The sequence below is a fragment of the Hippopotamus amphibius genome, chromosome 2 (assembly GCF_030028045.1).
Source record: "Hippopotamus amphibius kiboko isolate mHipAmp2 chromosome 2, mHipAmp2.hap2, whole genome shotgun sequence".
Classification (NCBI taxonomy): domain Eukaryota; kingdom Metazoa; phylum Chordata; class Mammalia; order Artiodactyla; family Hippopotamidae; genus Hippopotamus; species Hippopotamus amphibius.
This window is the reverse complement of record NC_080187.1, coordinates 90179974-90252062: the sequence shown is the minus strand read 5'-3', so window position 1 is coordinate 90252062 and position 72089 is coordinate 90179974. Positions and strand designations below refer to the sequence as shown.

Here is a 72089-nt window from a genome sequence, read left to right as displayed (position 1 = left end):
TGGCTTTCGAGGAATTGACCCACTTCATCTACATTAATAAATGTAAGTGCATAGAATTGTTCTTGGTATTTTCTTTTTAGCATTTTAATGTCTGTAATGATATATTCTCTTTCATTGCTAGTAATGATAATTTTCTTTTTACTTGGTAACTTCAGTTAGAGGTTTATCAACTTTATTGATTCTAAGAAACAGCTTTTGATTTCATTGATTTTCTTCTCTGTTTTGTTCTGTTTTCTATTTATTTCTGACCAAACCTTTATTTAATCCTTTCTGACTTCTTTAGGTTAATATTGCTCTTCATCTTCTAGTTTCTTCAGGTGGAAACAAATTGTTGATTTGGGACTTTTCTTCTTTTCCAATACAAGCATTTAATGCTATCAATTTCCTTCAGAGCACTGTTATAGCTTCATCCCATACATTTTCATATACTGTACTTACATTTTAGTTCAGGCCAAAATAGTATATTTTCTAATTTCCCTTGAGGCTTCATCTTTGACCTCATGGATTATATAGAAGAATATTTTTATTTGAGGATTTCCCAGATATCTTTCTATTATTGATTTCTAATTTAAGTAAACTGTTTTCGGAGAATATACTTTGTACGAATTCACTTCTTTATATTTGTTAAGTTTTATTTTACGATGTAAGATTTGGCCTATACTGATGAATGTTTCTTGGATACCTAAAAAGAATGTATATTCTACTGTAGTTAGGTGGAGTGTCCTATGAATATCAGGTAGACCCAACTGGCTGATGGTTCTTTATACTTGTTGACTTAATATTAACTTGTAAGAGAGAAGTATTGAAGTCTTCACAGCCATAATTGTGGATGTGTCTATTTCTTGTTTCAGATCTATCCATTCTTCTTTCATGTATTTGAAGTTTTGTTAAGACCATACATATTTAGAATCATTAGGCTTCTTGATGAACTGACCCTTTTATCATTACGTAACACCCTTTTCTATTCTTGGCAGTTTTCCTTGCTCCGAGAAGTCTATTCTGTCTGATATAAATATATACCCTCCAGCTATCTTTTGCTTGGTGCTTGAATTGTATCTTTCTTCATCCTTTTACCTTTAACCTATGTAGCTTGCTTAAATCCAGTGGAAAATGTTGAATTGGTGTAGTTGTTTTTGCTGTTGTTGTTTCAGTAGGCTGCTTAGACTCTCCACATATTTTGACTCACATTTGTGGACTGTTGTTCCAGTATCAATTCACTATCCAAAGCTTTTGCGAGGCCATTTACAACTTTCCTGTGTGTTCCCCACCCAGTGGCCAGTCTGAGACCTGGGCTGTAGTCAACCCCACAGTTCAGTTTTCAAAGCATTTAATATGCTCTTTAGCCTCAGATTCACCCCTCGCTCAGGGGTGAGCCCAAGAATTCATATACGTTTAAGGGATCATTTCCTCAGGCTGTCTCCTCCCAACTAACTTGCTAGTTTAAAAAAATTTAATTTTACCAAATTAGCAAAACATCAACTAACCATTCTTGTTCTTCACTCAACTTGAGTTCTACTGAAGCTGATAGATAAAGACATCCAAACTTTTATATCCACGCTTCATGGTCCTCTACTCAATTCCACCCTGTAGGAGTTTATGCCTCTTAGGGATTTACTCAATGTTTCCTTAGTCAATTTTCCTTTTTTTTTCCCTCTCTCTCTATGGAAATATCCACCAGAAAATACTCTCTCCCAGCCCAGTGACTGTCAGGTATCTACTATCTATCTCCTGGCGATAGTGACTATTGCCTGACTATGCCTTAATCTTATTTTCTCAGATCAAGTTCATGAGAGAAAAAGCACACCAGCATCCAATGGCACAGTCTCTCTCCTTTTCCTGGGCAGTGAATGACGCTGGGCTTTGTGCACACTATCACTGGAGAGCCCACCATCTGAATATAAGAACTGGTCCTACACCAAAGCGTTGAAGTGAGAGATGTGTATCGAGTTGCCTGCTGCACTCTGCCTCTGCTTGCAGTTCCTTTTTTGTCCTCTCAGCACTTAGCTCAAGCTATTTAACTGGCTAGAATTCCTAGGCTTGCCTGCTCTCTTGTTTTAGAGGTGAAATTATTAGGATAAGTGAAATCACACTGAACAGCTCGTGTCATACTCTTTCAGAGAGCATGTGCAATTTAAATAAGCTTGTCAAGATAGGTTACTCCCTTAATTCTGGATTTTGTAGCATGCTGACACTTGAAATGAGGGGTTAGTATGAGGCAGAGGCACCCCTAATTTTTTTTTTAAAACCTTCTGCTAATACAAAGGATTGAAAATGAGAAAAGTATTTTGTTTTGTTTGCTTGGAGCAGGGAGGTGTCTGTATAAGTGTATGAGAAAGACAATTTGTACAATTCGTTGTCCACAACACTCTAAATTTCAAAATACTTACAAAATCAAATGGAGAAATGAGTGACAGAAATGTATTACCTTCCCTTAAAATGCATCTCTTGATTCTCCTTCTCAAACTGAATGCATAAAAACTCTTCACAAGCTGTGCGCTGTGATAAGATGATGATGATCTGCAGTGATCTGTAAAACACTTCCTATTCTTCAGTCCTATTAATAGGCTCGCAAGTACAGCGAAAAGCTCTAGTTCACCCACAAAGAGCTATTATAGCTGACTACATGTGTGTTATATATTTCTACTAAAACTTCAGAAAAGTATTTCATGAAGTGTTTTATGTAGAACAAGAGTCTAACAAATGTTTCTAAGAGAAAGGGAACCCATGTAGCTATAAACTATATCCCCTCTTGGAGATTTAAAATGTATTTGACCATATACAAGGCTCTAAGTGGCTCTGCAGTAAAGAAATCTAACTTCTTTGGCAAAACTTTTCCTAAATTGATTAGACTACTGAACTGTTCTCTTCACATGACATGCGTTAACTTCACGAGCCAGTGTACCACATAGCACATGGTGGGAAACATTCTGGTAGAGTCTTGTCATTTGGGAGGAATATATTCTGCAGCTTTTATAAATCCCCAAATTCATGAACAACACTGTAGCATATAATTTCTATCATAAATTATATATATGAATGTTGATCCTTATTGAAACAGTTTGTTGAATTGTTTTTCCTGTTCCTGTGAGGAGTACATGGTAGATTCAATAATGTCACAAATCCCACTATCTTCCACTGAATTAGGCACTTATCTCTGCACTTATCCAAAACCACTTTGGTTAGAAACACCACTTCTTTTTTAACTTCTTTACTTTTTCTTCATTTCAATAATAAGGATTAGCAGAAGATAATTTAGGGGAACATTTATGTCTCTGTCTCTGCTGTCCCCTCTATACACACATATATACACACAACTCTCATGCTTTTGTTTTGTTTTGTATTCTGTGGAGTAATAAAAAAGTAAAATGTGGCCCAGGTTCTCAAGGCACTCCATGAACATAAGCAGAAAAAAATATGTAAGCAAATATATATAATCAGCCTCATCCCTTAACCCATAATGACCTACCCATAAAACAGGATTTGGGGGGAATGTTGGTGTCACATTTGAGATGGTTTTGGAGTCAAACAGAAGCGGGTGGATTCTAGGTGACCTTGAGTAAGTTACTTTATCTCTCTGGGATGTGCTATCGTCATTAAATGGGATTATAGTAGTTATTCAAAGATTAGTTGAGATAAGATGTAATGCCTGGCACCCAGTAAGTCATCAAAAAGCAGTAGTAATCATGTAAGGAACAGCCTCATGGCTGAAATATCATTAAAATCTCAGTCTTTAATTGGGGGAAGGGCGAAATGGGGAAGGGGTTTGAGAGGTACAAATTTCCAGTTATAAATAAGTCAGTGATGTAATATACAGGGTAAGAAATATAGTCAATAATATTGTAATAACTTTGTATGGTGACAGATGGTAACTAGACTAATTGTGGTGATCATCTTATAATGTATATAAATGTTGAATTACTATGTTGTACCCCTGAATCTAATATAGTAATGTATGTCAGTTATACTTTAATAAAAACGTAATAATTCAGCCGAAAAAAAAATCTGTCTTTAAAAATTACATGTGCCTGTGTGTACAGCAGTCAAGGCTAAGAGAGTACCTGATTTTCTCAACACCTTTTGCAAGCTAGTTCAGATTTATGCCACATTACAATTCAATAAGCATCTATCGGGTCACTGTTTTCCAGCTCTACAGAGAAAGAACAATACTCTTTGACCCAAATTCTGGAAGCAAATAACCTTCCTGCACCAGTCTTCTTTTCTGAGTAGAGGCAAACAGGACACTAATTTTACATACACCTCCATATCTTATATGTCTTCAGGAATTAATAATCTTTTTCTTCGCGAAGATGCTTGGACACCAACTTTCTACCTACTTCTATTTAGGGCAACATTCAGTATTTTTTTTTAAGTAAAAAAAAAGAAAATGAGTATTAGATGAAATTATGAAGAGCAAGTATTTACAGCAATGACATGGAAAGAAAAATAAAATCACACCCATATACCCCTTTTCCTAAATAAAAGTTACTTTTTCTTTTCATATTTTCTGTGTGACCTCTCAAATACTCTGTGTATGACCTGAAACAAAACACTGTGTGAATAAAACATAATAGTAGAAAACCTTTGTGTTTAATCTTCCTTTGCTCAAGTTCTCTTCATGGCAGTGAAATGGGACAAAAACCTCTCAGATGTAACATCACAGTAGCAGATATACAATATTCAATGCACTGTCATCTCTCTGTCAAACACACACACACACATACACACACACACACACACAGATGGACACCCACAGCACAGAAGATGGTGTTTTATGTGAGGAAAATTAAACAAAACACAAACAATGGCTAGATTACTATGACAACAGAGTACATGCCATGGTTTCTGGGAACTTTAACAGCTGTTTTTAATTTTAAGTGTTTGCTCTGGTACCTTATATCACGTTAGCATATCTATGGGCCTTGTAATGTGTGCCTTGGCCATTTTTTAAAAAGTTTCACTCACTCCGTGTGCTTCTAAGCGTACGGAAATAAGGCCACAACAAGTCAGTCATGCTCAGGGCTGAGCCACTTCACAAGACTCACTCAAAGAGAACCCAAAAGGTCTTCTCATTGTCCTATAGGCTATGGAGAAGCTGCAGTAGTGAGACTGCATTGGTCAACATTTTTTAAATTACCACAAATTCTTAATTTCAGACCATGTGAGTTTTAAGTGCTATCATCTTTTCTTCCATGGAGAAAAACTCTGATATGAAATAAGAAGTCACCTTTCTTAAATAAGATTGTTAGGTAAAATTAATTTAACTCTCCAAACAATCCTGTAAGTATTATCAGCTTTATTTTAGGAATGATAAAAGTTAACTTCAGAGAGGTAAAGCAATTTGTACCAAACCTACATTTTAAAAATAGGAAATCCTGGATTAAAACAGTTACTCTGAAATCCTATTCAGTTTTTCCCAATGTGGACCTCCCTAGGTCTTTTACTGCATTCATGAGCATGGTTCAGGAAACAATGCTTTGGGAACATCTTTGTCTAAGAAATATTTAATGAGGGCAAACAGTACAACTAAGAATAGTGCTATTGTTATCAGTCTCCACTAGGTCTGTGTGTACATGTGAGAAGGTTAAAAAAAAAAAAAGAAAGAAAAGGAAAAAGAAATTCAGTGAACACTTTTGAAAGTTGATAGATGCATTTAAAAAGCAAATAATTATCTTCTCTCACAGATACCGCCAAAGAATCTTAATGGAAAATGGGAAGATGTGAGTGTTTTCATCCCAGGTCACACTGAAGATCTTTCTAACTTTTCTGAAAGATACTGGATAGATTATTTAATCCCTTTATGTATGGGTTTTACCAACTATAAAATCAAAATTATACAAGTTGGGTAAGTTGTAAAAAGAATGACTAACTCGATGGTGATAAACTTAAATTCACCATATTATTGCCTGTATAGTTTAATGCTCACATACAATCAGCTGACAGTCCTTTATTGCCCAGATCAGGTCTCGATGCTTAGGAGATAAAAATAAACATATGAAAAAAATAAATAAATAAATAAAAAATAAACATATGAAAACACTTGTCCTCCTGGAGGAACCCACCAGGAAGCTGGTGAGACAAAATTCACAGACAGAAAAGAACTAGAATGCATTCGAAGACAATGTAGAATCAAATGGTAGGAAGCATGTGGCCCTCATACAGCAACGACTGTTAGTCACATTTTCCCCCCCAACCAACTAAAGCTCCATTTACTCTGTGAAGTCTTTTCCAAATTTTCTGGCTCACGGCTCCGTTCCTTGAGCATTTTTTATTTGAGCCACATTGTAAACAACTTTTGTCAATTATTATATGTATCTTTGAATTTTAAAATTTGTTAGTATAACAACCGCTTTCTCCACTAGATCATAAATCTCTTGATCCAAAACCACATATGCTTCTTCATTATATCTTCAAAGCCCAGTGCTTTGTTTTGCACAGTGGATGTACTGCTGAGTTTTTCCCCCTGATTATCATGAAAACGATGACAATTACTAGCGAAGTACGAATTCACGGAACGGAGCCACCACCGAAACAACACTTATATGAATGAGGTTATGTCTCAGACACATTGGATTCACTTGACCTTGAGCTCCTTAAGCACAAGGATTGTCCTTTTCATACATATCCTTTGTTTTTGTCCTAGTGTGATGCCTGACATAGTATCATTAGAAGTGGAAGTGTTTGACAAAGGATGCAAAATAGGAAGGGAAGAAGAATTGGAAGGAGAGGAGAAAGTCTGTTTACTGAAGAATGGACTGAAATATGAAAAAAAGTAGGAAACCCTAGACAAGAAGGACATTACCAGCAAAGGCAGGGTGGTTGAAATTGGCAGTGTGTGAGTGTGTACATGTGTGTGAAACTATGTGGAAGGCATTCCAGCTGGAACAAGCAATTTTCTCTGTGAGGGCACGGGACATTGTGTTGAATAGGTAAGATATTTTTCATGCTGTGGAGGTCACACTGTGAAAGTTAGAATGAATAATTTAGAACTGGGGAGCCATTACAGGTTCTCAAAATGATGAAAAGCATTTTTAGGAAAACTACTTAGAAACAGCAGCATGCAAGGTAGACAAGAGAGGAACCATTAAAGGAGGAAAATCGGTTTAGATCCAATTGCGATCATGTAATCATGGGGTGATGAACCTGAACTACAGCAGAGTCACCAAAATGGAAAATCTGTTTACTGGAAAATATCATTAGCATTTGAGGATTAACTGAATGTAAAAGAGATAAAGACACAGTAAATACTCCCAAATTTCTACGAAGAAAGACGTTGAGCTCACAAATCGTGGTGCCATAAATTAAAATAAGGAAGTACAGAAATAGCTGGTTTAAGGAAAAATGACACATTTAGTTTTAGACATGATGATTCTATGAGCATGAGGTAGTAGAAAGAACATCATGTTAGAGATAAAATAAGCAAAGCCGCTGGCTCTGTGAAGAGCATAAAGAAGGTACTTATGATGTTGAATTATTTTCATTAAGTCACTTAACATCTCTGGGTATTTATGTTTCCTAAAATATTAAAAAGGGCACATACATCCCTGCTATAATTACCACACTGTGAGGATAAAATAAGATGGCAATGGTGAGATTTCCTGGTTATCGTCTAAACTTATATAAGTTATAAATCAGAGATCGAAGGCAGAGGTACGAGTTTTTGCCTGATCCATACAGAAGTGGTTTATCTGCTCTTTCTAGGATCTTACGGAGGAAAGTTACTCTCCCATATACACTTTCAAAGGGATGGAAGATAAAACTGCAGAGAACACAGGGTTTATTTTCTGAGAAAACAAATCCTACGACTGGCCAAGCTTTCTCCTGTCAACCAAGTACCTCTATTTTCCTAACTATAAAGTAAGAACAAGACATCCCAAACCCATTTAACTGATTTGTTCTACAAGCTTCAGCAAACACAAGCACAGGGACACTGGATGGGTGGAAGAGGGAGAAAGTGGTGCTAGGGGACAGGGATATACAGCTCTCTGAGTTACAGCAGATTTACAAAGAGCTAGAACCAAGTAGAAGGAAGGGACCTGACCACAAGGCATTTCGATGAAAAGGGGATAAAACATTCAATAATGATTAAGCTAACTGCATGGACTCTGGAATCAGACAGAAGAGTATTTACCTTGAGATAAAACACAGATCCCAGCTGTGTGGCCACAGGAAAATTGCTTCACTTAGCTAAGCCACACATTGTAACATGGGCACTGTAAGAGCACCCACCTCCCAGAGTTGTGAAGATAAGATAAAATACAAGTAAGTACTCCATAAATGCTAACTAACATTATCCAAAAGGAAACGGTGTTAGATCAACCTGAATCAGCATGAGGACACCACTAATTATTTCTAGTCTTTAAATATAAGGATAAAAAGAGACAGAGAGAAAATGGAAGAAAGGAGAGCAAGAGAGAAAGAAGAGATAGCAGCCAGGATAGGAAAAGGAGAAATGGGATAAAAATGAGGGAGAATGGGGAGGAAAGTGACAGGGAAGAGCTGAGAAGAGCAATAGTGAAAGGGGACGGGGAAGGGTTCTTAAAGCTACACAGTTTGAAATTTCCACATCTTATTCCTTGGTCATTGAAATAGAAGAACACAATAAAATATAATTCTGAATGAAACTGGAAAAAAATGTTAACGGAAGACTCACAGGAAAGCTTAGCTGGAGAGCCAAAGCATAAGGGAGGAAAAAGCTTCAGTGTTGTACATGTGGGAATTGTACATATAATTTCATCGAATTGTTTTCTGTTTTTTTCACATTTCTGTTTTTTTCACATTTCTATAGCTACACAAAAACCCTTGTTTAAATAATGTGCTTTGCAAGCCTTCTTAGTCAAATATGGTTTGGCCTTTATACACTATTTTAAACAAAGTACACTTATATAATTAGGAAGGGTACCATAATACAAAGCAAAGATATTGTATTACATGACGAAACTTAAGTTCTATAAAACAGAGTCTACATTCTAGCAAACTAGCAAATCTTTTTTTATAATCCCTATTCATACACAACTCAGAATAATGTAATGCCAGGTTATATGTCAACTAAACCATTCTTTCAATGAATCCCTGACCCAAATGCCTAAGGAGTCTGTCTGGAGCTGATGGCATGTTGAAGAAATGAATAAACTCTGTGGAATAACCATCTATTATGGATTACTCCAGTTCTCACACAAGAACCAAAACAAAAATTCAATTTACAACGCTCACATTATGCTTAGGAAATGAAGATTAATAAGTGATGTAAGTTCATTGAGTTAGGATGTTACACAATTTTCTTGTAAGTTAAGAAATCCTTCATATAGACTGAGATTTGGACTTTAAATGTGTAAGACATGTACATTCAGGGATGGCCACAAGGAAGGCTGTAGCACCTGCACTTGTATTTGATGACCCATCACCTCTCAACCCTCCTTCCCTCCCACACATCCAGATACACATACCTAGAGACTCATCTATCTCTCCAGACACAGGACTCCCAACCTAGTCCCTATATGCTAGCTATGGCTTTGGCTCCTTCCCGTAATGGTATTCCGTTTCTCAAACACCCCTACCTAGTTATTTGCTACCCAGCATGGCACAAACAAACCAGCCTAAAGGGTTACTGAACATTCATAGATTGAACTCCTTTCTAGTTAACATATTTGAATGATAATGTTAAAAAAAAAAAGTTCAGTGGTAGTGCTGTGGGATGATAATTTTGCTAGATCATTTATAAAAACATAGAGCACTCATTATTTTATGTCACATACAGTCTGCTTTTGACTATTCCATGATGTATCAGGCAAGAATCCTACTGAATTTCTAGTTATTCTTTGCTCCCTACTTAAAAGTGTTACTCCAAGATCACACACTGTGCCAGAGCAGGCAGCCTCCTTCACTAAGGAAAGGTGTAATACAGCTTCGCCATGAGGTGACCAGAGAGTGATTATATTATTGGCATTGTATACGGTTAGGGTTTTAATATTCAGTATTAACAATGGCTATTTATAAAATTCCCCCCGATTCCCCTTCAAAAAGAGTCCGCTTAATTTCTTTCTTTAGGGTTAAAAAAAACCCCACTTGTTTTAAAAGGTATGCATAAATATTTAAGAATAACATGGAAGGCACTAAAAAGAAATTTTAAGAACTAATGTTCTGAGTCTTTTATAATTAATTATAGTTAATAAAAATGGAAAAGCAGGTTAATAAGACCAATAATCTTATCACAGTGATGCTTTTTAATTATTTGATAAATTCATGTACATATTTTATATGACTTTTATACACATCTAATATGTGAATGTCTGTATATACATATACGTGTACATATATATATATATATATTTGAACACATTACTGATACCTGCAATTTTTAGTTTTTCTTCTGGTTAACAACATATTGGCAATATTTCCCACTGTCATTAAGTATTCTTCTATCACCTTCCTTTTCTTGGTTGCCGAGTTGTCCAAACTATGGCTATACATAATTTACATAACAAATTCCTTATAGCTAGACCTCTATGTGGCAGCTTTTACTTGCTTGGTTGTTTTTCTTTCGGATTTTGTATTGAACATATTTATAAATAAATCTCTCCACATATTGCTGATGATCTTTTCAGAAATAAATTCCTAGAAAATGAATTGCTGAGTCCAATGGTTTGCCTGATTTAAAACCTTGAATGCTGGCTTGCTCAAAATGTTATCAATTTACATGCACATCAACAGTATATTTCATTCATCCCAAATACAGTCACAACTTGAGTGTTTTGAAATCTGAGATAGTAAGTAAACAAACAGATAAATACTTTGCCTTCTGTTTTTCTTGCAAAGCAGTTGTAACAACTTGCTTATGAGAAATCAAAACTTGTCTTTTCAGAATCCCGTTATCCCCCTAAATCATCTCTAGCACAAAACCAAAACTGAGAAGATGAGAATGAGAACGAGAGGTGTTTCTGCTCCCAATTTGTACACAGTTGTCAGATGAAACAGGTTGCCGTTGCAGCAGTGACCTTCACTGTCTGCAGGGAACTGTTAGGTTTGCACTTGTCAGAAGTGCTCTTTGGCTCCCTCTATCTCTCCCCCCACCCCCGCCGCCCATCATTTTTCCCCCTCCTTCTCTCCCTCCCTCTCTTTCTTTCTGAGACCATATCTTGTCCTATGGCACCTCAGATATTTATGATCACATCTTTTCCACTGACCCCTAAGGACCAGCACTGACGCAAACTCAATTCAAAAATGAAGCGTTTCTGGTACAGCATACGGAAATTTACATATCGATAGAATTGAGCAATGTTCTTAAATCAAACCTTGACATGTTTGAACTACCAAAGTATAGCCTAAGGTAAGAAGCCAAAGGTTATGGAATGGAGGATCAGCTACTGCAAAACCAGCTACAACACCTGGGTTGGGTATACGAAGAGCACAGCAAGAAGAGGTTGAGCAATGGCAGTCTCAGCAGCCTGTTATCTTCTGGAATGGCAGGGTGCCTTGGGCGTTTTCTTTCCCCTGTGAATTTGCCCTGCCCTTGGCGTTTGCTGCATCAGATTGGAAAAGAGCGGTCTCCCTGGTCAAAAGGTCATAAAACCTTCTGCCCAGCGCTGATGACTGCACAAGCTTTCAGACAGCACCCTTTCATGATCGCTCTGCTTGTCCGCTTCCATCATTTCCTGTAGGGCTATCTCCCTGTGAACCAAAGGATTAATTCCCACATCTATTCAGTTCTGGGCTCCACCGAGTGCCAGATTCAGTCTCAGATACCATCCCCTTGCTGGAGGACGAAATGATAATTCACATGAAATCAGAGGTGGAAAACAGGAACAGCCTTCTAGAACATCCTCCTGTCCCTTAATGTTCACTGTAAATGAATTGCCCATGAATGCACTTATGTTTTTCTAATCTATTTTACTTTTTAATTCTACCTCATTTGGAATATGAGCTTCCCCAATAACATAAGAAGCAGTAACTCAGTGTTGGCTTCTTAAAAATATATGTGTATCAGTGGAACCCCTTAACAGTTCTGAAAGAGGGCAAATGCCCATCTTTTAAAGAAATGGAAACAACAGGAGTTGGGGAGTAAACTCTAACTTATGGCAAATCCCAGCTTTTCCACTTACACTGATGGAACATTAGGGGAGTGGTTTCACCTTTTGGAGTTTCAAATCAATCTTAGGAGAGCAGGGTTAATAAAATTTGCTTCTTTGGATTGTTAGGAGGCTTAAATGATACAAAATATGTAAAGAATCTGTCATAAAATGATGTTTATTAGATAACACCTATCCCCTTAGCCAGTGCTTTTTCAGCGTTTCCTCCACTTTATCTGATCACTGTGATTTGTGCTGCTCTGATTTAAAAGTGCTTTTCTATTTCAAAAAAGGTTCTTGCTGATTCATCAAATAGGCATTTTAACCAGTAACTATCTGCCTGAATATTTTGAGGATGTAATTACAGTATTTATCTTTTATATAATTACAGTATTTATCTTCTATATAAGAATACAAAAGTATTCTCATTGAATCATACATGCTTCTGAAAGAAAATCACGTTCTCTCTCTGACTCTCCCTGCAGCAAGGTTACTTAATAGCTTAAGAAGGCTAACTTTCAGCTGTTGAGTAATGCTCTTAAGTCCCAAGACTAAGATCTACAATTCTACTATGGGGAGTTCTTGAGTTGTCACTCCCAAATAATACTAATTTATATGTGTCTTTACATAGAATCTTTATGATCTTTTCAAAATTGAAAAATGAATAAAACTTTTATTTCTCTTCCTCCCAAGACTTTTGAAAGGCACGTTTGCCTTTTCTTCTGTACCTAAGAATTAAGGAGAAACTAGAAGTCTAAAATATGGACAGGAATTGAGATATTCATAGGACATTACCAGAAATGGGCACTGATCCTGCAGCCATGACCTTTAGGTGGGAATTCTATGCCATGTGCCACATCTAAAGGTCAAAACCCTTGTGGAAAATCATAGTTCTCTGCAGACTTCTTGGAAACCATCCTCTCTGTGAGCATTCACCATTGCTTTTCTTTTTTTTTTTTTTTTACCCTGATTGGGGTTCTAATTCAATATGCTTAGCTTCTGTGTTCTATAAAATCAATAATCAAGTAAAATCTGCCAAATCATTTTCAAATCAAATTCATAAGTTTGCCTCTAAGCTAGGATAGAGAAATAGGGTACTTCTTTAGGACTTTTATGTTTATTGTTAATGTTTATATTACATGCTGTTAGAATACACCTCAAATTCAATTTTAGAAACAGTCAAGGTATTTGCTGAAAGATATCAAAAGTGGATTATATGAACTATGTCCAAGACTATGTAACTGGATTTCAAGACAGGGATGCTCCTGTGATTCAAGCTTTCTAGTCTCTAAAAGCATACTTTAAAAATAAAACTAATAGCTGTTATTATATAACTCACAGGTGATTATTAATAAAGGGTTAAATACATTTTTACTGATTAGAAAAGAGTCTGTTAACTATTTCTTTTCTGTGGCTTTAAGCCTTCAAGGGGACCTCCATGTATCACTGCCAAATATAAAAAAGTACCAAATAAAAAGAAGATTCCAGTTCTTTCATATTATTCACAGCCTCATGTCTGAAGTGGACCTGCAACACCAGACACCTTTCCACAGTGTTATGGGTTGAATTGTATCCCCCAAAAGATATGCTGAAATCCTAATGCTATCGTACCTCAGAATGTGACTTTACTTGGGGATATGGCTGTTGCAGTTTTAATTTGCTAAGTTAAGATATACTAGCGTAGGATGGGTCCATAACCCAAAATGACTGACATCCTTATAAGAGGAGAGAAATTTAGACACAGACACAGAAGGAAGACAGTCATGTGATGATGGAGGCAGAGACTGGAGTTATGCTGTCACAAACAAGGACTGCCTGGGGCTACCAGAAGCTGGAAGAGGCGAGGAAGGGTCATTCCCTGACGTCTCCAGCGGGAGTATGGCCCTGTCAACATCTTGATTTTGGACTTCTCATCTCCAGAACTGTAAGACAATAAATTTATTTTGTTGTAAGCCACTCCATTTGTGTTACTTTGTTATGCCAGCCCCAGGAAACTACCACAAACAGTTTTATGAGACTCCTCATCTTCCTACTTTGACTTTGGGACTCACTGCCCCAATTATCTCTTTACCCAACCCTTAGACTTAAAGCTGCACTGTTTTCTCTGGCTTTGAGTTTTTAATCTCTTTTCTTAACTATGATTATCATTCCCCAAGAGAAACAGAAGTACACTGGAGCCAGCCCATACCAGTTAACAGCAGCCAATTGTTAAATATTGGGGAATTTGTAGGTCAATTGCTAAACACAGCCATTATTTTTAAAATTACATTGTGTAAGCTTTAAATTAGGTAAAATATACTAAGACAAATGTAATAAATAACTTCCTAATTATTTGAGTACATTTACCACAATCTGTGCTCTTAGGCTATTTACGTCAGATTTATCTGTTTGGAGGAAATAACTGGGAAAAAATGTGCTACTACCCATTTTTTCCCAACTTATGTTGGTAGCTTGTAACCAGTCATGGTGGGAATACTTACACCATGAAAACTGTCAAAAGCTACAAGCCAGTTATTTTTATATTTTCAAAGAGCTAATTGTAAACATTTACCAACACTCCACTGAAATAACCTTTAAGTCCATTCAAGAAGCCAAACTGGGATGGCTATAGAGGAAAAGCTCAAGGTTAGCTTTATTAAAGATATCTCTTTTCTGGGCCCTATGCACCTCTCCGTAGAAATTCAAGGCTCAGGACAGCAAGTAAAAGGAAACAGAGGACTCTACTACAAACAGTGAAGGCAGAGATCTGACAGGGATTATGAAGAGGGGATAAAGCAGACTTAGATGCTGGTGACCTACTTTTAGTATTGTCTAGCAAATCTTTCAGGAAAGTGTTTAGCTCCGGTTATAAATATTAATTAGACTCCAATCACAGTACTATTTAAAGGATCTGTACTTCTTAGGGAGAAATAGTTCAGATACATAGATAGACAGATAGATAGATAGATAGACAGACAGACAGACAGACACAGGGATAGATATGACATATACATGTATAAGTTGTTCAAGTTGGTAATAAACCAGATGATTTTTCTTAGTAAAACAGACCCAACCAAGCTACAAAATTATAGGTAAATTAAATGACTCTATAAACAGGCAGGGCAAAATCTTCATAGCTTTAGCAGATATGCAATTCCACTGTGTATGGATAGCATCAACAGCCTTTAGTTTTTCTATGACACCTTCCTTGTTAAACACATCATCAGCTGAACAAAAACATTTATAGGAACAGTACCTCTACACATTTAAAACAAAAATTTACAGAACCTGATACCCACTACATAGCTACATCCTAAAATTCTTAAAGGTAACTTGAGGCTGTTAACTATTTGATATTACTCTGCAGTGTGGGGAATGGAATCTCAGGTTAGAAACTCTGCCCTAGTCCTTCAACTCTGTGCCAGAGAGAGTTGGGAATGTTGCAAACTTTCTATCAGTGCCAGAGAGAAGGTAGAAGGCCTCTTTTTTTATTTTTATTTTTTTTTTCTTTTCACCGCAAGGCCAGCAGCAAATTAAGGAGTGGCATTACTCACACCATACAAAGTCATGCTGAGTCTACTTTTGCTCTAAGCACTGTCTCATACGAGGAAGTGTTCTAAGGGTTGAATGTGTGAAGCTTACATCACATCACTCTGTTTCTGTGACTGAGGCATTCTTTTAAAACCTGTCATCTGAGTCCAACAATGTTCCCACTTCATTAGCTGCTAGATGGGTTTTTATTTTGTTTTGTTTTTATGATAAATAAGAGGCTCTCTTTCCTTCTCTGTGAACACAATCCAACTGGAGAAGAAACCCAGTCTCTTGAAATTCTCCACAGTTTAATACTCATTCTTAGATTCCTTAGGCATTCTAAATGGAAAAAAGGCAAATCCAGCTCACACATAAGGCAGCCAGAAAAGGACACATATAATAAAGTAGCCTGGGTCTAGAAAATTATATCACAAACACAAATAAAATAACAACTTTTATGATTTTACTTGTCAATAAATTAGGCTTGGGGAAACACCCTAAGTGTAGGTGTTGCTGGAAGATGCTATCAATTAAGGAAACAAGAGGTGGCTAGAGAGGAACAAGAAAAGTAGAAGCAGGAAGGGAGCACTGGTGAGAGGGAGGGACCAGAGAATATAAACAATTGCTCTGCAGTTTTTCCCTCCTATTTCTTTCTCTGTTCTCCCTACATGCCCTCTTTCTTGCTGAGGACCTCACTTCCTCCCCAGGCCCCCACCGTAGACCCATTACTGCAGTTCTTGTCCACTAAACCCCTAAACCAATATGTAATATAGGGCTAACAGTTAGCAATTAGTTAAACCTCTCACACATTTTTTTCATCATAGAAAAATCTTGAAAACAAACAAAACATTCTCAAGACCCAAAAGCAAAAAAGATCTTTATTTTTGAACATTTTCAGTAAGGAATGTCCTCTGACCAGACCACAAAAACCAGTAATGACAGGGTTAACAGACTCTATTAGAGGCCTAATAAGATTACTGTGATTCTAAGATGTTTTGAAAATCATCATTTTGGCATTCAAAACATGTCTATTTTAAACTAAAATGTCATAAAGCATTAAGTTGAGAAATTTTAAAAGGCTTAACATAATTAAGCTTTTCTTAAAAAGTTTACATTTGTTTTATACTGCACTGGCACAAAATATTAATTTACATATAGGTCATATTTTTTCTTTCGGAGATGTTTTCTCTGCAGAAATCTAAAATGAAAAAAATAGTTTTCTATTTTTGAATTATCTCTGATATCAAATACACATTTTACTGTCTGTGACTCATAGCAAATGAGGTGTTCCTTTTTTGTACAGTTACACTGATGATAATTTGACAACAAACTTTTTATGGACCAAGTTCAAGTTAAATACCGCTACTCTTCTCAGCCAGCCCTATGCTGGCTTTATGACAAAAAACAAAACAAACAAACAAACAAAAAACAAAAACCCTCTTCCTTAGTGAAATACAAGCTTTCCATAATTACATGTCACAGTGCAATTCTTATCCAATGAGCCTGTGGTTTTCCAAATTTAGGACTAAGCATGTAGTTTTATCAGTGAGTTGAGATTTAGTTTTGTTCTCCTTTGATTCCATAAATGGTCATTCCAACTCTAAAATGGGCCATGTAAGTTCCAACTATTATCTTCATTTCTTTTTAAGAGAAGAAATAACTTACAATTTCTGACATGTTGACAAGAGAACTTCAGCAACTTTCTCCCTGACATGAAATAATTCACTCAGAAGGCCTGTTTCCTATCCTTAGGCTTCCTGGATGAGGCTCAGCTAAAAACATACTCTGAGATGTACTGGCCCATGTGCTTAGAAGTGTAAAACCTGAATGATGTCTCTGGGAAGGACCAAGAACACAAATACTTACTTGTCCCAGAAAGAGAGGGGTCTCTATTTTGAAATATTTTAATGGAATCCCAAGTATTAGAGTTTACTAGGGATTGAGGCTACTAAATCGTACCCTCTATTCGAAGATTCTTAGCACAAATTCAATGTTGAATCAAACCATATAGCTCATAATAACTTACTTGGTAGAAGTGTATCAGATCAATATATGACATGCTTTGGGTTTCTTCTAAATAGTTGAAAAATAGAGATAAATTATCAAAGACAACCTTTCACTAGTTATACTCAATGTTCTTTCTCCATAATTGAAGTAAAAGTATCTCAGCAACTTCCTCCTTTTAAAATCCACCACTATCCTCAGTAGTCTTATAGATTATTCTGGCTATTTAATTTTTCACATCTGCTTGTGGTGACGTAATGTAATATCTGGTAAAACAATTAGCTTTGGTTGCACATTCTCACTGAACTTTTGGTTAAATTATTACACTTTATATTAGTACAAAATTATTAGGAAAGGCGTCTAAAGCTAAATTTTTGCCATTTAGGATGATGGGGGATGGGGAATGACACTTCATTTAAAGTCATTCTTCTGCCTCTAATAATTGTTACCAGTCCTAAAAGTGGCAGCTAGCGGCAACTTCGCCGGGAAAACTGAAAATCTAATCCCCGTATTAGGTACTCCCAACTAAAACAGGATGTTGAAACTGCTACTTGGCAGCAGGGGTAGGAAATTTTCTGCTGCTCTCCTTGCCTGTGTTTTACGGTACAAGGGTTGGCCCTGGTTTGGTCCACCTGCCAGCCGAGTTTAAAGTTTCCGAGGCTTGGGGGAACACAATGACTTGGATCTAACAGCCTAAAAGGGAAGAAGGGAATTTCTGCTGCATCGAGGAAGCCGTTAAACTCCAGCTAAGTGAACTCTTTTTCATGCCTCTACGCACGCGACCGACCTCCAGTATCACTGACCAGAAATTATTTCTGACAATCCAGGATATCCCGAAAGCTTGGAGACATATGGCTGGAAAATGAAACTACTCTGTAGTGTGGCTACATCATTATTTTGTGTCGCGTGGTACCAGATGGGCAGTTGGTGAATGGCGCTGGGATGTGAACGAACAGTTTTATAATGTGAATTTTTTCCCCCATAGAGCCAAAACAGACGTTTCCCTCCCTTGTCTTTTCGTCTCTAGTACTTGGAATTTCCCCCTCTCTGCAGTATCAATTAACTCAACTTTGCAGTGGGGTGGCCAAAAAGGAAGAGGATGAAGAGGGCTCTATAATCTTAGTAAGTGTCGGGGGAGTCACAGCGCCCCGGGAACTGCGGCTGCGACCCGCCGGTCCTGTGCGGATTTCAGGGCCGGTACCGCGCAGGAGGTTATGGAGCGGAGCGTGCATTTAATCCGCCGAGGATAGAGACCTGGGCTCGGGAGAGGTGTGCTGATCTCCAGGCTGACTTGGAGGCCGCTGCTGCCTCTCATCCGTAGCGTTTTATTACCACTTTCATCATTCTTGAAAAGTCATGGACGAAGGCCCGCTGCCCGACCTCAGAGACATCGAACTGAAGCTAGGGCGCAAAGTGCCCGAGAGTCTAGTGCGCTCGCTCCGTGGGGAGGAGCCGGTTCCCCAGGAAAGGGACAGAGACCCCGGCGGGGGGAGCAGCGGCAGTGGCGGTGGCGGAGGCTGCAGCAGCAGCAGCAGCAGCAGCAGCAGCAGCAGCAGCAGCTGCAGTTTCCCTCTCTCCCTGTCATCCTCCTCTTCGTCCTCCCCAACCTCTGGCTCCCCACGACCTAGCCACTCCAGTAGCGCCCTGGAGAGGCTGGAAACTAAGCTTCACCTCCTCAGGCAAGAGATGGTGAGTGTGGTGCACCGGCTGTGGGAGTGGGAGCCCGGGCAGAAAGACCAGGAGATCGGAGAAGGGAATGGGGAAAAGAGAGGGCGGCTGGGGCGGCCGAGTTGAGCCACGGGTGCGGGGGAAACACGGATAGAGGAGCGCGCGGCGGGCGCGCATCTGGAGTCAGCCGCAGGGAAGCTCGTTTACCCAAGACTTTGCTCGGTCACGGTTTGCTAAGACAGCAGAGCCTGCACTGCTCTGTGTACTTTCTGACACCAACTCCCTGCTCCCGGCTCCGACCATGTAGCTGCCAGTCCGCTGCCTCCCAGGCACAAGTCGGCCGAGGGGGTCTGCAGTTACTGCACCCATCTGGGGCCTGCTGTGTACCATTCACACTTTCAGTTCAAAAGGTGACTGGGTCCGTTGCACTTACTGCAAAAATACTTCCTGGTTTGCCGAAAGGTGGCGCGGTGGGGTCCCTGCAGCCCTTCTTCCTGGCTCAGTCCTCTTCCACCTCTACCGCCCCGCCCCTTGGTGCAGCAGCCTCGCACTTTCTAGGCCACTGTTGAGCTGATTCTCCACTGCTGGTTCTGAAAACAATGGCCCACTCGTCCTTGATGTCCTTATGAATAGCTTGTTTCTTGGTTGATCTAAAAGAGCAGGTGATCCCCAGGCCCAGGGATTTGCTAATGACCACTTCCTACCCTCCCCCCAGTCCTCAATCTGCAATTGTTTTCTGTGCTGTTTGCAAACGTTAGCCTAAGAATAGGACAATGGGACTAGGAAGGATCTGAGAATACTTGTTATTCCGGATGTATTTAGGAGACACTTACTTGCAAAGAACTCAGACAAGTCACAACCTCTGTGCAACTTGGTTTATTCGTATAATGAACTGGTTGGAGGAAATGATTCCTTCCTAAATCCTTTTAAGAAAATGACCACAAGACAACAGCATTTTCCACCAGCTTGGAAAGGAGGAAAGTTACAACAGGGGCCTCAGCCACTTCTGCATAAATAACGCTACCTACTGGGGCTTTGCATGAAAAAGAAGTAACTGGTGGTATACTCTAGCTCCTCTCTTTTTGCAGCTGGAACACTGGGAGGGGATAAATTCCAAGCATACAGTAATCTTGGCAAATATATTAGTGCCAAAAGCCATTCTTTAGAGATCATGTCCTATGTTCAGAATTTTTATCACACTATCAGATCTTTTATGCTGGTCGACTTAAGAACTTTAGCTTTTATGTCTCAAGAATCCATTTTCTTCCCAATTTAAATGCACCAGATGTTGAAAGCAAATATACACAGACATACATATATAGGTCTATTGTATGTGTGTATATATATGTGTATGTATGTATTCATACACCATGTGCAATGCAAATGATTTTATTACTATATTCATGTTTCACTAAATATACACACACACCACAGGTTATGCATATTCATTGTTCAATGAGTATTTACTAAGCATTTACTATACCTGGTAATTAACTGGGTGCTCAAAATACGAAATAAAAAGTTCAAGGAGCCTATTTAGGGCCTTCAAATCTCTTGCACTCATGTTCCATTTATTATTTGTAGTATATCAAGCCAAGTGTGCTGAAGAATTTGGTAGGGTAAAAAAAAAAATATGGTTATATTCAACAAAAGATATTTTCTAGCCTTGTCTATTTTTCTTAATGAAAATGTCATAGAGTTAATAAAAATCTGTTTCCTCAAGCCAGATCTTGCTATGTATGATGATTATGGTATATAAAATACATTTTCAGAAAGCAAACAGAAAACAACAACAGCAGGGGCAGATTATTGACTAGTCATTATATTTTCTATGTGAAGCATAGTTATCTATGGACTTAGGAGAATTTATGCCAGAACAGATGTTTTGTGTTCAACTTTGCACTCTAATAAAGGTCTCCACTGAACAAATGATAACATTGGCTATGGGAGTTTAGAAGGAAGGGATCGAAAACAGGTATATTCCCCTGCCAATGAGACAGTTTTCCCCCATTTTATATAACTCTTGCGGGTGCTAAAAACCCCAGCTTCAGCATAATTGCAAAGCAACAGATTTGTTTTTATGTAGATTTGGCAGTTTTGTTATAAACATGGAACAGATGCAGTTGTGCAGTTCTTCCTGTCTCCTCCTAATATCCCCATGGCGAGAAGTTGGGCAATGTCTCTGTGAATTTTGTTCTTTCTGCTCTCTACTATGAGCATTGAATCAGCCTCCTTGGTCTTATGCCTGACCCCATGTTTCATGCTTATTACTTTGAGTTGTTCACAGGTTTTTCTTCTGGATGGTCTGAAATTATCAGGCTTCGTTCGGTCCTGCCGTCAGAACTCCTTCCTAAGTAACACCTTAGCCATGTACCAGACTTTCTAGAAACATCCAGGAATTAAGCCTTCCTTCTTTTCCTATTAGGATGGCTATGCTTACCATTGACACAAGGCACCATAGACTTGCAGGGATGGAGACTCAACACAAACTTCTTTCCATGCACGTGATTTTCTCTTTGTCTCTCTCATCTCCTTTTATGGTTTTATGAATCATTTCCTTAACTTTTATTTGTAAATATTACAATCAGTGCTCTAGAGGTCTGTGAGATGCAGGTGTAAAGGAAGCAAGATGAAAGAGACTGAAGTGGGGGGAAGGGGGGACTGTTTCTGTAGCTAAACTTCTTAAGCTTGAAACCCTTATTAATGACATAAATAGCACAATACATAATAAAGGATGTGGGAAGGAAAATATTGGAAAACAGAATTGGCAGGCACGTATTTGATACAGTAGGCCAATTCAAAGTAACCATTAGGATGTTTTAGAGAGGGAGCGTATTTTCCCAATGTGTAAAATATTTTTACTTTGAATTTAAAGATAAGGAAATTTGACAATACAATAAGCAAATGCAGGGATACACACAGGAAATTTATGATGAAATCAGAAATAGATGTCAGACTTCTTATACAAAGTCTGCCCAGTTATACTTGTTCACTACTTTTCAATTCACAGAGTATTTTACTATCTGTCATGTTATTTGAGCTTAAGGTCATACTGGGAAGGAAGTATTTTCATACACAATTTGCGAATGAGATCATTGTGGCTTAGAGATGAGTGAAAAATCAGGCCAAGGTCACACAGCTAATTAGTCAACAGAATCACAGTTTGAACTCATATCATCTGACTCCACGTACTGTGCTTTTCCCCTATTCTAGTCTGCATCCCCATCATTTCTCTTCAAAATACAGAATAGCTTTTATAAATCTGTGACAAGTTAGCAATCCCTAGAGTACTAAGGGACTAACAAAAAGAAGCCATCAGGGTGCATGTCAAAGGTTGTTTCAGACATGGCTTCATTCAATAACCAACAAATATTTATTGAGTGCCAACAATGTACCAGGCCTGCCTGGAGACCATGGGAATATAGTATAAAATGCTTCCTTAAAAAGTCAGTCTTGGGAGGTCCTCTCTTATGTTTGAACTTTTCATCCCACTGTCTTTGCAGACTCCTTTTGCAAAATTTTCTTAGGAATAAGACTATAAGCATTACTTACCAAATACTGCGCTAAGTTTTAGAATCTCATAATATCTGAAATATTTTTCCAATAAATGTAAATAATCTCTGTCAAAGTCTTATGTTTACCATTTAGTAATAAATTTTATATTGCACTTTTCTTTTATAAGATGTTCAAAGGATTTTAGAGCTATCTCAATAACGTCCATATCATACCTCTAGTTTGAGTGGAAATTATTTACATCGATTTACTCTGGAAAAAAATTTGAAACACATACAATTATAAAGGCAATCACTAAAGAATCAGAGCCTGGAATTAGAGGGGATCTAATGGACCCTCCCAGGTTTGCCCTCCTAGATAATTACTGTTCAGAAAATCAAATTATAGTTTGGAATGAAGTAAATACTATCTATTGATGCCACATTCCAGATTTTAGTCAATTCTGTGTCATGCTGGAATGGTTAATGCAATGCCATTATGAATAACTAATTAGAAAATACTGTGTCTTGATCCCATACTTTTACAACTACATATCTGGACAGGAGCCGTGTAATAGCGAGGGATAAACAATTTCAAGCTAGTTACTTGTCTTACTATTAAACATTCGAATACCCTACCTGTTTCCTCAGCTCTTACTCTAATAAAGGTTTCCAGGCAATGCACAGGGCTAGACACAAATACATAAATGACACTAGAAGAACATAAATCAAAATATCAAAATTTTTGAGCAGGATAGAATTATACTTGGTTTTTATCAATATTTTCTCTTATTGGTCTTTTCCAAGTCCCCCCACCCCTATATTAAATGGCTTGTCTACTTTGTCATAAAAAGAAAAATTATTTTATATTTCCTCAAAAAGAGATAATTTTATTAAATTAACTTCACAATTGCTTTGGACATGATTCAAAGTCGGCTAGGAGATTTCTATCATTTGTTCCATGATACTTTCAATAGTATTTTTACTATTTTATCATTTAGTTGTTTGTTTGTTTTTTAATTGGACAAAATTTTAAGGAAAACCCTTAGGTATATAATTGAGAAGCTATAAAGTGGAAGGTGTCTTCCTTGATGAGTTCACAAGATAGCTGAAAAGATAAAATGGGGGTATAATTTTGCCAGAGAAAGATTACAAACCAACACGTGCATGATGCCATTCTGGAAATCAGACTTAAGTGCTGAGATTAAAAGATAAAGCTGAGGTGATTTCTCATGGTAAATGTGCCTTGTACAAGGAATTAAAAGTGCTGATAACTATGCAAATTAAGGGCTTAACATTAGTGATAAAGACACCAAGGAGATGAGAAAATGTGATTTCTAAACAGTGGCTTCTGTCATTTTGCACATGAATGTTATTATCCTTACTCAATCTAATAAATCTTGTTGATACGTTTCCTTATACAGTGGCTCAAAATTGACAGCAGTGCAGACAAAGGTAGTAATTTTACTTTGCTTGAAACACATAGGTAGAATTCGGAAGATTTATGCATAACTTGAAAACAGTGATATATCCAAAAACTGATGAGCCCTGCCCTGTCCCTAGGAATGTATGTTGAATGGAAAGAATTACCTTCCATTCCATTCAAGTTGTACAAACACACTCCTCTGATCTTGAGAGACCACAAATTTTATGAGAATTATTTAACTTCTCATAAAAGATTATGTTTACTTCCTTGGTAGCGTAAAAACATATAGCTTACTTTCCATTTTGTAGCCATGAGCCATAATTGAAATACTTTCTCACATATTAAGACTTTTGTTTTTGAAATACTACTTCTGAAACTGGGATTCATGGCTGGAGTGTCTGGGGTCCCTGAGAATTTTGTTACTTTTTTTTTTCTTTTCTTTGAAGAACATTCCTTTTTGGTTGTCTTTAAAGGTTGTTCATTCACTACTCAAGTGGTGGACCTCTGGTTTGGTGGAACCTTCACAGGCTTTGTAATCAGACAAGCTGGCTGGGATTCCAGTTAAGTCTAGAGCAAGTCAGGACACAAATCACAGGGCCCACCAGGCTGCCAAGGCCCTGAACCCTAAGCTTGCAGAGACTTTTAGTCCATCTTCCCTGGCGGGAGGGCCTGTCCAGCTCTCAGCGACCTTCATACTAGTCTTGGCTCTTTCACTCACTGGTATGTGGCATCGAGCAAATAATATAACCACTCTAGGACTCGGCATCTGTTAACATAGTGGTAAAAGCATCTCTCGTGAGGCATCATAAGAACCCAGTGAAATAATACAAGAAAATCAACTATTACTGATGCAGTCAAAGCAGTCAGGATGATGACAGTAATAGGTACTATGTCAATCACATGGCTGTTCTGTTGATCTTGCACTAGTAAGTCCTAGATGGGACTAATGAAAATGCAGGCACCTCCTCTACCAGACTGACTGTCATAGCACCTCCCGTGTCTTCAGATCTTCCATAGAGACCACCTTTCCATACAAAAGCAAAAAAGAAACGTGTAGCCTTTCCCCAGCTTCCGTACAAGCAGAGTATAGTAGCACAGATTAAAGAACTGTAGAACCTAATTTCTGATAGTATAGGAAGTCTGAGGAATTGAGACTGGTGTTTGGTTACTTATAGTGAGACTTTTCTATGTACAAGGCACTGTGTCAGGTTAACATTTATATGTATTATCCCATTGAAACCTTATAATAATCTTAACTAAACATATTTTTCACATCTACTTTTATAGATAAAGCACTGAGGTTTACTGTTAGAGTAAGGGAATGAGCTAGGTTGAGGTCAGAATCTGAGCTCTAAACCATGACTGTGCTGCTACATTTCATCCTTTAGAGAACCCTGCTGCTCATGTTGACACCCGGGAGTAAATGTATATATCTGACCTGCTTCCAGAATTTAAAAACATTAAATATGTTAAACTATGTGGTTATGTACCATAAGTCCTCAACAGAGGAATAGCAACTAAAGATATCTCTCTTAGGAACACTCAAAATTTGGATGAATATATTCAAAAGTCACCTGGTTTCCAGCAATCGTACCCTTTCGTTTTGCCTCCATCACCAACATCTTCATAAACACTTCTTTCCACTCCACAAGAGCTGCTGGTGAAGAATTCCCTGCCCTGACCAGTTCAAAGCTCTGAGCTCAGTGGTGGAGAGCTCAATTGTGTTCAGGACTTGGAGTTTTAAAATCCTGCTATTGATGGCATTTTAGTTCCCTGAGACATCCTGTTCAGAATAAGCTTAGATCTCAGATAATTCACCATAAAGTAGTAGAAACTGAGAATCCTGACCCCTGCCAGGACTTCCCAGTTGTGTGTTTGAAACACCTTGATCCAAATTGTGCTCAATGTAAACTATTCATAGAATTCATAAGGAAAAGATTATATTTTCAAATGTATATTTCAAAAGTCTCAGTCTTAGACTTTAAAATAAAATCCCAATAACTCTCCCTTTTAAGAAGGGGTTAGGGGGACTTCCCTGGTGGTACAGTGGTTAAAAATCCACCTGCCAATGGAGGGGACACGGGTTCTATCCCTGGTCCAGGAAGATACCATGAGCCACGGAGCAACTAAGCCCATGCGCCACAACTACTGAGCCTGTGTGCCACAACTACGGAAGCCCGTGTGCCTCGAGCCTGTGCTCCGCAACAAAAGCCACCACAATGAGAAGCCCGAGCACCGCAATGAAGAGTAGCCCCCACTCACCGCAAGTAGAGAAAGCCCGCAGGCAGCAATGAAGACTTAATGCAGCATGCATAAATAAATAAATAAATAAATAAATAAATAAATAAATAAATAAAATAAATCTTTAATGTGGATATCTTAAAAAAAAAAGAAGGGACTAAACATTGTGCTGGATGCTTATATATAGCTATTATTATGTTCATACAGATAAGGAAACTATGCTTTATAGGGGTTAAATAATTTGACTAGGTCACCATAAGTGGTTTCCCAGCCATTCATTCAAACAAGAACCACTGGCTATCTGCTGGATCCAAGTTATTCCCAAACCGTACTACGTCTCAGCACCATTAAGTGTGGCTATTTATTGTGTATGAACGTTTTTACAGTAATTTCCATCACACAACAACCAGTGGATGTTTTGGTATTCCTGTAAAAATGTTATTGTTTCCTTTTTAAAATTAAATATATGCTATTATAAAACTTCCAGAAATAATATATAAAGAGAAACAAAAGTCCTTTTTCCCTACTCCCAATACATCTTCCCCGTATTACTCTTTACCCCAAAAGAAACCACTGCTGACAGTTTGGTGTGAATACTCTCGGGTCTTCTTCTATGTCTTTGCCTGCATATATAGGCACATATACACTTACATAAATTTAATGTGTTTGGATTTCATTTTTCTTATTTTACATAATAATATTTTATGTCACCTGATACTTATTGGATGATTACAATATGCCAGTTGGTACTGTAAACAGTCTTCATGTATTTATGCCATTTCATTCTCACTCCTCACCCACTTGTGAGGTAAGCACTGTGGGGTGTTAGGTAATATAAACAGATTCCTGATAGAGTTTAAGAAATGTTTATCTAGTCAATTTTTATCTTACCCTGTCAATTCTCTTATATGAACCTCAACTAGTTACTAATTAAAATGAAAAGGTCATTACTCTGCTTTTTATAATAAACAATTATCCAAATATTCAATAGTTCTTTTAGAATCAAAGTCCATCCATAGAAATCTCACTTAACCAGAACACTTCATTCCTCTACTGAAGAAATAACTAAGTTTTCAAATTGGAATGTACTTCTCAATCACATACTGTTTTAACATAATTTTCTTGTTGAGTTTTTTTTTTTTAATAATATCAATAAAACCTCTAAAAGTTGGATCAGAATGCTAACACAGCACAAGAGATCCATGCCTCATGGAGAAGGCAGAATGGCCACCCAAGAAACTCTGGCTCAAAACCATCTTAGATGTGTTCAGACTTTGGACCGCTCACGATCACAAAACAGATTCTGCTCCTCGGGATCAGACACAAACAGAACATTGGATTCTTTAGTTGAAGAAAGAATTAATATCCTTCAAACTGACACTTACAAGAAAGTGATGTGTAAAAATGGGACTGTGATATATTACTGACTTAATCTGCCTTCTTCCTAAAGGCCCGTTTTATGGACAGTTGGAAGACTGGTGAAGCAAAGAATCAGGACAATAGTGAGGTGGGACTTTGATGGTGTCCTGGCACTACTGGACCCAGTGCTGCATTTGGCAGCTTCAGCACAGCCATTCCTCTTAACTGTCTTGGCTGGGTCTGCCAGCATGTCCACTGCTGTACAGCCTGTATTCTAAATGACACATCTTAGTCTTCAAAATGTTAATCCCATCAATCAGGAGTTGGTCATATTGAACTGTCTTTAGGGTGAGTTTTCAATCTTTCTCTCTGATGTCTTACTGATTTTGGATTTTCAGAGGATAATCAGTTTCCCTCATTTCTACATTCTAGGGGGCACATGACATTCCCACACATGCCCCCTCTACTATCAGCATCACTTTGCTTTTGAAGAATAATTTTTAATTTTTAAAAAACATTCTGGATAATATGGCTTATTTTTATGTAAAAAATGATCAGATTATCTATTTGTAATTAAAATTATGGTATTTTTTTTCCTCTGTATTTTAAATTAGGATATCTGAAGCGAGCCAGATATGTCTTTGACTTTCCACATATTTGGGAGCAGAACAAAATTGTTGCTATATTAGTCCCCACCTCCGCAAACTCATAAAAAGGTTTTTAATACCAACATCCCTGTTACAACTCAGGGATTGTTAGCCCAAGCTATTATTATAATAGCTTCTCTCTCTCTCTTTTTTTTTTTTTTTTGCAAAAGGCATTTAACTAAATTTGTCTACGTTGATTTGTTGTTTTGGTGCCAACCAAAGCCTGAGACCAAAATTGAGAAGGAAAGTCTCTCCTCGTGGTGATAAAGTCCAACTTTCAAGGCTGCGCAATTCACAGAACTACCTGTAGTTCCTTTGCTGAGAATTTAATCATAAAGAGCTACTACTGGGCTCTTTATTGGTGTGATGTTAGTTTTGTTTCCAGGTTTTCCCTTAATTTCATAAAATGTTTAAATTATTATAATTGGAAGGATACATGCTGTTATGAAAACATGCAAATAGTATAAAAGGATCTAAAGTGGAAAATAAAAGTTCCCCACATCCCCCTTCCCAATTTCCAACCCCTAGAGAAAACTACTATGAATAATAATCTATGTACGCTCCCAGAAATTTTCTGAATGTAAGCAAGTATACCTATAGCTTCTTATATATCTTTAGCTATAATCATAGACATATATTTCTGGAGGCATATGGGTGTATAGCCCTACAATTGAGACTCTCAGGTGCTCATGCTGTGGCTAGTTTTCTAGATTCAGTACATAGTCTGGTATTGAATATATATCCTTAGCTTCAAAACACAACTTATAGTGCTCCCACTTTGGATGGATTACTGGCAACAGAGAGCAGTTAGAGTCTATTTGTATAAAAACATACTGCAGTTAGTAAGGCAAAAAGAGAGAATCATCTCTAGAAATAGAAAAGACCATTGTAGAACCCTAGGGTGGGAAGGAACTTCAGAGCTTCCTTGGTCCTTTTAGACCAATTCCCCACTGGCACCCTCACCTATTGATCACCCATCCTTCGATGAATTTCTTCAGTGATGGGGACGTCACTGGCTCCCAAGGTAGACCATTCCATTTTCAGACACTTCTATTCATTATACTTGTTAACTGGCAATTTCAGCTGTTCATCAGAAAGACAAACTCTATAATCATTCACCAAGAGGTAAAAAAAAAAAAAAAAAAGGCTCCAGCAGGTGGCCTACAAGCCATGGGTTTATAACTAAGATGACACTCTATCAGGTGTAAAATACAATGAAAGCTCAGTGAATTTCTCCTAGTTTGATATGTACATGACTAAAATAAAAGCCTTCCTTGCCTTTCTTGCAAAATGAAAAAAGAACGGCAGTGCCATGTATCGGCAAGGATGGGAAGAAGTGGGCACTCGCCTGCACTGCTGCTGGAAGTGTTATGTTCAAAGCACCTTTTTAGCGATCAACCTGACACTATATTTAAAAAAAGGGGGGACTTCCCTGGCAGTTCAGTGGTTAAGACTCCGTGCTTCCACCGCAGGGGGCTCGGGTTCCATCCCTGGTCAGGTACTAGGATCCCACATGCCACACCCTGGCCAAAAACAAATAAATAAAAAAAAGGGAAAAAAAAGATACTCAACATAGTTCTGGTATATCAAAACTGGTAATACTTAAGATAAATATAGAAATTTACCCAAAGAAAATAATAATGAATTTGTACAAAAATATAGTTTACGTGTACCTTTGGTATTATACATGATTGAAAAAAATGGAATAATCTAAATGACCAATAATGGTAGGTAGGTTATTTATCTGCATATGATAGTAATTTCTATAGCTATTAAAATTATGTTGTAAGATTATTTATGGAAGAGAGAAAATGGTTATAGATATTTACATGCTTAGAATCAAATACTACTGTTAACAATATAGGACATCATTGGATGGTGGGGTTATGAGAGACATTTTAAATTTTTTCTGTTGAGCTTTTTTGTTTTATCTACTTCTCTGCACTAAGTATATACTGTATTTTTATAAGAAAAAGTGTAGACAGAATTTTAGAAAACAAAAGAGTATGGGCTTTACAATAGATAAAGGTGAATTCGAGGAATCACAGCCCTGCCTTTACCGGCTATGTGTCTTTAAGCACATAATGAGTTTAATATATATAAAGTAACTGGGAGTCTCCCTGCTAAATAGTAAGCACTCGTTAAGCATTAGTTTTTGTCTTTCTCATTTGATTAATGGCTTAACTATTTCATACTTACAGGGAAAGGTGAGACTAGAAGTTTTCCTATTAGTCATCGTTCTCTTCCGCCCTTCAATTCTAGTTCATAGAAGAAGGGGGACGGGCATGGCTACAGGTAAAATAACTTCTTGTCCTACACAAATTATATCTGGGTTGCTAAATTCAGCAGTGAGCATCCCTGAACAGGAATGATAGTGCCCATGTAAGAAATGGCCACTTCAGCTCTGGCAAGTCCCTTCTGTTGAGTCAGGTGAATTAAAAACCAACTGACCCCTCGCTATCTTCGAGTAGTTGATGCTAATCATGGACAAGACCACCACAAGAAGCTAATGGAGTGGAACGTCTACTCTCAGAAACATTTACCAAGCATTCCAGCAGCCTCCTCCTATGAGCCGTACGCCTCCTGACAGAAATAGGTGGTAGAAACTATTAAGACTCTGATAGATGTTCACATAGGCTCTTAAAGAGAAAAGTAGTCACTGCTCAGAAAGCAGAAAAGGATAAGAAATAACTGATTATAGACAAAACCCTTTTATGGATTTCATGGGTAAGAATCTGAAACCATACTCTACCTTCTACCATCTTACAAGGTGATGATAAAATAGTACTGCAAAAAATAATACGCAAAGAGCCACCAATTTAATCACTTAGATCAGTGATGTTATAGTCACACTATGAAACTCAATGTTTTAACAGTATTTTAAATATCATTCATTGACACAATCTTTCTGCAGTAAAAGCACATGATTATTTGAGATATATTTATAAGTGTCTGGAGCTAAAGATTTCCAGAAGGTAAAAGTCTGGAGCTAAAGATTTCCACAAGGTAAAAGTCTGACAAAATCCTATGTACATGACTTCATTTGTCACTTTATCATTGTGCCAAATTTTAGGCTGTATATTTCAACTTGGTTATTAAAACTGCTGTCTATTTCCTCCCTCCCTATAATCACTCTGAGGGTATAAGCTATGATTAATCAACACTTGTATTTCCCTAATGCCCAGGCAATCATTTAGGGACTGAGCATTTGTTTAATATGTAAATTAAAGTACACCTTAGTCCTGGTTCTAATTGTTGGTTTTGGAATGCGTTAGCAGCATTGCCTTTTTGGACTGGAACATAGAACCCCAATCCCTCCTGTTTCCCACCGGCCACACCCAGTCACCTGGAATTTAGGTTCTTGGTTAAGGAAGACTAACACATTTTTCTTCCTATTATCTGTTACTGTGACACCTGACTTAGAGAGAGAGAGAGAGAGGGAAGGAAGGGAGGAAGGAAAAGAAAAGAACAAAGAAGAGAAGAGAAAAGAAAAAAGAAGAGAAGAGAAAACAAAAAGAAAAGAAAAAAGAACCTTTCTTCTGCTATGAAGTGATACAGCAGAATTTCTTCTTGGTTGCAGGACCTACTCTATCCTCAGACATGCTCAGGTTCAGAAACCATTGCTCTCAGAGTTACTGGCAATGAAATGAAATATTTCATTTCATAGAAGCGGAAGAGTTGTTTTTCTTCTCTGTTAGGTGTACAAAGAAAATGCACATTTTATTGATAGTTTTTGCCATCCTCTTTTCCTACTCTGGAGTGAGGTTTTGAAGTTCCAGGGTGAAAGGAACTTACAAGAAAAAGACACATCATTTATAATATTATACAGTGTATATAGATATATAGATATACGGTACAGTCTATGTGGTTTGGGTTGAAAATAAATAATAATCTATTTCGGCAGCCTGCCTTAGTACCTGGATAGCATTGGTTGTTTGGGCATTACTTCTCTGACTCTCCTTGGCATATCCTCAGTATAGACTTGGGAACTTGGGCACATTGTATCTGAGGTGTTTGAAGCAGTTAACAAACTTGCAGTGCACATCATCAGCGACGTCCAGATGGGTAAGTCAGACTGACAGAAAGAGAAAAGCTAGGTTTCTTGAGTATTCATTATAAGATTCTAGAACTGGAGGCAGTTTCAAGGAATCAATCTAATTTTGTGTCTTTAATTTGTAACTAGGTTTGAAACATGAAAAATAGCTATCAAATATTGTAGTATTGCTACTAAATCAGCAACTGCATGGGTTTCCCTCTGAATTTTTTTGTCCCTACATGAACTTTTACATATTACTTTCCCAAAGGCATTGGTTTTACCACCTTGCAAGAAGCTATACTGCATGGACCTTTGCTGCTTTTAATCTTCATATTTCTTATTTATATTATCCGCAGGAAAAATTTACAAATACATGGAGAAATTTTTAAGAAAACTGTATTTTAAAATAATTTTGGACTTTACACAAAAGCTACAAAAACAGTCCCAAGAGTCATTATATACCCCCACCCAGACTCTCCCACGTTACCTTTACCTTCTCATTCTCTCTCTCCCCTCTTTCTCTCTGCACCCTCTCCACACACAGACATACACAAGGACAGGCACGCGCGTGCACACACGCACGCACACACGCACGCACACACGCACGCACACACACACTTCCTTAAACATTCTTCAACTTGAAAGTTGCATAAGTGATATTATTTTACCTATAGATACTTCAGTGAGCATTTCTTAAACATACGAACAGTTATAAATGTTGTCCTTCCTCCTTTCTATATCCAGTACAGTAATAATTGGCTTACATTATTTTTTCATGCTGAGTTTCAACCTCTCCTATTTTTCAACAGAGCACTACAGGTGGCCACCTTGCATCAATCAGAAGCTTACCTCCAGCCAGCATTCAGTTAAATAATACGAGTGGGTCTACCTGAAGCACAGTAGGGGCAATTAGAAAAGCATACCCTCAATTTCCCACCTTCATACTGACTTAATGCCAGAAATCATGTTCTCACAAAATCACTTTTTAAGCCAGAGCTTGTGATCTATATGACGAAATGAAAGAGGAGCTGGAAGATTTTGGACCCTACGTGGTATTCAGTAAATGCATTTTGAATGTCAGATACACTAACAACACTATTGCCTTCTACTATTTAAGCTGTATGGGGGCAAGGATGCTGGGAGCCAGTTTTGTTAATGAGGAGGAAGAGAGAAGAGGATACAGGAAAAGAAAATAATCTTTTCGCATTATTGTCTAAGAAAAGATTTCTCCTATGAGTCATTATCTTGTACTGTATACCATGATTTACAAGGCATTTTCACATATGCTATCTTCTTTGCTCAGTCCTGGGGTTATGAGGTTACAACAATCAGACAATGAACATAACATCTGCAGCAGATGCTATCACACAATGTTTACAGCACGTATTTGCTAGAATATAGTATTTATGTAGTAAATGTGACTAATAATAATAGCCTTCTGCCTGATATACTCGGCCAAGGAAATAATGAATCAAGCTATGCTATGACTGCCACCATGTGCTATATTAAATTTAGTTTTTAAAATTCAGACAAGCTCCTTTTGGGGATTATATTTAATAGTAAAATCCACATGTGGAATTAACTTTTGAAAAATAGCCACTTGTTTTTCTCCTCTAATCTGGCTATATTCAGAGTGTGCCAGGAACTATGGCCATGACAAGCCTGATGAAATGAAACAGAATTTTAGCTTTCACATTCTGCTTCTTAATTTTGAGTTTATTACTTCAGTTTTTAAATTTGTTTTGTGTTTGTTTTATAAAGGAGTACTTGTCCCAATTATTCCTTATTTGGAAGTTTTTAAAAGTTAGTTTGGGGATGCCAGAATAAATATGTGAGAAGAAGGTCAGGATAGTGAAGATATGAGATTTATGGTCTTTTCTATGTGAGTTTTCGTCAGTGGGGAAAAATGAACTGGGATATGACAAGGATTATTTTGGTAGACTTTGGACTCATAATGATAAACCCACTTGTTTTTCATGGGGACCAAACTTACATAAGGACTTAGAAATGGGTCTTGAAATTTCCCCCACTCTGTCCAGTTCCACTCCCTCCAACCACCATCCTCAGTAGCCTGGAAAATTACCCACATACCTGCCATGTCTACCAACATGCATTCTACTTCAAGATAATCTGGTACCAAAGGGAACTGAAATCTGGATTCTCCATGTCCGTATGCTTAATGTAAAATGAAACTATTTCCTTAGATGTCTGTATTGGTGTGATTGCTTTGGGTTATCATTTAATTGAGTTGATTTTTATCAGCATAGCACTGCCCATGGCCTTGATCTGAACTTTAGAATTTGATGAACATCCTGTGTGTTCTGCTAAGCATTTTTTTGGACTTGTTCTGTTACTCACTGGCAGTAATTTTAATTGCCCTCTTTTCCAACCATGTTACGATTTACATTTATTAAGTGGGATTAAGAGACTGATTTCAGAGCAAACAGGAAACTTATTCAGTGAAGCAGCTGACTACTTCTGCGCTGTTGCAGTTGAAATCTCATATGGATTCATACATGATAAGATCAGGAATTTTGAGATCTTAATGGTTGTCATGTATTATTTTTAATGTATACTATAACTTTAAAGGGAAGTTAAGAAGACAGTGAAAACGTTTCTTTAAACAGTATTCCTTCCAATCACAATACAAAGCAATCTTTTTAGTGAACCATAACTTTTTTTTAAGAACTTTATTGAGATACCGCTGACATAAACTGCATATATTTAAAGTGTACAATTTGATATTTTTTCTCTTATTAGTAATGTATATATGGCAATCCCAATCTCCCAATTCATCCCACCCCAATGCCCCGCTTTCCTCACTTTGTGTTCATAGTGAACCATAACTTTACTTGGCACTAGACATGAAAAGTCGTGATTTGAAGGGCGGTGACAGCACAAAATGGAATTCCCCAAACATTTTGATTTAATTAATAAACAAAATGAGTTCCGAATATTGTCGTTAGCAGTCGGCAAGTAAAAAACAAGGCTAAACTCACAAATGGATGCTACTTTCTGTGTTGGAGACTTTTAAACAATCACAGCACAGCCATATTACCTTATTAGCATTAATAAGCAATGTGGGTTAAAATCATTATTGTTAGAGTCTGTAACACTTTTATTTAAAACCACTAACCATTAATTAAGTCTCTTAGGAACACTATCAAATGGTCACATTGCTGAGTTGGAGATGGAGATATGAGGACAGAGTGATTTACAGTAGATCAAGACAAGGCCAGATTTCCCACCTTCCAAACTGGTTGTTCAAGATGCCACGGAACAGCCAATATAAATAGAGGAGATGCATTTCCATTTGCACTGTAATTCCAAAAGCCCAGACATCATTACTGGGAATGCTCAGTAATTTCCTGACATTAAGTGTTGTGTTATTTTTGTTTGCTTTCAGTCTTAACACAACTGATTCTATTTGGAGTTCAACCAATATTCTTTATGGAGAAATGCAATGTTCCTTTTTATTTTCTTACATCTTTGAGTTAATTTTGGGTCAATAGGATCAAATAACTTGAAAAATCGATCTACGTGAAACCCAGTGCCTTTCTGTAAGCAGAATTTGGTGCTACTCAAAGACACTAACTCTTCTGAGAACAAATAAAATAAGTTAAATATATACTAAGAATGTCAAATTGATTCACATACTTGGAAATGAGTCTTACAAGAATCTATTTTCCATCGCTTGACCTTACACATGAAATTAATTTTGCCCCAGCCAAAAATTTTTGTTGTTCCAATTAAATACTAATGATGCATATCTATACTAAATATATATATTTCCAAATCCTCACTCCTTGTTGGGCCTTAAAGACAGATGGAAACTCTCATTTGCACACCATTTAACTATGTAAATGTCCACCCTGGACACGTTACCCATCTCTGCTTCTAGAAATGTTTCTATAATAGAAATCGGGTAAATACAACACATTTTTAAGCATCAGCTATATCCCACTCCCCTATAACCCTCAGAAGAAATACAAATGAATTCGAAGACATGAATTTCAGGTTACTTGCAAATCAATCAGGTAAATAAGGCATGAGGTTACTACTAAAACAACAGCAATATCTAACCTCCATAGTATTGAAAATTCTGGTCTAATCCCAAAGGTTCATGGGATTAGACCAGATAATAATATAGTCTAATCCCATGAATTATAATATGAATAAAAATCCACAGTAAAATGCAATTTTTATTAGAAACAAATTATATCATAACCACTTAATACTGTGCCTTAGGTGCTTGTCTTTTCCATCTCCCAACTCAGCTCCTGAAATGTGCTCTGTATACTCTTGTCTCTTGACGTTTGTACATGCTATTCCTTTTGCCTGGTTCTTTCTTCCTCTGCCACACTTATCCCTCACACCTCATCCAGTTAACTCTGATTTTTATCATCCTTCAAGTCATACCATTGATAATATTCTGTTTTGTTTTTTATGTCCCTCATATAAGTTCTCTCATAGCTAGAACCTTGTTGAATTATTTCATTTCTAGAATTTAGCAGAGTGTAAGAGCTCAGTATTGGAGGAATAAATGAATAAAGCAATCTAGAAAGTGATTAGAGAGGAGGGTAACAGTAGGTAGAAGTAACAGCTTGAGGAAATTTGGGGTAGTATTGATAAAAGCATTGACCACCTAGGCAACTGTAACGAGAGTGACTGAGGTAGATGGGAAAGTTATGTTGGAGTTAATGAAAAGAAGATTGGAAAGGTGAAATATTCCCAATGAATAGAAAACACTAATCTAAGAAGTTTGTATATGATTTGATAGGCAATAAGGACTAATAGTAGTTGTTATTTTAGAGAATTTATAATGAAAGCTGTGTTATATTTTTTAATACTTACTCTATTTTTTTCTCACAGTTCTCTTCTTGAGAACTAAATGATTTCCATGTGTTTTATATTATGGGATCCTTAAAGTATGTTTTCCTTTTGAAATACTCATAAACAAAAAAGCACACTGTTTATTACTGAGGAATGAAAGTATGCAACAGGATAAAATATGACAAAAATATTTTTGGAACAAGGAAAGAAAAGATTATACTCATTCAAGATATAAATATGTCAAAATTGTTTTCCTCCTACGAGATATAATTTCATAATTATACAGATTTTATGATTATATGTCCTCAATAAGTTTAAGTTGCCTTTATTAGTATGTTGACGTTTTCTAAACAAAAGAATTAAGTATGTTTTAATCATCCAAATGACATTTATCTATGAACAGCTATTTATATAATTCTCTATGTTTATGATTTATTTATTTTGAAATTAAGGGTTTTTCTGATTAAAATGTAATATACATTCCTGATACATATTTAAGAAAGCACATAAAATATAAGGAAAGGAGGGAGGGAACAAAAAAACACGATTACATTACCCTAAGACCACCGTTGTAACATTTTTGTCCTATTATTTTTTTTCTGTAATTTTTCCTTTGCATTGTTGAAGTTATATACCTTATATCTTACTTTTCATAGATCCTGGTTTTTTGCTTGATATTGTATCATAAACCTTTTCCTATATGATTTTCCTAAACTTAATTTGTATTGCCTGAAAAATATTCAATTTTGTGTGCAATTCGCTAATACTGGACAGTTAACTTGTTTTTTTATATTTTTGTTGTGATGATGCAACATTTCAGATTATTTCTGTAATAATTCCTTGGCAGGGAGAATAAATGTCATTCCTTTTTGCAACATGATTTTCCAACTCTTGATTCCTTTTTCTTTTGTCAGACTGAATATTCGAGTAATTTGTTTTTTTAAAGAGTGCATGAATACTGTTTTCTGATTTCTTGCAGAGGGGAAAAGAAGCAGGGTAAGCACATGGGCTTCAGAGCCTAACAGATCTCAGTCTGAATCCCAGCTCTATCACTTTCTAATTGTGTGAAGCTGGCAAGTTACAGATCCTCTTTGAGTTGCAATTTGAAGACAATAATATCTATCATTTAAAGTTTTTGTGACAATTAAGTAAAATATATATATGTGTGTGTATATATATATGGATGTCACAGTGCTTGGAACTAGTGCTTTATTAAAGACTAGCCATTATTTTATACACCATTATTATTGTGGGAATTTTTTGCTGTCACTATGGAAGTTACCTTGAGTTAATTAAAAATTTCTGTTTGGGATTATAAAAGCAATAAGATAAAAATCAAAACAGCAAATACTTTATCAAAACAAAAACCTCCACTACCTTTAAAATGCATTGCTACCAGGATTCCTCCTATTTCTGACATCAATCACAGGGCTTTACTTTTGATATCTGTGCTTATTTCCCAGAATTCTGTACACAACCTCCAGCTGCTCTTTATGTGAACAGTGAATTCTGATCATTGCAAAACCAGTCTAGAAAGATGTTATTTCTATTATTGAAGAATAGCAGTGGGAATCACTCTGATTAGTTTATAAAAGCCATACATATAGACTGTTAGGAGGGACCAATGTCAAGTTTTAGTTGATTTCAAGAATTACATTTCTGAATCAGGAGATAGACAGTGGGAAAAGAAAATAGGCTTTTTTTCTACTTTTAGAGGAACCTAGGCACATCATCGATTATGTTTTAAATTGCATCCACCAGGATTTTAATTTGTAGACAACAATCTCAAATTCCAGTGTTTGAGTGAAAAGTTTGAGCTGTTATTTTGTCTTTTATTCTGTATTATAAGTTTTGAGTATTAAGTTCAGAAAATTCTTCAAGGATTTTATTTCAGTTGTAATTATATATATTTTTTTAATTTTTATTTATTTATTTTATTGGCTGTGTTGGGTCTTTTTTGCTGTGCGCGGGCTTTCTTTTTTTAGTTGCGGTGAGTGGGGGCCACTCTTCGCTGCGGTGCGCAGGCTCCTCATTGCTATGGCTTCTCTCGTTGCAGAGCACGGGCTCCAGGTGCGTGGGCTTCAGTAGTTGCAGCAAACGGGCTCAGTAGTTGTGGCTTACGGGCTCCAAAGCACAGGCTCAATTGTTGTGGTGCACAGGCTTAGCTGCTCCACCGCACGTGGGATCCTCCTGGAGCAGGGATGGAACCCGTGTCCCCTGCATCGGCAGGCAGATTCTCAACCACTGTGCCACCTAGGAAGCCTATATATTTTCTCTAATAGATATCAAATCAACCCAAATAGAGCCTTATTTAGAAAATTCACACCCAAGGGAAAATATATAATTTGGCATCATCTTTGCTAATTATATGGCAAACACTTGAATAAAATCCAGCTATTATTTAGTATAACATATGTGAATATAAATACCTTGTTTGTTTGTTTGTTTTTATCATCTGAGTTGATGAATGGTATATTTATGGAGCCAACTCCAAACAGATAATGGACTAGTTCTTAAAAATGAACAGTAGTTTAGGGGCTTCCTAGGTGGCACAGTGGTTAAGAATCTGCCTGCCAATGCAGGGGACACAGGTTCAATCCCTCCCCCGGGAAGATACCACATGCCACGGAGCAACTAAGCCCGTGCACCACAACTATTGAGCCTGTGCTTTACAGTCCATGGGACACAACTATTGAGCTCACGCGCCTACAGTATGCTCCGCAACAAGAGAAGCCACAACAATGAGGAGCCCACGCACAGCAAAGAAGAGTAGCACCCACTTGCCACAACTAGAGAAAAGCCCGTGTGCAGCAACAAAGACACAACACAACCAATAAATAAATTTATTTATTAAAAAAAAATGAACAGTAGTTTAGATGCAAGCATCCCATCTTAGGGTATCTCTGTATTGTTTTATGGGTAAGTCAAAGTTTTATCATAAGCATCATTTTTATTTCAAATTTATAAAAAAGGGCACATATAATTATAAAACTGTGAATGCTTCATAGATGAAATTTTCAGTGTCATGTTGGGATAAGGCATCATCTGAGTAAAAATAGTACAACTTGGTATTATTGTGAAGCTGGGTGTCTGGACATGTCCTGATGAATTCATCATGTGCCATCTGCTCCAATAATTCTTGCCACCAGCAGCCACTTTTTTTTGCCAGTAGGTATTGTAGGTTTCTACCTACATTTGTTTGACTCTTTCTAGTGTGGATTTTTCTACATGGTTATGGACAATACTCTGATATGAAATATACTAGAAAACTCTAAGTCCTATGTTAATAGAAAATTTAAAACTATAGGAAACTTAGGACTCAGGTACTTAAGACTGCATTGCCTTGAATTGTTTTCTTTTCCATCCTTTTCACCTTATGTGATAAGAATTAAGAAAAGTGAACCATCCTATTCCCAGTAGCCCTTTTTAAATGTGGTGACCCATCTGTTGCCATATGCCAGGCATCTGTTTTTATCACCCTCATTTGTGGTCCTTTGAAGCTAGAAGTGATGAATTAACACTGAATTTATGCTAATTTTTACTGCAAGAGAACAGCTATTTGCAAACCATTTAAGCTGGAAGCAGTGATTTTCAGGTGTAAAAGAATACAAGAGGATAAGAATAGAAATCAGCAATGTATTTTTGTTCTCAGCTACCTTTTTGAATAGGTGTATGACTTTTAGGTAATTGTAATACCTCCACTGCTCCATTCTTCAACAGCAAAATGTGAGAGGTGATTCTTGATTGTAAAATATTTGTTGAATTTAGATCAAAGTAAATATGACATTAAATATAATAGTGTCGAATTGTTCATGAATGCTTATTCCGGTCAGTGCCTGTTTAATCCAAGTAGTAGAATTGTTGTTTGTTTTGTTTCTGTTTTTTTTGTTTTTTTTTTGTAAAAGATGATTCATCTTTATCCAATCCTAAACTAGCATCAGAAAGTGTTGATGGACTAGTACTACTAATACTACTCTGATCAGAACATAATGTAATATTTCTCAGCTTTTTAGTATTGTGGGAATATCAATGAACTGGAACCAGAAGATAGAGGTGTCAGCACTATTTCTGCCACTAAGTGGTGATATAATTTGGGGCGAGTCATCAATTGTGAGTCCACATATGTCCCATAGCATGTGGTAGCCTGACTTGATTATTAACTGTGATTTCTTTTACCACTAGCAATCTGAGATTCTTATGCTTGTCTTTAAGGTATATACTTTTTGGATGCGTGGAATTAATCATGTATCCATTCATCAATTCATCTAATTATTCAATGTACACATGTAATTCTGAAGTAGAATAGATATCAATGATATTAGATATTTAGATTAAAATAGCACTAACTTTAAAAGTGAAAATAAAAAAGACTTTAATGTGTATTGTGCAGATTTTTTATCCTGAAGCAATGTATAGATAATCTTTTTGAGCAAGGGAACAACCAGATTTTTCCTGGCAACATATTCAGTCAGCTTCATTGACCTGCTTAATTACCCTGAATTTCACCATTCTCAAATGCGGCAGACTTTTTTTAAAAAATTCAGGTCATTTGAAAAGTAAAGGAGGTAATTGATTTTTTTTTTATTGTGGTAAAAAACACGTTAACATAAAATTTAGCATCTTAACCATTTTTTAAGTGTAAAGTACAGTGGCATTAAGTTCATGTACCTTCTTGTACGACAGAGCTCTAGAACACTTTCATCTTGCAAAGCAGAAACTCTACACTCATTGAACAACACCCCTCTTCCTCCTTCCCCCAGCCCCTGGCAGCTACCATTTTACTTTTTGCTTCTAAGAGTTTGACTACTTTAAATACCTCATGTAAGTGAAATTATGCAGTACAGCTGACCCTTGAACAACAGGGGTTTGAACTGCATAGGTCCACTTATACATGGGTTTTTTTCAATAAATACTATAGTACTGTGCCATCTGCAGTTGGTTGATTCTGCGGATATGGAACCATGGATAAAGACAGTCAACTACGGGACTTGAGCATCCTCTGATTTCGGTATCCTTAGTGGGTTGTGGAACCAATCCTCGGTGGATATAGAGGGACAACTCTATTTGTCTTTTTCTGCCTTGCTTATTTCATTTAGCAAAATGTCCTCAAGATTTATCCATGTTGTAGCCAATGACAGAATTTCCTTTTTTTTAAATGGCTAAATAATATTACACTGTATCACATGTGTGTATCACATACATCTCACACATATCATATTTTCTTTATCCATTCATCTCTTGTTAGATATTTAGGTTGACTCCCCCTCTTGGCTATTGTGAATACAGGTATCCTACACTTTTCAAAAGTTTGCTTTATGCTACTTCGCTTTTAAAAAAGACTGACACTAGTACTGTACCTCTTTTTGCAAACGCAAAGAAACATGGAAAGGGTTTTTGCTTTTACAAAAAAAGGTAATTGCCTCTACCATTTATGCCATTTTAGCTTAAGAAAGGTTTCATAAGGATGCTTTACTTTTGGATAGCTGAGGAAAGCTCTAATGCTGTAATGAACATAAGTTGTTCTTTGAGATCCTATTTTCAACTCTATTGCATATATACCCAGAAGTGGGATTGCTGGATCATGTGGTAATCCTGTTTTTATTTTTTTTGAGGATCCTCCATACTCGTTTCCACCATTTTACATTCCTACCAGTAGTGCCAAGGGTTCCAATTCTCCACATCCTCACCCACACTTGTTATGGAGTGCTTCTTTTGGATAGTGGCATCCTAACAAGTGTGAAATGATACTTCATTGTGGTTTTGATTAACATTTCCCTGAGGATAAGTGATGTTGGGCATCTTTTCATATGATTCTTTGTCATTTGTATATCTTCTTTGTCTATTCAAGTCCTTTACCTATTTTAAATCTCATTATTTGCTTTTTTGTTTTTATGTTGCAGGAGTTCTTTGTATGCTCTGGATATTAACCCCTTTTCAGATATGTGGTTTACAAATATTTACTTCCATTCCATAGGTTTCCTTTTCATTCTGTTGTTGCCTTTGCTCCACAGAAGTTTTAAAGTTTGATGTAGTCCATTTGTCTATTTTTTGTTTTTGTTGTCTGTGCTTTTGGTGTCATATCCAAGAAACAAAACAAAACATTGCCAATCTAATGCCATGAAGTCTTTCCCTTAGATTTTCTTCTAGAAGTTTTATACTTTCAAGTCTCATGTTTAAGTATTTAATCAGTTTTGAGTTAATTTTTGTAAATAGTTTAACATAAGAATTCAACTTCATTCTTTCGTATGCATATATCCAGTTTTTCCAACACAATTTCTTGAAGAGTCTATCCTTCTTTCCTGCATTGTGTAGCTTTGGCACCCTTGTTAAAGATAATGTGACCATATATGTAAGGTTTTATTTCTGTTTCTCTATTCTGTCCCTTTTGTCTCTGTCTGTCTTTATGCCAGTACGATATGATTACCGTAGATTTGTAACATGTTTTGACTTCATAAGAGTGAGGTTTCCAGTTTTTTGTTGTTGTTGTTTTCTTTCTAAAGATTGTTTGGCTGTTCAGGGTCCTTTGAGTTTCCATATGAATCTTAGGATTTTTTTCTGTCTCTGCAAACAATGCCACTAGGATTTCAATAGGGATTGCACTGAATCTGTAGATCACTTAGGGAAGTATGAATATTTTAACACAATTAAGTCTTCCAATCCATAAATACAGAATGTTTTCCCATTAACTTGTTTCCTCTTTAATTTATTTCAGCAACATTTTGTAATTTTCAGCATACAAGTTTTTCACTTCCTTGGTTAAGTTTATTACAATATATTTTTCTTTTTAATGCTTTTATAATGGAATTATTTAATTTCCTTTTCAGATTGTTTATTGTTATTGTATAGAAATGCAATTGATTTTTGCATGCTGATTTTATATCTTGCAACTTTGCTGAATTTGTTTGTTCTAACAGTTGTGTGTGTGTGTGTGTGTGTGTGTGTGTGTATGATTTAGGGTTTTCTAGATATAAGATTGTGTCATCTATGACCAGAGATATTTTACTTCTTCCTCTCCAAATGCTTTTATTTATTTTTCTTACCTAAATGTTCTGTTTAGTACTTCCAGTACTATTGAATAGAAGTGGTGAGAGAGGGCATTCTTGCCTTGTTCTTGACCTGAAAGGTAAAGCTTTTAGCTTTTCACCATTGGGTATAATGTTAGATGTGGGCTTTTCATATGTATCTTTTATTTCATTGAGGTAATTTCCTTCTATTCCTAGTTTGTTGAGTTTTCATCAAGAAAGGATGCCAAATTTTGTCAAATGCTTTTTCTGCATCATTTGAGATGATCATGTGCTTTTTGTCCTTAAATCTGTTAGTGTGGTATATTTGATTGATTTTCCTATGTTGAATCATCTTTGCATTCTAGGAATAAATCCTACTTTGTCATAGTATATACTTCTTTTAATTTATTTTTTAATTCTAACTGCTAGTATTTTGTTGAGGATTTTTACATTGGTGTTAATCAGGGCTATTGATCTACAGTTTTCTTATTGTATGGTACCTTTGATTTGGTATCAGGGTAATGGTGCCTCATAAAATGAAGAGGAAGTACTCCCTCCTCTTCAAGTTTTTGGAAGAGTTTGAGAAGGATTGTTCTTAATTCTTCTTTAAACGTTTGGAAGAATTCTCCAGTGAAGCTGTTTCTGGTGTTTTCCTTGTAGGGAGGTTTTTGACTGATGATTCAACCTTCCTGCTAATTATAGGTATAGGGGAGAAAAAAGTTTTCCTTGACCCTCTTAGGGGCCCTAGCTGAGTCTGAAAATTAAACTGACAAAGACATATTAACAGGAGAAAAGCATACAAATTTTTTAATATAAAGTTTATGTGACATGGGAGACTGCATAATGAAAATCTGAAGAAATGATTAAAACTGAGTATTTTTATGTTAGGTTTGCTGAAGAGTGGACAATCATGGAGAAATATCATAGGTCAAAGAGTATGAGCTCAGTGTAATAAACTGGAGGAAACTTAGCAAGGCCTGTTGGTTCAGATTCTTTTCAGCGTACCCTTGTCTTTGAAGATAAGGATGCTTCTTTCCTCTGAAGATAGGGAAGGCACCTCTCACCTGACAGTTTCAGGACCTGTTTCAGAAGAGTGGGGGAAGATGGTCAAAGTGACCTTTCTGCTTCTGCTGTCTTCTCAAGCTCCTTCAGCTTAAAATATTCAAAATACCAAGATTCCTTTTTTGGAGTAGCCTGTCATGAATGCCATCATAGGTCTGTTTAGGTTTTTTTTTAATTTAGATATGATTCGGTCTTGGTAGGTTTTATGTTTCTAGAAATGTATCCATTTCAACTAGGTTATCCAATTTGTTGGTGTATAATTGTTCATTGTAGTCTCTTATAACCCTTTTTTATTTCTGTGGCATCAGTTTTAATGCTTCCTCTTTTATTTCTGATTTTTGTTATTTACACCTGCTCTCTTCTTTCTTTAGTTAGTTTAGCTAAGGGTTTGTCCATTTTGTTAATCTTTTAAAAAAGCAACTCTTAAAAAAAGAAAAGCAACTCAGTTTCATCGATTTATTTCTTTATCATTTTTCTGTTTACTATTCTGTTTATTTCTGTTCTAATTTTTAAAAAATTGCCTTCTTTCTGCTAATTTTGAGTTTAGTTTGTTCTTCTTTTTATAGTTCCTTGAAGTGTAAAGTTAGGTTGTTGATTTGTGATTTTTTTTTTCTTTTCCCAATGTAGGCGTTTACTGCTATAAACTTCAGGAGTTAACTTAAGTTTTATTGAACACCATTGGGCCAGGCTCTATGATATGTGTATACACTATTTCATGCAGTTCTTCCAACCATACCAATATAATAATCTAGTAGTAATATATACCATCTTCTGGATTAAAACATTGGTATAAAGAAAATACTAAGTAACATGTCTCACTGACCAAAATCCAAGAGCTAATTAGTGAAATAATTGTATTTTATCCCTGATCTTTCAAGATCCAAACCCAAGTTCTTCCTAGGATACCAGTCCGCCTGGGACACCATTTTCCTATACTGTTTAAGTTTGGAACTTCATAAAGATGTAGCAAAGAAATGCCCAAATATACTGAGTCAAAAAGGAAAAAACAAAATAAAACAAAAAACATATATTGTTCCTTAGTTTATTTAGAGTTAGGTAATGCCTTTCTTTAAAGTGGTATTACTAATGTGTGAGCAAGAATCTTATTATTTGAATGTCTGGTATCTTTATAATTTTCACAATAAAAAAGAAATACTGTCTGGATGGTAGCCTCTCTCGACAAGCTTAAACAGCAACTGATACCTCTTAATTTTGACTAAGCATAAGGTTAAGGTGTAAAAGCAACTGAAAATATTTTTACATAATGATATGGATCAAATTCTTAGCCAATACAAACTATTTTCCCATGAGTTGCATTTACTGAGAATGAGATCTCCTAATTATGATAATCACATTGCTATTCCACATAATACCTTTTATCCAAGAACATCTAATCATTCCACAAGCTATAACGATTGAGTCTAACTGCATCTCTCTGAAGTAGCATCAGATATTATTCTGAAAGTGGTTAAGTATGTTAAAGATGGCTAAAGCTGTCAAGAAACTTGCTCGGAGTGAAATGAATCAGGAATCATCTTATATCTTAGGAATCTATATCTTTGTTCCACAGAATGGAGCACCAGGCTATTTTTTTTTCTTCTTAAGGGAAACAAGATTCTCAAATCATCATTCGTTTTAAGAAATTCTTACTACATTAACTTCATTAAACTGCTATAATAAGGATACAATCTAAAAAGGAAATCTTGCCTTAACATTTTTAAAGGCATTCACTTAAAACAGAGTGTGGGGACTTTCCTGGTGGTGCTGTGGTTAAGAATCCGCCTGCGAGTGCAGGGGACACGGGTTCAAGCCCTGGTCTGGGAAGATCTGTGAAACAACTAACTCCGTGTGCCACAATTACTGAGCCTGCGCTCTAGCACCTGCGAGCCACAACTATTGAGCCCGAGCTCCACAACTACTGAAGCCTGCGCACCTAGAGTCCATCCTCTGCAACAAGAGAAGCCACTGCAATGAGAAGCCCACGCACCACAATGAAGAGTAGCCCCCACTCACCACCACTAGAGAAAGCCTGCGTGCAGCAATGAAGACCTTATGCAGCCAAGAAATTAATTAAGAAAACAAACAAAAAACCCAAAGTGTGTTTAGCAATTAAGTAGGCAATTAAATTAAAAGGTATGTAACCAACTTCCTTTGTGTTCATTTAAAAAAAAAAAAAGGCAGCATAAACATAGACTTCAGAGAAATTTAAGTATGTCCCTAAATAGGAAGTCAAAACTCAAGAGGAAGAACATATTTGTCATGAGAATTTTAAGAACAGTAAGACTGGGTTTATGGGGAGGAAATGGGAGATCAGAATAAGAATTTGGAGTCAAGACCTCTGGGCCTTTCTGTGTCATATGTTTGAAAAGCACTTCACCCGCATCTTTGCTTCTAACTGAAAAATGCAAAACAGCCTTGCTTCACATGTACAAATAGACTTTTTTTGAATTCTCAGCCTGAGTCCTCCTAAGAGTGAATCTGTCACTTTGGATTCAGGAGCATGAAGTATTAGGTTATTTAAAACTTGGCAAAATTAGTCCTAGAAGAGTTAGCGACCATTTCAAAAAAAGATGCACACAGTAAAGCTGGCCTGGTGTTTGTCCAAGCTCTAGTCCTTAGCTAACCTCCCTACACAGCCAAATTTTTTCTTTAATATCTTTTGCTGTTGAAATTAGTAAAATTTTGTCCACACTGAAAAGAGGCTTGAGATACTAATGCAGCCCCTTGAAGCCCTTCGGAGGGCAGCTTAGACTGGGTAACCCACAGCACAGCCGTGCGGTGATACTCTGATCAAGTGCTTCCATTTAAGACAATATGATGAGCTTTTCTATGGCATGGACTGTCACAGCATTTCTTATCCTTGCTCAGCACTCCACACTCTCCATAAAATGCCTGCAAATTACATTCCCAGCTTCACCTCCAACCATATTCTTGATCCTCAGCACCTCTGGTTAGCTTGTCACTCACTGAGCAGGCAGTGAACTTCTACATCTGTAGGTCTTTGCCTGTTTTCCTCATTACAGGCTCAAATTACAATGCCCTTTTTGATACAGGCCACATATGAAGAACAAGATGGTATTCTTTTTCCCAAAGAAAGTTAATCCATACTTATTCTCTGTTACATTACCATATACTTATGGACCTATTTTTTTCCTCCCTCACCCATTTCTTCACTCAACATATCTTTGTTGATTTGCCAGGTACTACTAATCCCAGTCAGAAACTAGGATTAGTGGATAGGATAGACCCATTGCACTGGAGGAGTCCCAGCTTACCACTTCTTTGTCATTTGTCTTTGTATTCGACTCTTACCATTGTATCTGTTTCTGCCACGTCTTGAAAAATTCTCTGTCTTGAAAGATCTCTCTGATCATGTGTAAACTCTTTCTACAAATGCAATCATCTCCCAGAATCAAACTCTGGGATCATTCCAACAGTGGTTTATTGGACACATGGAGGTACTTTTCTTTGCAAACTATATGCTGATCACATACTATTAATGTGCTATTTTGAAGAATTAAGACATTTTAGGCCTGGAAGGAATCTTAAAGATGATCTCCAATATTCTTACCTAACAGACAGGAATATGTAGGCATGGGAAGAATAGGTGACTTGTTATAAGTCATAAGTTAAGTTACTAATGGAACTAAGACTAGAATCAAAGTTTTAGGTTTCCTTGCCATTCTCACTAAACTACCTCATCAATAGGTAATTTGAGTCACAAAACATCATTGCTACAAATAAATAACAAGTCAGCCATCACCTCTGTTTGAAAAGCATTGTATGTTATTTCTTCCAGAAATAGATCAATGTAGATATAAACATGACAAACGACATCACATTCAAAGAAGAGCGAACGCTTACACATTCGGGTGAAATCATCTAATTAGAGTAAAATTCTAGGAGAATACTAAATTGGAAAAATGAATATAGTATTTGAGGCAATGTCATTTAAAGGGCTAACTAATTTCATTTAGAATAAATCAAACACAATAATTTTTCAAAATGGTATCATGCAAAGGGGCAGTTTAAACACTTTAATTTCTAAAAGACTAAAGATAGAAGCATGTAAGTTTAGTTATTGATAATCTTCAGTGCCAGAGATATCACTAAGCTAGTTGTGGAAAATGTAAAGGGCTCAGTAGGATTATGAGCACTGGACCATCACAGTACTAGGTATATAATGAATCACAGATAATCAAAGAGAGAAAGCCACTGGAAATAAAGAGCAAATCCATTCCTTCTTCCTAGAATTCACCTTGGCCCACATGAAAAAGACAAAGCTTATTTTATCTGAAGTATTAAACTCAGGGTATGAATATTCTTTTATACAATAAGGGCAACTTTTTATCTAACAAATAGGAGATTAAAAGTGATTAAAGATAAGAAGGAGTTAAAGACTTAGGGATGCATATTTAATAGAAACTTTTGTCACAGTAAAGTCACATTTTTAAGTTCCTTCACATCAGCTGCATTATCTATACTGTCCTGGCCCATATGCATTTGTGCCTGTTCTAACAAGATTTCTGACTGTGGCTGTTATTTAACTCTATCAAAATACATTATTCCAAAAAAATATGACTCCTACAAATACACAGCAAGCACATGCTAAAGGTGTGTACCCTTCAATGAGGGGAATCATCAGGGTGGAAAAGGTGGATCAAGGAAGAAACAGAGGAGCAGAGGTCGAACAGTTCATGAAGAAAGATATACTGAGTTAAATGCATCAGGAAGTGTCTTGTTTTTGTTTGTTTTTTCTTGTTTTATGACCTGTAAGACTAGAGGCCTGGCAGCCCACTGTCTAAATCCAGCTCACCTGTTTTTGTAAATACTTTTATTGGAACACAGACATGTCCAGTCATTTGCTGTGGCTGCTGTCTAGCAAATGGGGGCCTTTGCAGAGACCCTAGAGACTAGCTGGGGTGTAAAAGAAATTTAGAAAATTCCCCCCTGAACTTGGGGTCTTACTTTGGGAAGGTAAAATTAAAAGGGTTAAAGTATTATTAGAATAGATTTAATTGTTTGATTAAAACACAAGCCTATGTGCCTGGAAATAATGAATGGTCATAGTTTGGAGTTAAGAATACAACACAATTTTTAAGTATCTCTTTAAGCAACCTTTTTTTTTTAAATCAAGGACATGCCAAAGTCAGTACAAAGAATGGAAACTTTTCAGGTTAGATAAGGAATCTGCTATCTGGGCAGATTACACAGAAGAATAACCTTTTACTATCTCTTGTTAAGAGCAAACTAAATTCTTCTACACCAATTTTTCATTCCAACAGAGGAAAAAAACCCAACAGAAGAGGTTCTAGCTTTGCATTAATAATAGTAGTAATTTTTAAACAAACTCCTTTAAAAAATTATCTCCTAACAAATTATCTAAATATCTTTGATAACTAAACTGTTTAATCATTAATGAAACTTGTTGTCATTCTTTGTTTCAGACCTATTTGTTTTTTCTTCTAATAAAGTTTTGGATTTAAATAGATAAATCCATCAAAACTGAGCAAATATTACCAACATTTTTACACATTATATTGCTTCTTTTCCAGAATTATTCTTTGTAGACAGGATAATTCAAGGCAAATAAAGTTTGGATTTTTTGGTACATTTATTCAGTTTCCCTTTCAATTCAAGCTCTGGTCTTTACATGTCCTTTCACATTCTGGAACAAACCATTTTTACTGAGAACAAGAATATTCTCCCCTTTGATAAGCAAAAACAGATTTTAGTTGTAGTTCTTTGCCACGATTATTTCTAGTTTAGTCTCAACGACCCATATACGCCATAATTTTTAATCAGACTTACTATTCTGTTCGTTCAGAGAAAAACTGGAGAGTGATCACTGTCTGTCATACACAAGCGTTTCAGGAGACCAGCAAAGTTACACAGCTACACTGTAAGATCTCCACAGCCAAAAGCACACCTTTAACACTTTGCAGATGGGAAAATATGTTCATTAAAATGACCCAAAGATATAGCCACTTTATTACTGTTAAAATGAAACGCAAAGATATACATAACAACTGGTGTCCCATGTTTCAATATTCTATTTTCCTTAGAAGTTACAGATATCCATAGATTTTTAGTTATTAACTTGATTTATATTAATGTTCTAAAATTAACAAATATCTTGCAAATTATGTTTAAATTGACAAAGTACAGAACATAATTACAGTTGAATCAAAAAATTAAGTTATAACTCAAGAATACATAACTGCATATTTTCTTAATATATGGAAGAAACAAGCTTATCTCACAGTAAACTAGTATAAGAAATTTAGGAAGTTAGTATTAACTGCTCTCTTCATTAGAAAATAAATCTAAATCTTAAAAAATAAAATTGTAAGTTTAGTCTTCATACTGAAAAAAGCAAGGAAAAGACATGTAGTGATTTATAGCCTAAAATTACCAAACCAATTCATATCTAAAGATTCTCTTTGATGCATCTACAATAACAGTGTGAGGAATTTTTTTTCCTTAAAAATGTCAGTACATTCAATATGTTAGAGTTCAACTTCCTTATTTCCTTGAAATTCTGGGAATATTAAAATTTTGCAAGTATTTATTAGTGTCTCTAATTAGAAAAATTTCCTTTTTCCTGAGACTTTGTAATTTAATTTATTAGTATACTCTAGAAGTAGGGAAATATTTCATTTTCTTATCGATGAGCAGTAAAAGGTTTTTCTCAATTAAATAGCCACCAACAGTATTTGAAACTTCAGTTCCACCATCTCAGGCACGGCACTAGAAAATGCAAAACACACATTCTCGAGTTACTCTCCTAATCAGTGGAAATAATATTTTCTACATGGATATGAGCACATCAAAGACAAACAAACAGTATAGAACAACTAACCATATTCTTTATCATCTCTCATCCAACAGAGAATAGATTCCCACCATCCTAATAGAGATCCCCAAGTGAACACATGATGAAACCAGATCACCAATTAGAGCTACTCCAAATGGGGAATAATTTATCGATTATGTGACCTTGACTGTGGTTCAGTACACAAGTCCCTGGAATTGGCTACTTCACACATATTTTTTTATACACGTATTTTTTTATACAGGTTCAGTACCCTGTGGTGGAAATAGACATTACCTAAACAATGAGTTAAGCAAAACAGATAACTATTAGCCAAGAATCCAAAACAATAACAACAAACCAGAATAAAAAAGCAAACCAGAATAAAAAGCACCAAGTTACAAGAAAACTGAGAGTGAGAAAAGGTAAAGTTCTATTGCTATGTGTGATTTCATTCCAGAGGCCACTTCTTGGGCAACTCTGTTTGACTAGTTCCAGCAGGTGAACACACTAGGCATCTTGACGGCAACCTCCAATCCCATCAAAGTATAATTTTTAAGTAGTTGGAAATATGGCTCACATGCAAACATAGAGGGAGCACATGTTGAAGACTGATTTAGCTCATTTAATAAGAGAAGCAGCAAGATGATATAGCTGGTCCAAAACAGAATCAGAGGAATAGTTTATAATGTTTTCTCAGGAAAGACATATGAAGTAATTTGGTTAAAGACAAAACTGTTTAATGCTGAGCGGGACAATAAAACCACAAATCTACAAGTCAACTTACAACTTCATAAGTCTGGGCCAAATTAGTAGTAAATTACAGGTCACACAAAGGTATCTCCCCATAGTTAAATTACGCTTTGGTAAGCCTCTTAGGTTGTACTTCAGCACATCACTGACGAGACATTTAAACTATTTACATATCTTTGAGCTCACGGATCCTTTCCTTGGCTGTGTCCAGTCTATTGATATAGTCATCGGAAGCATTTTTCATTTATATTACATTCTTTTTGACTTACAGCATTTCCCTTTGAACCTTTCTACAAATGTTCATCTCTCTGTTCACATTACCCACCTGTCCTTGAATGTTGCATACTTTCTTCATTACATGGCTTAGCATATTAATCATGGTTATTTTAAATTCCCAATCTAAGAATTCCACAATGTGTGCCGTATCTGAGTCTCATTCTGATGCTGGCTTCGTCTCTTCAGACTCTTTGCTTTTTAGCGTGCCTTTTAAGTCAAAGTTGTATATGATATAAAAAGGAACTGGGATACATACATCTTTGATGTGAGGTTTTATATTTATGTGACTAGGAGTTAGACTGTGTTTACTATAGCTGTAGATATCAGAGACTAATATTTCCTCTAGTATCTGCTTAATGTCTATTCTGTTGTCTTTGGGTTTTGCGAGAGACTCCTTAAATAGGGCCTGAGACCTGTAGTACTTTTAGCTGTAATCCCTTTCCTTATACAGGAACCCTGTTGATGTGGTGTTAGGTGTAGGGATGGAGAGGCATTCTATAGTCCATGATTACGTCTCAGTCTTTTCATGAGCCTGAGTTGGACATTTCCCTTCCCCAGGTTAGTTATGCTTTGGTAAAACTCCAGCCAGTGAGGCTGTGGTAAAACAGTTTCTCTTGACAGCAGGCCTTGTGAAGAACAGAAAGCTCTGGGCATATTTCAGAATGCTTACTTTCCCCCTCCCCCTGCTGCAAGCATCAGGGATCATGAAAACCTGGTGGGGCTGCTGGAGGTAAAACTCATCAAAGTATGGGACTCCCCCTGAAGTTTTTAACTTGGAGTTTTTTAAGTCTCGAGCTAGTCCACACTGCATCTCCAGCAATTCATCAATTAACAATTTTAAGTCTTCCTACTGCTACTGGCTCCAGCTGGGCCTTCTGCTTGTAGGCATCTATTTTGGGTAAGCTGTGATTCTCTGTACCCACCTCCTTGTCTCCTGGGGGCAGCAGTTTACCCTGTGACCTCAAGTCTGAAGGCTGTAAGAAGAGTTGTTGATTTTCAGTTTAAGTTTTTTTCTTGTTGGGGAGATAGGAGTGATAACTTCCAAGCTCTTTATATGTCAGACTGGAACCACAATGAGAATTACAGTCAGCTTTACAGATTTGTTATGATAATGACATTAAATGTGTTAGCTAAGTTAATATTTAAGGCATGGTATATAAGTAGCAGTGAATAAATGGCAGATATGTTTATTAATATTCCTAAAGCTGTTTTTTTGTGTGTGTTTGTTTAAATGAGACAAAATCAAAATCACTACGTAAAAAAGTCAGTGTACGATCAGTGAGTGTTGGAATACGGCAGGTGGTTCTCTCTGTGAGATCACTGCTCTAACTCATGTCATCTGGAGAGCCCCACCCAAATTTCCCCAAATGAAAATATTTAGTTAGTGTTCAGGCATCGTATGAAAAATAAAACAAAACCAATCTTTATCATAAAGTGAAATATTCCAAATATTACCAAGTTAGCAACATTAGGTAAAAAAATGAATGGTTCTAACAAAATGCCAGTGTCTCAGTTGCATTTCCTATGCACAAGGGGGAAGGCTCTTTCTAAAGAAAATGGGTTAATACAAAGTCTGGCTCACAGGAGGCACTCAATAAATGCAACTTTTATCGCTATCCTAATCCTTATCCTATCCTATCCTTCCCCTAGTGAGGACAAATTAAAGTGAATTATTCAAATTAACTAAAGAATTCAGAAAAGCAGGATTACACGTCAGTCAATTTTTCAGCATTGAAAACTCAAAGATGTCATTATAGTTAGTGTATTCTAAATTCTTAAACTATATCTGAATGTTAACATCTAAGTTTATTATGTTATCATTGTATACCCTATTTTTATGGCCCTCAAATTATAGGAGTATTATTTACAAGTGATCTCTATTAGAAGTATCATCTGTGTCACTAAAAACCAGAGATATCACTTGTCATTTCTCCTTCAGGGTAATAAACCATCCATTTGTCCTGTAGGTGATGCAAATGGCCCCTCAAAGAAGACCTTGACTTCCCTCAAACATTTCTTATCTCCATCAATGTATAGTTAACTACTTTCTCAATTTTTTACTTTTTTCAAACTATAAAACAATATATCAATACAGTAGCATTCCATAGACACAATGGTCCAGCATCTATCACCCAAAATTATCCACAAATAGAAAGATATCTAGGTCCTTGCTACTTAAAATGTAGCCCATATACCGGTGGCATTGGTATATTAGTTATCCATGCTGTGTAACAAATACTCTAAAACTTAGCAAGGTAAACAGCAAACGTGTTATCTCACAGCTTCCATGAGTCAGAAGTCTAGGCACAGATAATTTAGTGCCTCTGGCTTAGCATCTCTTCCAAGTCTGCAATCAGCATGTCAGTCGGGGCTGCAGTCCCTTCAAGGCTCTATTCAGGGAACATCTGCTTCCACACTCACTCACATAGCCAGTAGCACTTGGCAGGCTACCCCTTGCTAGCTGTTGTCCTGAGATATCAGTTCCCTATCATGGAGATCTCACAATAGGGCAGTTCACAGCCTGGCAGATGGCTCTCCTCAAAGCAAGTGGCAGAGTGCACCCAAGACAGAAAGCAGTCTTTTTGTAATCTTTTCTCAGAAGTGGCATCCCATCAATTTTGACATATTCTATTCCTCAGAAACCAGTCAATATATTGGTCCAGTCTACGTTCAAGGGCAGGGAACTACACAAGGATGTAGATACCAGGAGAGAGGAGGTTTACTGGGAGATATCTTAGAGACTGCCTACCTGTATTGACTTGTTAGAAATGCAGGATCACAGAACTAGTGAAGAGAATCTGAATTTTAACAATATTCCAACGTGATCCATCGTATGTCAGGAAGCACTGCTCTAGGGAGCAAGGCCCACACACTTTATCCTGCAGCAGAGGCTGCTTCCTCACCTAATGTTACTCACTGGTTAATGTTACTTTCTAACCATTGCAAAGATTAGTTTTCCTTGCAACTCCGTTCTCTCATACTCAACAAATAGGAAGAAAAATGGAGGGTTATTGAAGTACTACTGGGCTGCAGATAGCAGATTAGAAAGACTTGAGGGACTAAGGAAGAAAAAGGGGGCATAAAGACTGTGACAAACAGATCTAACACCAATATCCAGTAATTATTGAAAGAGAAGATTGAGCATTTGTATAAGGAGGGACGTCTGGGACCATATGAAAAAAGGACTAACATCCTATTTCCTCACCACCCCCCAAGTACATTGCTGAATAATTCTGATTTAGAAATACTCTGTTTATAGTGGTGGCCTCTTACTACCTGATTCTGCTTACTACCTGATTCTTACTACCTGATTCGTTCCATTTACCAAGATAGAGAAGTGCACAGCATATTGTAGAAATAAATCCATCAAAAATTATAACACAGAAATGCAAACACTTAAGTGAGTTTTAGATATCTTGCTTATTCCCTTTCCAAATACATTTTATATCTCAATAGATGCTTAAAGAACAATCTATTTTCAGTATTTGAAACCTTTCTATAAAAAAAAAAAAAACCACTAATAACTTTGGTATAAATATTTCACATCTCCCTCAAGTTCTATTTAGGGGAAAAGATAAAATTCCATTGAGCTTTTAATCTTCTATTAATAAATGGCCTAAGGGGAAAAGTGAAAATCTCTAATCTACTTATCACAAATGCAGTAGATCAGGGAAAGTCTCTATTCTTTACCTTCAGAGGTAGACTGGAGCCAACTCCTACTGGAGTGTGGGAGACAGTTGTTAAATTTTCAGTTTAATGGGTTAGTTTTTTTATTTTTTAATAAATTTATTTATTTGTTTATTTATTTATTGGCTGCATTGGGTCCTCATTGCTGCGTGAGGGCTTTCTCTAGTGGTGAGCAGGGCCTGCTCTTCGTTGTGGTGCGTGGGCTTCTCACTGCAGTAGCTTCTCTTGCTGCAGAGCATGGGCTGTAGGTGCACAGGCTTCACTAGCTATGGCACGTGGGCTCAACAGTTGTGGCTCACAGGCTCTAGAGTACAAGCTCAGTAATTGTGGTGCACAGGCTTGTGGGATCTTCCTCACCCAGGGATCGAAGCTATGTCCCCCTGCATTGGCAGGCAGATTCTTAACCACTGCACCACCAGGGAAGCCATAATGGACTAGTTTTTAATCACAGTCACTACTGAAACAAAGTATGTATATAAACCTACAGAGTAATAATTTATATGAAAAAACAAAGGTAATAAATACTGAAAAATCATGACTTTGTAACTATTTGTTACATTTTACTATCTTTTTTTGAGGTTATTTAAAACATTTTTGGTATCTACAGGGTTTTCACTCTACATAATGCTGTACTACCGAGCATCTTTTCCCAACCCTATGTTTAGTGACATCACATTGGTAGCTTGAAACTGCCCATGGTAGGAGTATTTACAGCACAGAAATTGGAAAACACTGTAAATCAGAACTTGACTTAAATTTTGTCGATTAAGACAGTGAGGGGGGAAATGTTAATACTACCAATTCAGCTTAAAAGTGCGCCATGTCTGTCCTCAGCTATTATGTTATGAATAGCACAAAAAAATGTTGGTAAATACTCTTCATGCAGTCAAAAGCTATTATCCAATTCAGCAAAATTGCTCCCATCTCTGACAAACCAGTAAAGTCCAGATGTAACTCTCGTGCTGAGGCTGAAACAGGCTTCAGTTTAATGAACGTAATTTGTGCTAGGGTGAACTGAAACACAGTTTAACAGTAGATCACGTATCAGATTGAAGATCGACTATTCAGAAAAGAGTGGGTTGGGATCAATTCTATTTGTTAAATTATGGTTGAACTGAAACCACAAGTTGCTGTACATACAAGGATTCAACAAAAATGAACAAAAGCAGTCTCAGAGAATCAATTAGTTATGTATATGGAATTTACAATAAAAGATACTGTATATTTTAGTATTTCTGAAGTGCGTGCTACACATCTTTTGTATCAGCAGTTTCTATTACATGCGTGTGTGTGTCTGTGTCTGTATGTGTGCGCACACACATAGTTTTGCCAGGGAGGCCACTGTTCAACACTTAATAGCACACCACTCTGCCTCCTCCTTCCCTCCCAGTAGAAGCAAGGTGGCTACAAATGACAGAGGGGCACGTTACCATGTACTTGGCTTCCATGTAAAAAATACCATTTTAGGTTCTAAATTAGAAAAAATGCACATGCAGAAAGAACATTTATTAGTAGTAGCTGAAACACTTCTTATCTGGTCTGTGTTCTGTGTGCGCGAGCTTCTCTGCTACAAATGTGGGGAGTCTGTGTTTCAGTGACATCATTCCAAATGCATTTCAGCTCAGGTGATTTATAGTCTCTTACATTAGCCAAAATTACACTTTGCACATACATAACTAAAGCTCTCAGGAAAACAATGTTCACTGTATTAGGATATGGAAAAGGAATTGACATCACAGGCATCTAAGTATCAACTGGACCTAAAACCTGACCGAATAAGGCTGAAAAGCTGTCTTACTTTGGTAATCAGAGGACTCACCAGCAGACACTATACAGATCTCGTGAGCAGGCCCAGTGGCAGGAATTTACGCTCAAGATTCAGGGGAGTCACATGTGCCCCTTTCAAATAAGCCAGATGCAGCTTTCTAATTTATCAAAACAACATCAATCGGTCAGCTGTGCTGATGATAGTGTTTTTCGTGTATGTAATTTAGTCTTTGGGGAAATGACTCCTGTGTGAGGTTTTGGGAAAAGAGTGAACTGTTTTAGTTATTGCTCAATTCCACATAAAAAGAGCTCAAATGGAGGAAGACAAAGCTGACTGATATAAAAATGGAATCCTCTGCTGCCCAATTTGAAACAAATTCTGTTGTAAATTTTGAACTGGCTAAGAAAGCAGAGGAAAGCTTTGGTGGAAGAGCACTGACTTGTAAATGCTGCATGCTCTTCGGAAGCATTCTAAACCAAAAGCAGCGGGTGCAAATACTGTGCAGTGTCTTCTCAGGTTGCAAAGAGACAATGATATCCTCATAGGTCCTCTGACAAAACGGTTAGAGGAGTGCTTTAGAAATACAGCTATTAATAAAACTGCTGGAAATTTTAAGCATGAATAGGCAGAAAATCTGTATTCATCAAACTGAGGATGTGGTGAATTTGAAGAAGGAGCAAATTTAGACACGAGGAGGTTATACAAAAGGAACATGCATATAAACTGGGATAAACTTTGGAAAAACAACATTTCAAGCACCTATACAATAGCTCTTTAATTTAGTACATATACATGCTTTTGAAATTTTTTATATATTTAGAAATAAATTCAGAGAGAAAAGAGGCCTTCCACCAATTAAAATTTGAAAAAAAAAAGCGGATTGGTTTCTTCTATTTAGACAGTAGGATTAGAGCATCATATTAAATGGCAAATCTAATTTATTTTCCTTTCTTCATGTACATGATTACAAACTTGCTTGCAAAGTAGTCTTTCTTCTATTTCCTATAACAGCTTGCTGGACATTTGGGATTTGGGTCACAGATATAATGTATTTTATAGTAGGGATGCATAACTGGGAGATGGCTTGCTTTTAACTCATTAGTCAATTTCCATAAGTAAAAAGATAAAAATGGTGCAGGAGAGCTTTGTGAGAGAGATGAATGCATGGTGTTATTCCAAGCCTGCAGGATGACAAGATGGAGTGAGCAATGTCACTTTCTGGCAGATACATTCAGCAGCTCATATGCACATTTCAGTTAACATATAGACCTATTACACATGATACGTATGTTTATCCTGGAGCAGACACAAATATGATTTTTAGTGAAACGCAACAGAAAGAGCTAAAATTACTGTTACACACAATTTCTGATAAGGTGATTAAAATGCACATAGAGCTCAAACTTTAGCCGTGGGTTTTTTACTAGCTAAGTAATTTGCCGGAGATGGAGCAGCAAATTGATTGTTCTGACTCCTGTAGAGCTCACATGCTTCTCTCATAGTGGAAACAATTTATTAATCATATTGGCCACAGGAATGACAAAGAATTGGAGACTGTGTTAGAGTGAAGGGAAATCCTGAGATGATCTGATCTACAGAATCTTCTTATCAAATAACATTTTCAATGAAACCTCAATGCAAAAAGCAGACAAAAGTGATAGGTGTGTTCTTCAGTTGAATTAAATCTTCATTATTGGGCAGAAATTAGTCTTTGTTCACAGACTGGTTTACTACGTCCACCGGGTCCTGTGGCTCACTGGAGCTCAGAATAGGTGCCGAGGATTCTCCTTCATGTATATGGCAGTTGCATATGCCAAGCCACCTTGTCCAAAAGTCACACAGCTAGACGGTGGCAGTGGCAGGCCAGAGCCCTGTCCCATGTTCTTCACACGTCACCACCAAAGAAGTCAACTTGTTCTGCAACTCTCTGATTAAGTGAAAATGTGACTGCCTTCTCTCTTTTTTGGATTCCATTGAGCCAATTTATAACTTTTGTGTTTTTGCAGTATTAAAATAATAGTCTGGACAAAAAAAATAGATCTGGAAAAGTTATGAAGAATATTTGCTCTTTCAAGACCCCCCATTTCAAGTTCTACTCTAGACCCAGTTCATTGCTTGTTTAAAAATGACACGAAATTTCAGCCTTCATTTGGTCTAGAGTTGAGAGAGCTGTTATTCTACAATCCTAAAGCATGAGTGACATTAAGTATGAAGATGGACTGCACTGCAATAACTGTAATGGCCAGAGTGGACAAGTGAAGAGGAAAAGAGGAAAGGATGTTGACATCTCCTTGGATCAATCAGTGCAAATCTTACCAAATTTTGGTAATGTCCTATTTGTTCCCTTGGTTTAACTTTTTTCACCAAGTGTTTACAGAACAACTGTGCTGTGCTAGTACCATTTATCACCTCGGAACAAACAGAGTAATGTTTGGAGTGTGATTCACTCCATGAAATCTGCTTCCTTTGAGAGAGATTATCTTGTGATCTGTACATTTAAGCTAGGAGTAACCTTGCCCCAGTTACTCAGTGTTTGAATTCTGTGAATGAATGGGAATGGGATTTCATGCTTGAAATGCTTCAATACTGAAAAGTTCTTTCCTGAAGTTACCTTATTCTTTCTCCTCAAGTATCATATCACTGACCCAGAGCAGAACCCACAGGAAGGGCGTTCCTGACAGATGGTTCAACCTGAAGCGATCATTCAGCGCTTGGACAAATACTAATTGTACACCTACTATGTGTCAAGCACTCCTGTGGGTCTCGGACACAGAGTGGTGAACAGGACAGCCCAAGACCCCTTCCCTCTGTGACGCTTACAGGCTCATGTGGGATACAGAAAAGAGTAAGCAAACAATAATAAGCAGGACGATTTCCACTCGTCAAAAGTATTACAAGGGAACATAAAAACATAGAAATGTTGTGTACAACTAAGCATGGGGATTGGATACCATGATTGATCAGCAAGGGGCTCTCCACGGAGGGGTCACTTAACCTCAGACTATGAGGAGGGCCTCCCAACTCCCAATATCCTCAGGGCAAAGCCTTGGGATCTCATAAGACCCCAAGTGAGAAAACCACCCAGATTTCTGCCCAAGGGGCAAGTCTACTGTCTTCTTAATGGATGGCCAGCCTTCCTAAGGAGCGACGTGCGTTAACAGTGGGGAAAGGCAGGGCAGCGAGTGCAGACAGAAGCCACACTGTGATTTAGTCCTGTGGTGGACTGTTCGCGCTTTGAAAGCTCATCAGCAGTAGCATAACCGCACCTTGTTCAGGAGAAGGCAGTGTGAAGCGGCCTGGAGCGCCAGGCAATGGGCGGGCAGCCGTGTGAACCGGATGGCGCAGGGCTCCCACGGTGGGAAGCTGTTTACTCTCTCCCCGGAGGACACAGGGTTAGACAGAGTTAAGGCTGTAATCATTAGCAGCCAGATCAACACATTCTAAGTGACTTGCTTTCGTCATTTTTTACCCCAACAGTGGTTCAATGGCCTATGAATGTTTGCTTTCAGAAGAAAAGAATTTTTTTTTATTTAAAGAAATCATTTCATGGTCAAAGGAAGGTTTTGTTACTTGGGAGTCTACTCCCCCTCATTCATATTGCTCAACAAAACGGAACATTTTTTATATGCTGCAGCCACTGTGCAGCTCAGACAAAAACTGCTGGAAAAAAGTATCCTAACATCCTAACAAAAAAGTGTCCCCCCCACCCAGGAACATAGCTGCTGGGAATGTGTATTATTATTGTCTTAAGAGCTGAACTTTCTCAGATCCTAAAATTGTGGTTATTTCCAAAAATCTCTATCTATGCTTAAAGACACACCTTACAAGACGGACAAAATGTAAGACATGGCTTCTTTAAGGAACTAAAAGCTTAGATGAAGAAGCAGCTAAAAGGCACAATAATAGGTAGCAACGTAAGGATACAAAATTCAGCTATACTGTAAGAAACAAACTAAAAGGAGGGTAGAGGTTAAGCGAGCCAGCAGAAGAGGCTAGAATCAGCAAGTGGTGCTTGGTGGAAGAATTAGGACTTCAAGAATGGGGAGGGTTTGGAGAGGAAGAGAGTCAAGTATTTCAAGTGAGGGGAGTAGCAGGGAACACGCCAGAACATTTTCACAGGACAGGGTGGGGATGTGAACAAATGCAGCTGTGGTTCATTTGGGGAGCTGTCAGGAAATGATAACACTCACGCTGCACCATGCCTACAATGGGCACAGCAAGTTTTATCAGCCATAGATGCCTAACTGAAGAATTTTGTATGACTTTGGCTCCTATTGATTTCCTAGGCTCCTCAGTGCGTGTAAGCAAATTGTTGGTGATCTGTAAATATTTGTTGTATTACTTGGAATTTGAACGGTATCTTGATGACTCATGAGGTGTGGGGGTATTTGAACATAAAGAGTGCCAAAAAACCTCCTTTGCCCACACAACATTGTTACAAGGTCCCTGAGATGACACCGCAAATAGAAAAGCATCTCAAGACTTACTAAGTTCTGCTCATGAATACCTCAGAGAGAAATGATTTTCATTGTTCACCCCCATGCACTTTTTGTGCATTTTTCAGAGAACGTAAGGTAGTCACCCAAGTCACTTTATTTAATATCCTAGCAAAATTAAGGGTTTTTATTACCCAGCCATAAAAAGGAACGAAATTGAGTTATTTGTAGTGAGGTGCACGGAGCTAGAGTCTGTCATACAGAGTGAGGTAAATCAGAAAGAGGAAAATAAATACTGTATGCTAATGCATAATATGGAATCTAGAAAAAAATGGTACTGATGAACCTAGTCGCAGGACAGGAATAGAGATGCAGATGTAGAGAACAGACTTGAGGACACGGGGGCAGAGGGGGCGGACGGGGACGTAGTGAGAGAGTAGCATTGACATATACACGCTACCAAATGTAAAGTAGATGGCTAGTGGGAAGCTGCTGTAGAGCACAGGGAGATCCGCTCAGTGCTTTCTGAAGACCTAAAGGGGTGGGATAGGGAATGTGGGAGGGAGGCTTAAGAGGGAGGGGATATGGGGATATATGTATACACATAGCTGATTCACTTTGTTATACAGCAGAAACTAACACAATACTGTAAAGCAATTATACTCCAATAAAGATGAAAAAATTTAAAAAAAATCAATTGACCGTAAAAAAATTGTACTTCATGCTTTTTATATTTACACATCCATATGTATGTGTGTGTACACACACACACACACACTTTAATCTATAATCTTACATCTTTGAAGTCATGCTAGAAATTACGTCTCTCGTAATATCTGTTTATCATACTCACTCAATCCAAAGTTCCCCTTCAGTTATGCATTAACTCCTACCCAGGAAATACTTTTACAATATGAACGCATACATTTGAAGACAATAAGCTTTTTTCTCCCTGATGGCTTGAGTCACTCACGACTGAATGCCTTTGATAATTCTAGAAACCCACAAATCTGAATTAGTCCTGGGTCTTAAAGAGAGAATTAGTAAGACCCAGCCTCTTGGGTTAAAGACCCCAGCTGAGAAAACTGGAATCCCTTTCAAACTATAATGAATGTGACTAGGACCTCTGGTGGCCAAGTTTGTCTCTGCCTCCCAGTCCAAGCACTGGAATTTTGTAGGAGCCTTATCTCTTCAATCCAATAAGAACAAGGGCTATCAAGAGAGTTCTTGCAGCCTCCCTCTCCTCACCTTCCCCAGCACCACCACACCCTTGATGTTAACCAATATTCCCACTGAACTGTAGGGCCTACAAAAGAAATTGTGCTTTGTGGCTAAGAAGACATTTCTCTGAAGTAGCAAAACCATAAGAAAGACTATACACTTGGAAAGCACTTTGAGTTCTAGAACCTTCCCAGCATTTCATATCCCAATTTCAATTGAGGCTGCCCTTGACACATTTGAAGCCAATAATCAGATCTACAGAAAACATCTGTACATTCATTGTGTAGAGTGGATCAGCCTCGTTTATCAGCACCCTTTTGGATTCAGGGAATATTAAAGCACTTCGGTTCTTCTTAAAAATCAAAGCATTATTCAGCACTATATATTTGTCAATACAGTCCTAAAAAGTGCAGACCTTTTCTGTACTCTTACTTCTTTTTTTTGTAGATTTCAGTTTCTTCATCTATAAAATGGGGGAAAAAATAATAATACCTATGGCACAGGGCTACTATTATAATGAGTATGGAGCTTGTCACATAATCACTCAAAAAATAGGAGCTGCTACAATGATGACGACGACTCCTTAATGTCTACACATTCCTCTTCTCCCCACCTCTCAATATCCACACATATTTTCAGTTAACATGGATAAACGATGAATCTGGCCAGAGAGAGAATAAGTTTCTTGAACAGAATCTGACATTCAATAGGATATTTCCAGGCAGCTTGGTGAGGGGGAAGGATGCAGTGGGAGTTTTATTGGCCCTTCTGGAGCCTGGTGGGGCCGGCGGGGAGTGAGTTCTTAGATTATGACCCCTATCATTTGTCAGCAGTTTTCGAAAAGATCCTGCACTCGAGAGAATTTGTATTTTATGCTATGAATTTAAAATGATGGGCTGTGGAAGACAGAATTTAAATGACTCTGGGGTCTTTCAAGAACATGGAATAACCGGCAGTTTCTCCTCTCTCCCTGTCCTCTGCAGGTCAACCTGAGAGCCACAGACGGCAGGCTCATGCGCCAGTTGCTCCTCATCAATGAGAGCATTGAGTCCATCAAGTGGATGATTGAAGAGAAAGCCACCATCACCAGCCGAGGCAGCAGTCTCAGTGGCAGCCTGTGCAGCTTACTGGAGAGTCAGAGCACCTCCCTACACGGCAGCTACAACAGCCTCCACGATGGCAGTGATGGGCTGGATGGCATCTCCGTGGGGAGCTACCTGGACACTTTGGCAGATGATGTTCCAGGCCATCAGACCCCGTCAGACTTGGACCAGTTCAGCGACAACTCAGTCATGGGGGACTCACACGCACTGCATAAGCGTCCCAAATTGGATTCTGAATACTACTGCTTTGGCTAATGACCCTTTTTTTTGCATGGGATTGGTGTGCAATTAACTTGTATTTATCCTTCTTCTCTGCTGCTATATTTTTGGTGTGATTTTTTAAAATATGACAACCTTTTAAAAAAGAAGCTTATTTTGAACGGCTTGATGGTATCTCTGTTGCTCCTAGTATATCTCATCTGGACCGATTTATCTTTCTCTCTTACGTCTCCATTTTTATTTATTATTACGATGATTTTTCTCCCTTCTTACAGAGTGGCACAAATAAAGCAGGGGGAAAAGAAAAAGCAATAATGATGATTTTGCTTCTGTTTTCAGAGCAAGGGGTCAGGGATTACAAGATAAACTTTGCTAAATTTTACAATAAACCAAAGTCTGATAATAGCTGATCTTGTTGCTTGATTTCTTAAATGATTCAAAGATTCATTTTCCAGAAGACACTGAGGTTTATTACTGTTTGTATGTTAGATTGAACAAAAATGCTTGGGACAAAGCTAGGTATTATTTCTAGGCCACAACTTCCTAGCATGAAATCAATGATACTGTTAGTCACACACTTCTCATGACAATCATTTGGAAGCCCCAACTCCATGCAGACTGTTAAGTTCAATTTTGTATTTACACCATAGATCAGCATTTTGTCATCAGTGATTCCAACTCAAGCTGTAGACTAACTGTGTAATTATATATATATATATATATATACACACACACAATACATATATAATTATTTATATGATTCTCCCAAATTTCAAAGAATAATTCAGATAGGTATGAAGGTGATTAGAGGTTAACGTGTCCTAAGTTTAATTGTATTTTGAGATTTTTGCTGATGTTTGCTGTATGCATTTTACAATTCTAGGATATAAAAAAACATAGATGCATACAATGGATGGATGGATGGATAGATACAGAAGCAGGATCACTATTCACTTAATGTCATTGGAATGGCATCTGAAAATATCACTCATGTACTGAACATTTAGTTTTGATACAATATTATTAATCCTCTACATTTCTTTTACCATGATGATTCCTAGTGAGTGAATCTGAGATTTCAAACTGTTCTTTATAATGATATATGTTTCTGCACTAAACACTTGACAGTATGAATCAGTCTTTCTACCTGTAACTGAAAATGTCCATACTCAAGAAATGATTTCTCCCAAATTTCCTTTGTTATTATACGTATTACACACTTGTCAAATTTGTTCTTTCCAGGTTATATGTTATTCAATCTCCAATTAAAATCTACAGGGTCTGCATTTTACACGACTCCTTTTTGTCATAAATTGCTGATGAAATCCTCATCAACAATAATCTCATGATGTCAGGATTGTCCCCCTTCTGTGTTTGAGGAAAATGAAACACAAAGAAGGTAGGTAACTGAGTCAAATCTCCCACTGGTGTCAAAGCTGGGATTTAAACTTGAGCCTGTCTTATTCTAACAATAAAACTTGGTACCTAAAGAAGTTAAATAATAAGGTATGGATGAGAAAGCAAACTTAACCCCTGACAAAAATAAAGTGACCAATCATTTTTCTTCCAAATCAGTAGGACCTATGTTTTTGAATATTGAGCTTTTTGAGCCCTTTCCTGAAATGACATGTCCAGAGCCAGTGTTGTGCTTATAGGTACATCAGGGAGTTGACCACATGCAAACTATTCCTCATATATTTCGCCTTTCTACTTACTTTCATTTAAAACTTAGTAAATGCTGGTGGGTTGGCTATTTTATTTGTTTCATTTTAATCTGGAATTAAACCAAGTAATTTTTAGCACAGATTTTTTTTTTACCATATTAAAATCCAACAACACGCATTAATCTAGTAGATAAAACATCCTTAGAACCAAGACGGATAATTTCAAACAGAGGGTAATGACATATGTAACCATATGTCTACAGCACTGCGAGGAGAACATTTCCAACAAGAGGGAAGTGAGCAGACAGCAAGGCTTATAAGAGGCATCAAGGCTGAATTCTAACCTCTTCAAAACCTTGAGATTTGTCTAGAATAAGCCAGGCACAGGAAGATGATTTCTGTCCTCAGATCACTGCTCCAGATTGTAAATTCAATCTGGCCAATTTCTTTCCTTTTTCCAGTCAGCTTCCCCTGCTATCTGTTCATCCCAGGCCCTCTATAAATTTTCACTCTATAGAGAGGAAATGAAAAAGCTGAGTATAATATGAGTGAAATGTACAGAATAGTTTTCATTGATGCATCTTATTTTAAGGGACCTATAATGAACACTGGCAGAACACTTGAGAATTGTTTGGGGGGGGGGGCTCTATAAGTTTCACTATTTTGTATGCTTTACAGCTATTCTTTTTTTTTTTTTTTTTGTAAAAGATAACAAATATAGTCTATGAGTTACATATGGAGTCACATATAAGCCAACGATGTTTTGATAGTTGATTTTACTAAGAGGAGAGGAATATGCAGCTAAACAACACTGATTATTGACATGTTCTTTAGTCTCAAGGGAATGAATGCATTTTCAACTAAAGAATTCCCATAACCAATCTATGACCTGGAACATTTACTATGTGATCTCTGTCAGCACCATGAGGAAATGGGGTAAAAAGTTAAAGTGCCTTCAAACTATTCTGCCTGCACTGAGTTGTGTTCTCCCAGAAAAATGGAATTTTCCTTAGTTACAGTAACCTCTCCATTTTATGGACTTGTCTGACTTACACTGGGAAGAAGATAAGATAATTGGAGGTAAGGAATTTAGACAATTTAAAGCTAGCACATTTTTGGAGTTTTGCAAATAAAGGAACTCAAGATAACCAACTTAGAAGCCTTAACTTCAAAGAAACTCCAGTATTTATACTACATCAGCCCCAAATTGCATAGCATCAAGTTCTAGGTCTATTTGCCAACCTTTAGAAATGCAATATGATCCTTTGCTGCCGGATGAATTGTAAAGATACTTGGAGCTCCACGAATAACATCAATCAGGCATTTTTATCCCCGACTCCATCAACACACAATCACCTCCATGATGCCAAAACAAATGGTTACTTTGAGGTCCTCATCTCACTGACATCTCAGCAGCAGTTGACGCACGTGATCACTGCTTTCTCGAAAGACTTCCTTCCTCTGGCTTCCAGGACGGCCCTCTCTCTTGGATTCCCTCATTCCCTACTGCCTGTTTGTTCACATCCTCTGTTGCTGGTTTCTCTTCATATTCCTGAGCTCCACACACAAGAGTGTCTCTTGGCTCAATTCTGGCACCACTTCTTTCCTGAAATCATTCCCCTGGGGGTTTCATACAGTTCCACAGCTTTTTTTTTAATTAATTAATTTTATTTATTGGCTGCATTGGGTCTTCATTGCTGCTCGCGGGCTTCCTGTGGTTGCAGAGAGCGGAGGCTACTCTTCATTGCAGTGCGCAGACTTCTTATTGCAGTGGCTTCTCTTGTTGCAGAGCACAGGCTCTAGGCGAGCATGCGGGCTTCAGTAGTTGTGGCGCAAGGGCTTAGTTGCTCCTGGCATGCTGGATCTTCCTGGACCAGGGCTCAAACCCATGTCCCCTGCATTGGCAGGCAGATTCTTAACCACTGCGCCACCAGGGAAGCCCCAGTTCCACAGCCTTAAATGTCATCTACATGCTGAGATTCCTCAAAGTATATCTCTAGCCCCAGTCTCTCTCCTGAACTCTAGTCTCCGCATCTGACTCCACAGCATCTCTACCTGATGTCTAATAAGCAACTCAGTCTAAACAACCAAAATTAAAATTCTGCTCTTGCTCTGTAATCTTCCCCAGTTCAGTAAATGATGCCTCTAATTATCAAATTCTCAGTCCAAATCTTTGAAGCCATTTCTTAAGTGCTCTTTTTCTCTCATACCACAGCCACCACATCCACTCTGTCATGTAAATCAAGCGTGTTCTACCTTAGAAATATATTCAGAATGAGCATAGATTTTCACATAATCCCTGCTACCACTCTAATCAAGTCAGTGTCACTTTTCCCTGGGACTATTTCAATAGCCCTGTCTTGTCTCCTTGCTTCCACCCTTACCTTCCCACAGTTAATATTCAACATAGCAAACACAGTAATCTTTTAAGAAACAAGCCAGATTTTTTGCCAGCCTCTGTACCAACCCTTTAACGTACTTCCATCTCCAAGCGTAACCCAACTCTTTGGCATAGGCTACAAAATCCTCTGCAGTCTGTCACCTTTCCATCTGTCTGACCTCATCTTATACCATTCTCCACCCTCTCTCATCATGAGCCTCGTTTACATCCCGATTCTTCTTCAAAAATCTCAAATTCTATGCAAGTTCCTAACTCAGAATCTTTGCACTTCTCATTTCCTCTTTCTGAAATGTTCATCTCCTGAATATTCATCACTCTTGATTCCCCAGTTCTTTTTGGTCTCCTACCAAACAGCAAGAGGACTCCTTACAAAACACACTTGAAACATACTGCCCTTACCCTGGTTTATTTCTCCTCATATCATCACTTAATATGTATTTTTTTTGTATGTACTCTCTGCTTCCCCACACTAGAATGTAAGGTCTCTGAGAACAAGAACTGTGTTTTGTCCACCACCATTTGCCTCCAGACTCCTAGTTCTCCTCAACAGACACACACACACACACACACACACACACACACACCCACCCACCCACCCACCCACCCACCCACCCACCACAGGCAGCTCTGAGGCTGCAGTATGTATGACCAGTCCTATGAGTCACCTGGATAAAGTGAGGACTCCTCAAGTATTTATCAAATGAATGAATGAATGAATGAGGGAATGGGTGAGTGAGTGGCTGCATGGATGGGCAGACACATCCTTAGGGACCGATTCCTAATGCAGGATGCTGAGTGCTCCTAAAGAAAGTCATTTGGGACTTTCCTAGTGAGTGCTCCATGACAGAGCCACGCCCTCTACTTTTCCTCTATCCTGTCTTTTAGTAGATACGAAACACTTTCTGTTTGACTAAAGCAATTATTAGTTTTCTGAGTGCTTTCTAGGTACCAGGCAATGACTGTGATAGGATCACGTGATGAAAAATGGAGGAATGTACAAACCCTGCTCTCTAGGAACTTATCTGTGTAGTATGTTTTTCTGGTAGGAAAAAATAATGACCCACCCCCTCCACCCCCCAAAGATATCATGTCCTAATCCCTGGAAAGTGTGAATGCCTTACATGGCAAAAGTAATTTTGCCATGTAAGATGTGATTAAGGTAAGGATCTTGAGATGGGAAGATGTCCCTACATTATCTGGGTGGGTGCAACAGATTTATGAGGATCCTTATAAGGCAGAGGCAGTACTGTCAGAGAGAGGTGTGATATATTATCCTGGTGGCTGTGAAAGAGGAGAAAGAGCAGTGAGAAAAGAAATGTAAGAAGTTTCTAGAAGCTGAAAAAGGCAAAGGAATAAATATACCCTAGAACCCTACTGACACCTTGATTTTAGCCAAGTAAGACTTATTTTGGACTTCTGACCTCCAGAATTGTAAGACAATAAATTAGTGTTGTTTTAAGCCACTGTTTGTAGTAATTTGTTAAAGCAACAATAGGAAACTAACACAGATTTTGGTAAATGGAAGTGGGATGCTGCTGTAACAAGTACCTAAAAATGTGGAATTGGCTTTGGAATTGAATAAAGGATAGATACTGGATGAATTTTGAGGAACATGATAGAAAAAGCTTTGAATAGACTGTTAGTAGAAATATGGATTTTAATCACTGCTAGTAAAGACTCAGAAGGAAGTGAGAAGAGCAGTAGAGAAAAGCTATATTGTCTTAGAGAATACTTAAATCATCATAAGCTGACTCTTGCAAGGAAGGATAGTAAAAGTATTGCTAGTAAGGGCTCAGAAAGAAATTAGAAACATTACAGGAAACTGGCAGAAAGAGAATTCTCATTATGCAGTGGCAGAAAGTTTAGCAGACTGTGTCCTACTGTTATATGGAAAGCAGAACTTGTAAGTGATGAACTTGGATATATTTTCTGAAGAGATTCCCAAGAAAAGTGTTGAAGATGCTGAAGATGTGGCTTGGTTTCTTCTTGCTTCTTATGGTAAAATGCAAGAGGAAAGAGATAAGGAAGACGGAAGAACTTAATCAAAAGGGAACTGAACCGTGATGAAATAGAAATTTCTTAGCTATCTAAATTGCAAAAGACCCTACAATCAGGAGATTCACTGTTGAGAAAGAGTGTTCTGGAGGGAAAACCGAGAGTGTGTCTGGACACCCTTTTTCTAATGCCTCAGAAGAATCCAAAGGTCACAGTATTGAGTCACAGTGAGGACTCTGAAGAGATCGGGCATGTGATTCATGGATCCCCTCAACCATGTCAGCAGAAGCCAAACACAGAGATGGAATTGTCTAGGAAAGGCCTGTGGAGGGGGTTCTTATCTAACGGAGTGAATTCCTGTGACAAACACAGGAGATTCATAACGTTCTTGATAATTTTATACCAGCTT

At 37.4% G+C, this 72089-nt stretch overlaps 1 protein-coding gene across 1 annotated transcript; it reads left to right on the top strand.

The window, feature by feature from the left end:
• Positions 1–18188: 18188 nt before the first annotated feature.
• Positions 18189–66025, top strand: LURAP1L (leucine rich adaptor protein 1 like). The gene is made up of 2 exons (XM_057719800.1): positions 18189–19265; positions 65282–66025. The coding sequence occupies exons 1-2, from the start codon at positions 18933–18935 to the stop codon at positions 65654–65656; spliced, it is 708 nt and encodes a 235-aa protein (XP_057575783.1). The 5' UTR covers positions 18189–18932; the 3' UTR covers positions 65657–66025.
• Positions 66026–72089: the final 6064 nt, after the last annotated feature.

Excerpts from the sequence above, each read along its gene's own strand:
- LURAP1L (XM_057719800.1), top strand. The coding sequence starts at position 18,933 with ATGGACGAAGGCCCGCTGCCCGACCTCAGAGACATCGAACTGAAGCTA. Across the intron at positions 19,266-65,281 it reads ACCTCCTCAGGCAAGAGATG|GTCAACCTGAGAGCCACAGA; the intron begins GTGAGTGTGGTG and ends TGTCCTCTGCAG.